The sequence below is a fragment of the Nothobranchius furzeri genome, chromosome 8 (genome assembly GCF_043380555.1).
Source record: "Nothobranchius furzeri strain GRZ-AD chromosome 8, NfurGRZ-RIMD1, whole genome shotgun sequence".
In the NCBI taxonomy this organism is placed as follows: domain Eukaryota; kingdom Metazoa; phylum Chordata; class Actinopteri; order Cyprinodontiformes; family Nothobranchiidae; genus Nothobranchius; species Nothobranchius furzeri.
In genome coordinates, this window is record NC_091748.1 from 27695673 (window position 1) to 27763128 (window position 67456).

The window sequence follows — 67456 nt, forward strand, 5'->3', positions numbered from 1 at the left end:
TGCTGCTGTTTTCTGCTCTGATCGTCTGCGACTGCGCATCTCCTGCTTCAGTTTTTTGCTCTGCTCGTCGGCGTCAGCGACTGCGCTGATCCTGCTGCTGTTTTCTGCTCTGCTCGTCGGCGTCTGCGACTGCACATCTCCTGCTGCTGTTTTTTGCTCTGCTCGTCGGCGACTGCGCTGGTCCTGCTGCTGTTTTCTGCTCTGCTCATCGGCGTCGGCTACTGCGCTGATCCTGCTGTTGATTCCTGCTCTGCTCGTCGCCGTCGGCGACTGCGCTGGTCCTGCTGTTGTTTTCTGCTCTGATCGTCGGCGCCGGTGACTGCGCTGGTCCTGCTGCTGTTTTCTTCTCTGCTCGTCGGCGTCTGCTCTGCTCGTCGGCGTCTGCGACTGCGCTGGTCCTGCTGCTGTTTTCTGCTCTGCTCATCGGTGACTGCGCTGGTCCTGCTTGTGTTTCTGCACTGCTCATCTGCGTCGGCGACTGCGCTGGTCCTGCTGTTGTTTTCTGCTCTGATCGTCGGCGTCGGCGACTGCGCTGGTCCTGCTGCTGTTTTCTTCTCTGCTCGTCGGCGTCTGCTCTGCTCGTCGGCGTCTGCGCTTGTCCTGCTGGTGTTTTCTGCATTGCTCATCGGCGTCGGCGACTGCGCTGGTCCTGCTGTTGTTTTCGCCTCTGCTCGTCGGCGTCTGAGACTGCGCTGGTCCTGCTGCTGTTTTCTGCTCTGCTCGTCGGCGACTGCGCTGGTCCTGCTGCTGTTTTCTGCACTGCTCATCGGCGTCGGCGACTGTGCTGATCCTGCTGCTGTTTTCTGCTCTGCTCGTAGGCGTAGGCGACTGCGCTGGTCCTGCTGCTGTTTTCTGCACTGCTCATCGGCGTCGGTGACTGCGCTGCTCCTGCTGTTGTTTTCTGCTCTGATCGTCGGCGTCGGCGACTGCACTGGTTCTGCTGCTGTTTTCTTCTCTGCTCGTCGGCGTCTGCTCTGCTCGTCGGCGTCTGCGACTGCGCTGGTCCTGCTGCTGTTTTCTGCTCTGCTCATCGGCGACTGCACTGGTCCTTCTGGTGTTTTCTGCACTGCTCATCGGCGTCAGCGACTGCGCTGGTCCTGCTGGTGTTTTCTGCTCTGCTCGTAGGCGTCTGTGACTGCGCTAGTCCTGCTGCTTTTTTCTTCACTGCTCATCGGCGACTGCGACTGCGCTGGTCCTGCTGCTGTTTTCTGCTCTGCTCGTCCGCGACTGCGCAGGTCCTGCTGCTGTTTTCTGCACTGCTCATCGGCGACTGCGACTGCGCTGGTCCTGCTGCTGTTTTCTGCTCTGCTCGTCGGCGACTGCGTTGATCCTGCTGCTGTTTTCTGCTCTGCTCATTGGCGTCTGTGACTGCGCATCTCCTGATTATGTTTTTTGCTCAGCTCGTCGGCATCAGCGACTGCGCATCTCCTGCTGCTGTTTTTTGCTCTGCTCGTCGGCGACTGCGCTGGTCCTGCTGCTGTTTTCTGCTCTGCTCATCGGCGTCGGCTACTACGCTGATCCTGCTGTTGTTTCCTGCTCTGCTCGTCGCCGTCGGCGACTGCGCTGGTCCTTCTGTTTTTTTTCTGCTCTGATCGTCGGCGCCGGCGACTGCGCTGGTCCTGCTGCTGTTTCCTGCTCTCCTCATCGGCCACTGCGCTGGTCCTGCTGGTGTTTTCTGCACTGCTCATCGGCGTCGGCGACTGCGCTGGTTCTGCTGTTGTTTTCGCCTCTGCTCGTCGGCGTCTGCGACTGCGCTGGTCCTGCTGCTGTTTTCTGCTCTGCTCGTCGTCAACTGCGCTGGTCCTGCTGCTGTTTTCTGCACTGCTCATTGGCATCGGCGACTGTGCTGATCCTGCTGCTGTTTTCTGCTCTGCTCGAAGGCGTCGGCGACTGCGCTGGTCCTGCTGCTGTTTTCTGCACTGCTCATCGGCGTCTGCAACTGCGCTGGTCCTGCTGCTGTTTTCTGCTCTGCTCGTCGGCGACTGCGCAGGTCCTGCTGCTGTTTTCTGCACTGCTCATCGGTGTCGGCGACTGCGCTGATCCTGCTGCTGTTTTCTGCTCTGCTCATTGGCGTCTGCGACTGCTCATCTCCTGCTGCTTTTTTCTGCTTTGCTCATCGGCGTCGGCGACTGCGCTGATCCTGCTGCTGTTTTCTGCTTTGCTCGTCGGCGTCAGCGACTGCGCTGACCCTGCTGCTGTTTTCTGCTCTGATCGTCTGCGACTGCGCATCTCCTGCTTCAGTTTTTTGCTCTGCTCGTCGGCGTCAGCGACTGCGCTGATCCTGCTGCTGTTTTCTGCTCTGCTCGTCGGCGTCTGCGACTGCACATCTCCTGCTGCTGTTTTCTGCTCTGCTCATCGGCGTCGGCTACTGCGCTGATCCTGCTGTTGTTTCCTGCTCTGCTCGTCGCCGTCGGCGACTGCACTGGCCCTGCTGTTGTTTTCTGCTCTGATCGTCGGCGCTGGCGACTGCGCTGGTCCTGCTGATGTTTTCTTCTCTGCTCGTCGGCGTCTGCTCTGCTCGTCGCCGTCGGCGACTGCGCTGGTCCTGCTGTTGTTTTCTGCTCTGATCGTCGGCGCCGGCGACTGCGCTGGTCCTGCTGCTGTTTTCTTCTCTGCTCGTCGGCGTCTGCTCAGCTCGTCGGCGTCTGCGACTGCGCTGGTCCTGCTGCTGTTTTCTGCTCTGCTCATCGGTGACTGCGCTGGTCCTGCTTGTGTTTCTGCACTGCTCATCTGCGTCGGCGACTGCGCTGGTCCTGCTGTTGTTTTCTGCTCTGATCGTCGGCGTCAGCGACTGCTTTGGTCCTGCTGCTGTTTTCTTCTCTGCTCGTCGGCGTCTGCTCTGCTCGTCGGCGTCTGCGCTGGTCCTGCTGGTGTTTTCTGCATTGCTCATCGGCGTTGGCGACTGCGCTTGTCCTGCTGTTGTTTTCGCCTCTGCTCGTCGGCGCCTGAGACTGCGCTGGTCCTGCTGCTGTTTTCTGCTCTGCTCGTCGGCGACTGCGCTGGTCCTGCTGCTGTTTTCTGCACTGCTCATCGGCGTCGGCGACTGTGCTGATCCTGCTGCTGTTTTCTGCTCTGCTCGTAGGCGTAGGCGACTGCGCTGGTCCTGCTGCTGTTTTCTGCACTGCTCATCGGCGTCGGCGACTGCGCTGCTCCTGCTGTTGTTTTCTGCTCTGATCGTCGGCGTCGGCGACTGCACTGGTTCTGCTGCTGTTTTCTTCTCTGCTCGTCGGCGTCTGCTCTGCTCGTCGGCGTCTGCGACTGCGCTGGTCCTGCTGCTGTTTTCTGCTCTGCTCATCGGCGACTGCACTGGTCCTGCTGGTGTTTTCTGCACTGCTCATCGGCGTCGGCGACTGCGCTGGTCCTGCTGGTATTTTCTGCTCTGCTCGTAGGCGTCTGTGACTGCGCTGGTCCTGCTGCTTTTTTCTTCACTGCTCATCGGCGACTGCGACTGCGCTGGTCCTGCTGCTGTTTTCTGCTCTGCTCGTCGGCGACTGCGCAGGTCCTGCTGCTGTTTTCTGCACTGCTCATTGGCGTCGGCGACTGCGCTGGTCCTGCTGGTGTTTTCTGCTCTGCTCGTAGGCGTCTGTGACTGCGCTGGTCCTGCTACTTTTTTCTTCACTGCTCATCGGCGACTGCGACTGCGCTGGTCCTGCTGCTGTTTTCTGCTCTGCTCGTCTGCGACTGCATTGATCCTGCTGCTGTTTTCTGCTCTGCTCATTGGCGTCTGCGACTGCGCATCTCCTGCTGCTGTTTTCTGCTCTGATCGTCTGCGACTGCGCATCTCCTGCTTATGTTTTTTGCTCAGCTCGTCGGCGTCAGCGACTGCGCTGATCCTGCTGCTGTTTTCTGCTCTGCTCGTCGGCGTCTGCGACTGCGCATCTCCTGCTGCTGTTTTTTGCTCTGCTCGTCGGCGACTGCGCTGGTCATGCTGCTGTTTTCTGCTCTGCTCATCGGCGTCGGCTACTACGTTGATCCTGCTGTTGTTTCCTGCTCTGCTCGTCGCCGTCGGCGACTGCGCTGGTCCTTCTGTTTTTTTCTGCTCTGATCGTCGGCACTGACGAATGCGCTGGTCCTGCTGCTGTTTCCTGCTCTGCTCGTCGGCTACTGCGCTGATCCTGCTGTTGTTTCCTGCTCTGCTCGTCGCCGTCGGCGACTGCGCTGGTCCTGCTGTTGTTTTCTGCTCTGCTCGTCGGCGTCTGCTCTGCTCGTCGGCGTCTGCGACTGCGCTGGTCCTGATGCTGTTTTCTGCTCTGCTCGTCGGCGTCTGCTCTGCTCGTCGGCGTCTGCGACTGCGCTGGTCCTGCTGGTGTTTTCTGCATTGCTCATCGGCGTCGGCGACTGCGCTGGTCCTGCTGTTGTTTTAGCCTCTGCTCGTCGGCGTCTGCTCTGCTCGTCGGCGTCTGCGACTGCGACTGCGCTGGTCCTGCTGTTGTTTTAGCCTCTGCTCGTCGGCGTCTTAGACTGCGCTGGTCCTGCTGCTGTTTTCTGCTCTGCTCGTCGGCGACTGCGCTGGTCCTGCTGCTGTTTTCTGCACTGCTCATCGGCGTTGGCGACTGTGCTGATCCTGCTGCTGTTTTCTGCTCTGCTCGTAGGCGTCGGCGACTGCGCTGGTCCTGCTGCTGTTTTCTGCACTGCTCATCGGCGTCAGCGAATGCGCTGATCCTGCTGCTGTTTCCTGCTCTGCTCATCGCCGTCGGCGACTGCGCTGGTCCTGCTGTTGTTTTCTGCTCTGATCGTCGGCGTCTGCGACTGCGCTGGTCCTGCTGCTGTTTTCTGCTCTGCTCATCGGCGACTGCGCTGGTCCTGCTGGTGTTTTCTGCACTGCTCATCGGCGTCGGCGACTGCGCTGGTCCTGCTGTTGTTTTCGCCTCTGCTCATCGGCGTCGGCTACTACGCTGATCCTGCTGTTGTTTCCTGCTCTGCTCGTCGCCGTCGGCGACTGCGCTGGTCCTTCTGTTTTTTTCTGCTCTGATCGTCGGCGCCGACGAATGCGCTGGTCCTGCTGCTTTTTCCTGCTCTGCTCATCGGCCACTGCGCTGGTCCTGCTGCTGTTTTCTGCACTGCTCATCGGCGTCGGCGACTGCGCTGATCCTGCTGCTGTTTTCTGCTCTGCTCATTGGCGTCTGCGACTGCGCATCTCCTGCTGCTTTTTTCTGCTTTGCTCGTCGGCGTCAGCGAATGCGCTGACACTGCTGCTGTTTTCTGCTCTGATCGTCTGCGACTGCGCATCTCCTGCTTCTGTTTTTTGCTCTGCTCGTCGGCGTCAGCGACTGCCCTGATCCTGCTGCTGTTTTCTGCTCTGCTCGTCGGCGTCTGTGACTGCACATCTCCTGCTGCTGTTTTTTAATCTGCTCGTCGGCGACTGCGCTGGTCCTGCTGCTGTTTTCTGCTCTGCTCATTGGCGTCGGCTACTGCGCTGATCCTGCTGTTGTTTCCTGCTCTGCTCGTCGCCGTCGGCGACTGCGCTGGTCCTGCTGTTGTTTTCTGCTCTGCTCGTCGGCGTCTGCTCTGCTCGTCGGCGTCTGCGACTGCGCTGGTCCTGATGCTGTTTTCTGCTCTGCTCATCGGTGACTGCGCTGGTCCTGCTTGTGTTTTCTGCACTGCTCATCTGCGTCGGCAACTGCGCTGGTCCTGCTGTTGTTTTCTTCTCTGCTCGTCGGCGTCTGCTCTGCTCGTCGGCGTCTGCGACTGCGCTGGTCCTGCTGGTGTTTTCTGCATTGCTCATCGGCGTCGGCGACTGCGCTGGTCCTGCTGTTGTTTTAGCGTCTGCTCGTCGGCGTCTTAGACTGCGCTGGTCCTGCTGCTGTTTTCTGCTCTGCTCGTCGGCGACTGCGCTGGTCCTGCTGCTGTTTTCTGCACTGCTCATCGGCGTCGGCGACTGTGCTGATCCTGCTGCTGTTTTCTGCTCTGCTCGTAGGCGTCGGCGACTGCGCTGGTCCTGCTGCTGTTTTCTGCACTGCTCATCGGCGTCAGCGAATGCGCTGATCCTGCTGCTGTTTCCTGCTCTGCTCATCGCCGTCGGAGACTGCGCTGGTCCTGCTGTAGTTTTCTGCTCTGATCGTCAGCGTCGGCGACTTCGCTGGTTCTGCTGCTGTTTTCTTCTCTGCTCGTCGGCGTCTGCTCTGCTCGTCGGCGTCTGCGACTGCGCTGGTCCTGCTGCTGTTTTCTGCTCTGCTCATCGGCGACTGCGCTGGTCCTGCTGGTGTTTTCTGCACTGCTCATCGGCGTCGGCGACTGCGCTGGTCCTGCTGTTGTTTTCGCCTCTGCTCATCGGCGTCTGCGACTGCGCTGGTCCTGCTGCTGTTTTCTGCTCTGCTCTTCGGCGACTGCGCTGGTCCTGCTGCTGTTTTCTGCTCTGCTCGTAGGCGTCTGTGACTGCGCTGGTCCTGCTGCTTTTTTCTTCACTGCTCATCGGCGACTGCGACTGCGCTGGTCCTGCTGCTGTTTTCTGCTCTGCTCGTCGGCGACTGCGCAGGTCCTGCTGCTGTTTTCTGCACTGCTCATCGGCGTCGGCGACTGCGTTGTTCCTGCTGCTGTTTTCTGCTCTGCTCATTGGCGTCTGCGACTGCGCATCTCCTTCTGCTGTTTTCTGCTCTGATCGTCTGCAACTGCGCATCTACTGCTTATGTTTTTTGCTCTGCTCGTCGGTGTCAGCGACTGCGCTGAACCTGCTGCTGTTTTCTGCTCTGCTCGTCGGCGTCTGCGACTGCGCATCTCCTGCTGCTGTTTTTTGCTCTGCTCGTCGGCGACTGCGCTGGTCCTGCTGCTGTTTTCTGCTCTGCTCATCGGCGTCGGCTACTACGCTGATCCTGCTGTTGTTTCCTGCTCTGCTCGTCGCCGTCGGCGACTGCGCTGGTCCTTCTGTTGTTTTCTGCTCTGATCGTCGGCGCCGGCGACTGCGCTGGTCCGGCTGCTGTTTTCTTCTCTGCTCGTCGGCGTCTGCTCTGCTCGACGGCGTCTGTGACTGCACTGGTCCTGCTGCTGTTTCCTGCTCTGTTCATCGGCCACTGCGCTGGACCTGCTGGTGTTTTCTGCACTGCTCATCTGCGTCGGTGACTGTGCTGGTCCTGCTGTTGTTTTCTGCTCTGATCGTCGGCGTCGGCGACTGCGCTGGTCCTGCTGCTGTTTTCTTCTCTGCTCATCGGCGTCTGCTCTGCTCGTCGGCATCTGCGACTGCGCTGGTCCTGCTGGTGTTTTCTGCATTGCTCATCGGCGTCGGTGACTGCGCTGGTCCTGCTGCTGTTTTCTGCACTGCTCATCGGCGTCAGCGAATGCGCTGATCCTGCTGCTGTTTCCTGCTCTGCTCATCGCCGTCGGCGACTGCGCTGGTCCTGCTGTTGTTTTCTGCTCTGATCGTCGGCGTCGGCGACTTCGCTGGTTCTGCTGCTGTTTTCTTTTCTGCTCGTCGGCGTCTGCTCTGCTCGTCGGCGTCTGCGACTGCGCTGGTCCTGCTGCTGTTTTCTGCTCTGCTCATCGGCGACTGCGCTGGTCCTGCTGGTGTTTTCTGCACTGCTCATCGGCGTCGGCGACTGCGCTGGTCCTGCTGTTGTTTTCGCCTCTGCTCATCGGCGTCGGCTACTGCGCTGATCCTGCTGTTGTTTCCTGCTCTGCTCGTCGCCGTCGGCGACTGCGCTGGTCCTTCTGTTTTTTTCTGCTCTGATCGTCGGCGCCGACGAATGCGCTGGTCCTGCTGCTGTTTCCTGCTCTGCTCATCGGCCACTGCGCTGGTCCTGCTGGTGTTTTCTGCACTGCTCATCGGCGTCGGCGACTGCGCTGGTCCTGCTGTTGTTTTCGCCTCTGCTCATCGGTGTCGGCTACTACGCTGATCCTGCTGTTGTTTCCTGCTCTGCTCGTCGCCGTCGGCGACTGCGCTGGTCCTTCTGTTTTTTTCTGCTCTGATCGTCGGCGCCGACGAATGCGCTGGTCCTGCTGCTGTTTCCTGCTCTGCTCATCGGCCACTGCGCTGGTCCTGCTGCTGTTTTCTGCACTGCGCATCGGCGTCGGCGACTGCGCTGATCCTGCTGCTGTTTTCTGCTCTGCTCATTGGCGTCTGCGACTGCGCATCTCCTGCTGCTTTTTTCTGCTTTGCTCGTCGGCGTCAGCGACTGCGCTGACACTGCTGCTGTTTTCTGCTCTGATCGTCTGCGACTGCGCATCTCCTGCTTCTGTTTTTTGCTCTGCTCATCGGCGTCAGCGACTGCGCTGATCCTGCTGCTGTTTTCTGCTCTGCTCGTCGGCGTCTGCGACTGCACATCTCCTGCTGCTGTTTTTTGCTCTGCTCGTCGGCGACTGCGCTGGTCCTGCTGCTGTTTTCTGCTCTGCTCATTGGCGTCGGCTACTGCGCTGATCCTGCTGTTGTTTCCTGCTCTGCTCGTCGCCGTCGGCGACTGCGCTGGTCCTGCTGTTGTTTTCTGCTCTGCTCGTCGGCGTCTGCTCTGCTCGTCGGCGTCTGCGACTGCGCTGGTCCTGATGCTGTTTTCTGCTCTGCTCATCGGTGACTGCGCTGGTCCTGCTTGTGTTTTCTGCACTGCTCATCTGCGTCGGCAATTGCGCTGGTCCTGCTGTTGTTTTCTTCTCTGCTCGTCGGCGTCTGCTCTGATCGTCGGCGTCTGCGACTGCGCTGGTCCTACTGGTGTTTTCTGCATTGCTCATCGGCGTCGGCGACTGCGCTGGTCCTGCTGTTGTTTTAGCGTCTGCTCGTCGGCGTCTTAGACTGCGCTGGTCCTGCTGCTGTTTTCTGCTCTGCTCGTCGGCGACTGCGCTGGTCCTGCTGCTGTTTTCTGCACTGCTCATCAGCATCGGCGACTGTGCTGATCCTGCTGCTGTTTTCTGCTCTGCTCGTAGGCGTCGGCGACTGCGCTGGTCCTGCTGCTGTTTTCTGCACTGCTCATCTGCGTCAGCGAATGCGCTGATCCTGCTGCTGTTTCCTGCTCTGCTCATCGCCGTCGGCGACTGCGCTGGTCCTGCTGTTGTTTTCTGCTCTGATCGTCGGCGTCGGCGACTTCGCTGGTTCTGCTGCTGTTTTCTTCTCTGCTCGTCGGCGTCTGCTCTGCTCGTCGGCGTCTGCGACTGCGCTGGTCCTGCTGCTGTTTTCTGCTCTGCTCATCGGCGACTGCGCTGGTCCTGCTGGTGTTTTCTGCACTGCTCATCGGCGTTGGCGACTGCGCTGGTCCTGCTGTTGTTTTCGCCTCTGCTCATCGGCGTCTGCGACTGCGCTGGTCCTGCTGCTGTTTTCTGCTCTGCTCTTCGGCGACTGCGCTGGTCCTGCTGCTGTTTTCTGCACTGCTCATTGGCGTCGGCGACTGTGATGATCCTGCTGCTGTTTTCTGCTCTGCTCATCGGCGACTGCGACTGCGCTGGTCCTGCTGCTGTTTTCTGCTCTGCTCGTCGGCGACTGCGCAGGTCCTGCTGCTGTTTTCTGCACTGCTCATCGGCGTCGGCGACTGCGTTGTTCCTGCTACTGTTTTCTGCTCTGCTCATTGGCGTCTGCGACTGCGCGTCTCCTTCTGCTGTTTTCTGCTCTGATCGTCTGCGACTGCGCATCTCCTGCTTATATTTTTTGCTCTGCTCGTCGGTGTCAGCGACTGCGCTGAACCTGCTGCTGTTTTCTGCTCTGCTCGTCGGCGTCTGCGACTGCGCATCTCCTGCTGCTGTTGTTTGCTCTGCTCGTCGGCGACTGCGCTGGTCCTGCTGCTGTTTTCTGCTCTGCTCATCGGCGTCGGCTACTACGCTGATCCTGCTGTTGTTTCCTGCTCTGCTCGTCGCCGTCGGCGACTGCGCTGGTCCTTCTGTTGATTTCTGCTCTGATCGTCGGCGCCGCCGACTGCGCTGGTCCGGCTGCTGTTTTCTTCTCTGCTCGTCGGCGTCTGCTCTGCTCGACGGCGTCTGTGACTGCACTGGTCCTGCTGCTGTTTCCTGCTCTGTTCATCGGCCACTGCGCTGGACCTGCTGGTGTTTTCTGCACTGCTCATCTGCGTCGGCGACTGTGCTGGTCCTGCTGTTGTTTTCTGCTCTGATCGTCGGCGTCGGCGACTGCGCTGGTCCTGCTGCTGTTTTCTTCTCTGCTCATCGGCGTCTGCTCCGCTCGTCGGCGTCTGCGACTGCGCTGGTCCTGCTGCTGTTTTCTGCTCTGCTCATCGACGTATGCGCTGGTCCTGCTGGTGTTTTCTGCACTGTTCATCAGCGTCGGCGACTGCGCTGGTCCTGCTGCTGTTTTCTGCTCTGCTCGTCGGCGACTGCGCTGGTCCTGCTGCTGTTTTCTGCACTGCTCATCGGCGTCGGCGACTGTGCTGATCCTGCTGCTGTTTTCTGCTCTGCTCGTAGGCTTCGGCGACTGCGCTGGTCCTGCTGCTTTTTTCTGCACTGCTCATCGGCGTCTGCGACTGCGCTGGTCCTGCTGCTGTTTTCTGCTCTGATCGTCGGCACCGGCGACTGCGCTGGTCCTGCTGCTGTTTTCTTCTCTGCTCGTCGGCGTCTGCTCTGCTCGTCGCCGTCGGCGACTGCGCTGGACCTGCTGTTGTTTTCTGCTCTGATCGTCGGCGCCGGCGACTGCGCTGGTCCTGCTGCTGTTTTCTTCTCTGCTCGTCGGCGTCTGCTCAGCTCGTCGGCGTCTGCGACTGCGCTGGTCCTGCTGCTGTTTTCTGCTCTGCTCATCGGTGACTGCGCTGGTCCTGCTTGTGTTTCTGCACTGCTCATCTGCGTCGGCGACTGCGCTGGTCCTGCTGTTATTTTCTGCTCTGATCGTCGGCGTCAGCGACTGCTTTGGTCCTGCTGCTGTTTTCTTCTCTGCTCGTCGGCGTCTGCTCTGCTCGTCGGCGTCTGCGCTGGTCCTGCTGGTGTTTTCTGCATTGCTCATCGGCGTTGGCGACTGCGCTTGTCCTGCTGTTGTTTTCGCCTCTGCTCGTCGGCGTCTGAGACTGCGCTGGTCCTGCTGCTGTTTTCTGCTCTGCTCGTCGGCGACTGCGCTGGTCCTGCTGAGGTTTTCTGCACTGCTCATCGGCGTCGGCGACTGTGCTGATCCTGCTGCTGTTTTCTGCTCTGCTCGTAGGCGTAGGCGACTGCGCTCGTCCTGCTGCTGTTTTCTGCACTGCTCATCGGCGTCGGCGACTGCGCTGCTCCTGCTGTTGTTTTCTGCTCTGATCGTCGGCGTCGGCGACTGCACTGGTTCTGCTGCTGTTTTCTTCTCTGCTCGTCGGCGTCTGCTCTGCTCGTCGGCGTCTGCGACTGCGCTGGTCCTGCTGCTGTTTTCTGCTCTGCTCATCGGCGACTGCACTGGTCCTGCTGGTGTTTTCTGCACTGCTCATCGGCGTCGGCGACTGCGCTGGTCCTGCTGGTATTTTCTGCTCTGCTCGTAGGCGTCTGTGACTGCGCTGGTCCTGCTGCTTTTTTCTTCACTGCTCATCGGCGACTGCGACTGCGCTGGTCCTGCTGCTGTTTTCTGCTCTGCTCGTCGGCGACTGCGCAGGTCCTGCTGCTGTTTTCTGCACTGCTCATCGGCGTCGGCGACTGCGCTGGTCCTGCTGCTGTTTTCTGCTCTGCTCGTCGGCGACTGCGCAGGTCCTGCTGCTGTTTTCTGCACTGCTCATCGGCGTCGGCGACTGCGCTGATCCTGCTGCTGTTTTCTGCTCTGCTCGTAGGCTTCGGCGACTGCGCTGGTCCTGCTGCTTTTTTCTGCACTGCTCATCGGCGTCTGCGACTGCGCTGGTCCTGCTGCTGTTTTCTGCTCTGATCGTCGGCGCCGGCGACTGCGCTGGTCCTGCTGCTGTTTTCTTCTCTGCTCGTCGGCGTCTGCTCTGCTCGTCGCCATCGGCGACTGCGCTGGACCTGCAGTTGTTTTCTGCTCTGATCGTCGGCGCCGGCGACTGCGCTGGTCCTGCTGCTGTTTTCTTCTCTGCTCGTCGGCGTCTGCTCAGCTCGTCGGCGTCTGCGACTGCGCTGGTCCTGCTGCTGTTTTCTGCTCTGCTCATCGGTGACTGCGCTGGTCCTGCTTGTGTTTCTGCACTGCTCATCTGCGTCGGCGACTGCGCTGGTCCTGCTGTTGTTTTCTGCTCTGATCGTCGGCGTCAGCGACTGCTTTGGTCCTGCTGCTGTTTTCTTCTCTGCTCGTCGGCGTCTGCTCTGCTCGTCGGCGTCTGCGCTGGTCCTGCTGGTGTTTTCTGCATTGCTCATCGGCGTTGGCGACTGCGCTTGTCCTGCTGTTGTTTTCGCCTCTGCTCGTCGGCGTCCGAGACTGCGCTGGTCCTGCTGCTGTTTTCTGCTCTGCTCGTCGGCGACTGCGCTGGTCCTGCTGCTGTTTTCTGCACTGCTCATCGGCGTCGGCGACTGTGCTGATCCTGCTGCTGTTTTCTGCTCTGCTCGTAGGCGTAGGCAACTGCGCTGGTCCTGCTGCTGTTTTCTGCACTGCTCATCGGCGTCGGCGACTGCGCTGCTCCTGCTGTTGTTTTCTGCTCTGATCGTCGGCGTCGGCGACTGCACTGGTTCTGCTGCTGTTTTCTTCTCTGCTCGTCGGCGTCTGCTCTGCTCGTCGGCGTCTGCGACTGCGCTGGTCCTGCTGCTGTTTTCTGCTCTGCTCATCGGCGACTGCACTGGTCCTGCTGGTGTTTTCTGCACTGCTCATCGGCGTCGGCGACTGCGCTGGTCCTGCTGGTATTTTCTGCTCTGCTCGTAGGCGTCTGTGACTGCGCTGGTCCTGCTGCTTTTTTCTTCACTGCTCATCGGCGACTTCGACTGCGCTGGTCCTGCTGCTGTTTTCTGCTCTGCTCGTCGGCGACTGCGCAGGTCCTGCTGCTGTTTTCTGCACTGCTCATCGGCGTCGGCGACTGCGCTGGTCCTGCTGGTGTTTTCTGCTCTGCTCGTAGGCGTCTGTGACTGCGCTGGTCCTGCTGCTTTTTTCTTCACTGCTCATCGGCGACTGCGACTGTGCTGGTCCTGCTGCTGTTTTCTGCTCTGCTCGTCGGCGACTGCGTTGATCCTGCTGCTGTTTTCTGCTCTGCTCATTGGCGTCTGCGACTGTGCATCTCCTGCTGCTGTTTTCTGCTCTGATCGTCTGCGACTGCGCATCTCCTGCTTATGTTTTTTGCTCAGCTCGTCGGCGTCAGCGACTGCGCTGATCCTGCTGCTGTTTTCTGCTCTGCTCGTCGGCGTCTGCGACTGCGCATCTCCTGCCGCTGTTTTTTGCTCTGCTCGTCGGCGACTGCGCTGGTCATGCTGCTGTTTTCTGCTCTGCTAATCGGCGTCGGCTACTACGTTGATCCTGCTGTTGTTTCCTGCTCTGCTCGTCGCCGTCGGCAACTGCGCTGGTCTTTCTGTTTTTTTCTGCTCTGATCGTCGGCGCCGACGAATGCGCTGGTCCTGCTGCTGTTTCCTGCTCTGCTCGTCGGCTACTGCGCTGATCCTGCTGTTGTTTCCTGCTCTGCTCGTCGCCGTCGGCGACTGCGCTGGTCCTGCTGTTGTTTTCTGCTCTGCTCGTCGGCGTCTGCTCTGCTCGTCGGCGTCTGCGACTGCGCTGGTCCTGATGCTGTTTTCTGCTCTGCTCGTCGGCGTCTGCTCTGCTCGTCGGCGTCTGCGACTGCGCTGGTCCTGCTGGTGTTTTCTGCATTGCTCATCGGCGTCGGCGACTGCGCTGGTCCTGCTGTTGTTTTAGCCTCTGCTCGTCGGGGTCTGCTCTGCTCGTCGGCGTCTGCGACTGCGCTGGTCCTGCTGGTGTTTTCTGCATTGCTCATCGGCGTCGGCGACTGCGCTGGTCCTGCTGCTGTTTTAGCCTCTGCTCGTCGGCGTCTTAGACTGCGCTGGTCCTGCTGCTGTTTTCTGCTCTGCTCGTCGGCGACTGCTCTGGTCCTGCTGCTGTTTTCTGCACTGCTCATCGGCGTCGGCGACTGTGCTGATCCTGCTGCTGTTTTCTGCTCTGCTCGTAGGCGTCGGCGACTGCGCTGGTCCTGCTGCTGTTTTCTGCACTGCTCATCGGCGTCAGCGAATGCGCTGATCCTGCTGCTGTTTCCTGCTCTGCTCATCGCCGTCGGCGACTGCGCTGGTCCTGTTGTTGCTTTCTGCTCTGATCGTCGGCGTCGGCGACTTCGCTGGTACTGCTGCTGTTTTCATCTCTGCTCGTCGGCGTCTGCTCTGCTCGTCGGCGTCTGCGACTGCGCTGGTCCTGCTGCTGTTTTCTGCTCTGCTCATCGGCGACTGCGCTGGTCCTGCTGGTGTTTTCTGCACTGCTCATCGGCGTCGGCGACTGCGCTGGTCCTGCTGTTGTTTTCGCCTCTGCTCATCGGCGTCGACTACTACGCTGATCCTGCTGTTGTTTCCTGCTCTGCTCGTCGCCGTCGGCGACTGCGCTGGTCCTTCTGTTTTTTTCTGCTCTGATCGTCGGCGCCGACGAATGCGCTTGTCCTGCTGCTTTTTCCTGCTCTGCTCATCGGCCACTGCGCTGGTCCTGCTGCTGTTTTCTGCACTGCTCATTGGCGTCAGCGACTGCGCTGATCCTGCTGCTGTTTTCTGCTCTGCTCATTAGCGTCTGCGACTGCGCATCTCCTGCTGCTTTTTTCTGCTTTGCTCGTCGGTTTCAGCGAATGCGCTGACACTGCTGCTGTTTTCTGCTCTGATCGTCTGCGACTGCGCATCTCCTGCTTCTGTTTTTTGCTCTGCTCGTCGGCGTCAGCGACTGCGCTGATCCTGCTGCTGTTTTCTGCTCTGCTCGTCGGCGTCTGCGACTGCACATCTCCTGCTGCTGTTTTTTGCTCTGCTCGTCGGCGACTGCGCTGGTCCTGCTGCTGTTTTCTGCTCTGCTCATTGGCGTCGGCTACTGCGCTGATCCTGCTGTTGTTTCCTGCTCTGCTCGTCGCCGTCGGCGACTGCGCTGGTCCTGCTGTTGTTTTCTGCTCTGCTCGTCGGCGTCTGCTCTGCTCGTCGGCGTCTGCGACTGCGCTGGTCCTGATGCTGTTTTCTGCTCTGCTCATCGGTGACTGCGCTGGTCCTGCTTGTGTTTTCTGCACTGCTCATCTGCGTCAGCAACTGCGCTGGTCCTGCTGTTGTTTTCTTCTCTGCTCGTCGGCGTCTGCTCTGCTCGTCGGCGTCTGCGACTGCGCTGGTCCTGCTGGTGATTTCTGCATTGCTCATCGGCGTCGGCGACTGCGCTGGTCCTGCTGTTGTTTTAGCGTCTGCTCGTCGGCGTCTTAGACTGCGCTGGTCCTGCTGCTGTTTTCTGCTCTGCTCGTCGGCGACTGCGCTGGTCCTGCTGCTGTTTTCTGCACTGCTCATCGGCGTCGGCGACTGTGCTGATCCTGCTGCTGTTTTCTGCTCTGCTCGTAGGCGTCGGCAACTGCGCTGGTCCTGCTGCTGTTTTCTGCACTGCTCATCGGCGTCAGCGAATGCGCTGATCCTGCTGCTGTTTCCTGCTCTGCTCATCGCCGTCGGAGACTGCGCTGGTCCTGCTGTAGTTTTCTGCTCTGATCGTCAGCGTCGGCGACTTCGCTGGTTCTGCTGCTGTTTTCTTCTCTGCTCGTCGGCGTCTGCTCTGCTCGTCGGCGTCTGCGACTGCGCTGGTCCTGCTGCTGTTTTCTGCTCTGCTCATCGGCGACTGCGCTGGTCCTGCTGGTGTTTTCTGCACTGCTCATCGGCGTCGGCGACTGCGCTGGTCCTGCTGTTGTTTTCGCCTCTGCTCATCGGCGTCTGCGACTGCGCTGGTCCTGCTGCTGTTTTCTGCTCTGGTCTAAGGCGACTGCGCTGGTCCTGCTGCTGTTTTCTGCACTGCTCATTGGCGTCGGCGACTGTGCTGATCCTGCTGCTGTTTTCTGCTCTGCTCGTAGGCGTCTGTGACTGCGCTGGTCCTGCTGCTTTTTTCTTCACTGCTCATCGGCGACTGCGACTGCGCTGGTCCTGCTGCTGTTTTCTGCTCTGCTCGTCGGCGACTGCGCAGGTCCTGCTGCTGTTTTCTGCACTGCTCATCGGCGTCGGCGACTGCGTTGTTCCTGCTGCTGTTTTCTGCTCTGCTCATTGGCGTCTGCGACTGCGCATCTCCTTCTGCTGTTTTCTGCTCTGATCGTCTGCAACTGCGCATCTACTGCTTATGTTTTTTGCTCTGCTCGTCGGTGTCAGCGACTGCGCTGAACCTGCTGCTGTTTTCTGCTCTGCTCGTCGGCGTCTGCGACTGCGCATCTCCTGCTGCTGTTTTTTGCTCTGCTCGTCGGCGACTGCGCTGGTCCTGCTGCTGTTTTCTGCTCTGCTCATCGGCGTCGGCTACTACGCTGATCCTGCTGTTGTTTCCTGCTCTGCTCGTCGCCGTCGGCGACTGCGCTGGTCCTTCTGTTGTTTTCTGCTCTGATCGTCGGCGCCGGCGACTGCGCTGGTCCGGCTGCTGTTTTCTTCTCTGCTCGTCGGCGTCTGCTCTGCTCGACGGCGTCTGTGACTGCACTGGTCCTGCTGCTGTTTCCTGCTCTGTTCATCGGCCACTGCGCTGGACCTGCTGGTGTTTTCTGCACTGCTCATCTGCGTCGGCGACTGTGCTGGTCCTGCTGTTGTTTTCTGCTCTGATCGTCGGCGTCGGCGACTGCGCTGGTCCTGCTGCTGTTTTCTTCTCTGCTCATCGGCGTCTGCTCTGCTCGTCGGCGTCTGCGACTGCGCTGGTCCTGCTGGTGTTTTCTGCATTGCTCATCGGCGTCGGCGACTGCGCTGGTCCTGCTGCTGTTTTTCTGCACTGCTCATCGGCGTCAGCGAATGCGCTGATCCTGCTGCTGTTTCCTGCTCTGCTCATCGCCGTCGGCGACTGCGCTGGTCCTGCTGTTGTTTTCTGCTCTGATCGTCGGCGTCGGCAACTTCGCTGGTTCTGCTGCTGTTTTCTTTTCTGCTCGTCGGCGTCTGCTCTGCTCGTCGGCGTCTGCGACTGCGCTGGTCCTGCTGCTGTTTTCTGCTCTGCTCATCGGCGACTGCGCTGGTCCTGCTGGTGTTTTCTGCATTGCTCATCGGCGTCGGCGACTGCGCTGGTCCTGCTGTTGTTTTTGCCTCTGCTCATCGGCGTCGGCTACTACGCTGATCCTGCTGTTGTTTCCTGCTCTGCTCGTCGCCGTCGGCGACTGCGCTGGTCCTTCTGTTTTTTTCTGCTCTGATCGTCGGCGCCGACGAATGCGCTGGTCCTGCTGCTGTTTCCTGCTCTGCTCATCGGCCACTGCGCTGGTCCTGCTGCTGTTTTCTGCACTGCGCATCGGCGTCGGCGACTGCGCTGATCCTGCTGCTGTTTTCTGCTCTGCTCATTGGCGTCTGCGACTGCGCATCTCCTGCTGCTTTTTTCTGCTTTGCTCGTCGGCGTCAGCGACTGCGCTGACACTGCTGCTGTTTTCTGCTCTGATCGTCTGCGACTGCGCATCTCCTGCTTCTGTTTTTTGCTCTGCTCGTCGGCATCAGCGACTGCGCTGATCCTGCTGCTGTTTTCTGCTCTGCTCGTCGGCGTCTGCGACTGCACATCTCCTGCTGCTGTTTTTTGCTCTGCTCGTCGGCGACTGCGCTGGTCCTGCTGCTGTTTTCTGCTCTGCTCATTGGCGTCGGCTACTGCGCTGATCCTGCTGTTGTTTCCTGCTCTGCTCGTCGACGTCTGCGACTGCGCTGGTCCTGCTGTTGTTTTCTGCTCTGCTCGTCGGCGTCTGCTCTGCTCGTCGGCGTCTGCTACTGCGCTGGTCCTGATGCTTTTTTCTGCTCTGCTCATCGGTGACTGCGCTGGTCCTGCTTGTGTTTTCTGCACTGCTCATCTGCGTCGGCAACTGCGCTGGTCCTGCTGTTGTTTTCTTCTCTGCTCGTCGGCCTCTGCTCTGATCGTCGGCGTCTGCGACTGCGCTGGTCCTGCTGGTGTTTTCTGCATTGCTCATCGGCGTCGGCGACTGCGCTGGTCCTGCTGTTGTTTTAGCGTCTGCTCGTCGGCGTCTTAGACTGCGCTGGTCCTGCTGCTGTTTTCTGCTCTGCTCGTCGGCGACTGCGCTGGTCCTGCTGCTGTTTTCTGCACTGCTCATCGGCGTCGGCGACTGTGCTGATCCTGCTGCTGTTTTCTGCTCTGCTCGTAGGCGTCGGCGACTGCGCTGGTCCTGCTGCTGTTTTCTGCACTGCTCATCGGCGTCAGCGAATGCGCTGATCCTGCTGCTGTTTCCTGCTCTGCTCATCGCCGTCGGCGACTGCGCTGGTCCTGCTGTTGTTTTCTGCTCTGATCGTCGGCGTCGGCGACTTCGCTGGTTCTGCTGCTGTTTTCTTCTCTGCTCGTCGGCGTCTGCTCTGCTCGTCGGCGTCTGCGACTGCGCTGGTCCTGCTGCTGTTTTCTGCTCTGCTCATCGGCGACTGCGCTGGTCCTGCTGGTGTTTTCTGCACTGCTCATCGGAGTCGGCGACTGCGCTGGTCCTGCTGTTGTTTTCGCCTCTGCTCATCGGCGTCTGCGACTGCGCTGGTCCTGCTGCTGTTTTCTGCTCTTCTCTTCGGCGACTGCGCTGGTCCTGCTGCTGTTTTCTGCACTGCTCATTGGCGTCGGCGACTCTGCTGATCCTGCTGCTGTTTTCTGCTCTGCTCGTAGGCGTCTGTGACTGCGCTGGTCCTGCTGCTTTTTTCTTCACTGCTCATCGGCGACTGCGACTGCGCTGGTCCTGCTGCTGTTTTCTGCTCTGCTCGTCGGCGACTGCGCAGGTCCTGCTGCTGTTTTCTGCACTGCTCATCGGCGTCGGCGACTGCGTTGTTCCTGCTACTGTTTTCTGCTCTGCTCATTGGCGTCTGCGACTGCGCATCTCCTTCTGCTGTTTTCTGCTCTGATCGTCTGCGACTGCGCATCTCCTGCTTATGTTTTTTGCTCTGCTCGTCGGTGTCAGCGACTGCGCTGAACCTGCTGCTGTTTTCTGCTCTGCTCGTCGGCGTCTGCGACTGCGCATCTCCTGCTGCTGTTTTTTGCTCTGCTCGTCGGCGACTGCGCTGGTCCTGCTGCTGTTTTCTGCTCTGCTCATCGGCGTCGGCTACTACGCTGATCCTGCTGTTGTTTCCTGCTCTGCTCGTCGCCGTCGGCAACTGCGCTGGTCCTTCTGTTGATTTCTGCTCTGATCGTCGGCGCCGGCGACTGCGCTGGTCCGGCTGCTGTTTTCTTCTCTGCTCGTCGGCGTCTGCTCTGCTCGACGGCGTCTGTGACTGCACTGGTCCTGCTGTTGTTTCCTGCTCTGTTCATCGGCCACTGCGCTGGACCTGCTGGTGTTTTCTGCACTGCTCATCTGCGTCGGCGACTGTGCTGGTCCTGCTGTTGTTTTCTGCTCTGATCGTCGGCGTCGGCGACTGCGCTGGTCCTGCTGCTGTTTTCTTCTCTGCTCATCGGCGTCTGCTCCGCTCGTCGGCGTCTGCGACTGCGCTGGTCCTACTGCTGTTTTCTGCTCTGCTCATCGACGTATGCGCTGGTCCTGCTGGTGTTTTCTGCACTGTTCATCAGCGTCGGCGACTGCGCTGGTCCTGCTGCTGTTTTCTGCTCTGCTCGTCGGCGACTGCGCTGGTCCTGCTGCTGTTTTCTGCACTGCTCATCGGCGTCGGCGACTGTGCTGATCCTGCTGCTGTTTTCTGCTCTGCTCGTAGGCTTCGGCGACTGCGCTGGTCCTGCTGCTTTTTTCTGCACTGCTCATCGGCGTCTGCGACTGCGCTGGTCCTGCTGCTGTTTTCTGCTCTGCTCGTCGGCGACTGCTCTTGTCCTGCTGCTGTTTTCTGCACTGCTCATCGGCGTCGGCGACTGCGTTGATCCTGCTGCTGTTTTCTGCTCTGCTCATTGGCGTCTGAGACTGCGCATCTCCTGCTGCTTTTTTCTGCTCTGCTCGTCGGCGTCAGCGACTGCGCTGACCCTGCTGCTGTTTTCTGCTCTGATTGTCTGCGACTGCACATTTCCTGCCGCTGTTCTTTGCTCTGCTCGTCGGCGTCAGCGACTGCGCTGATCCTGCTGCTGTTTTCTGCTCTGCTCGTCGGCGTCTGCGACTGCTCATCTCCTGCTGCTGTTTTTTGCTCTGCTCGTCGGCGACTGTGCTGGTCCTGCTGCTGTTTTCTGCTCTGCTCATCGGCGTCGGCTACTGCGCGGATCCTGCTGCTGTTTTCTGCTCTGCTTGTCTGCGTCAGCGAATGCGCTGATCCTGCTGCTGTTTCCTGCTCTGCTCGTCGCCGTCGGCTACTGCGCTGGTCCTGCTGTTGTTTTCTGCTCTGATCGTCGGCGTTGGCGACTGTGCTGGTCCTGCTGCTGTTTTCTTCTCTGCTCATCGGCGTCTGCTCTGCTCGTCGGCGTCTGCGACTGCACTGGTCCTGCTGCTGTTTTCTGCTCTGCTCATCGGCGACTGCGCTGGTCCTGCTGGTGTTTTCTGCACAGCTCATCGGCGTCGGCGACTGCGCTGGTCCTGCTGTTGTTTTCGCCTCTGCTCGTCGGCGTCTGCGACTCCGCTGGTCCTGCTGCTGTTTTCTGTTCTGCTCGTCGGCGACTGCGCTGGTCCTGCTGCTTTTTTCTGCTCTGCTCGTCGGCGTCAGCGACTGCGCTGACCCTGCTGCTGTTTTCTGCTCTGATCGTAGGCGTCGATGACTGCGCTGGCCCTGCTGCTGTTTTCTGCACTGCTCATCGGCGTCGGCGACTGCGCTGATCCTGCTGCTGTTTTCTGCTCTGCTCGTCGGCGACTGCGCTGATCCTGCTGCTGTTTTCTGCTCTTCTCGTCGGCGACTGAGTTGAACCTGCTGCTGTTTTCGTCTCTGCTCGTCGGCGTCTGCTCTGCTCGTCGGCGTCTGCGACTGCGCTGGTCCTGCTGGTGTTTTCTGCACTGTTCATCAGCGTCGGCGACTGCGCTGGTCCTGCTGCTGTTTTCTGCTCTGCACATCGACGTATGCGCTGGTCCTGCTGGTGTTTTCTGCACTGTTCATCAGCGTCGGCGACTGCGCTGGTCCTGCTGCTGTTTTCTGCTCTGCTCGTCGTCGACTGCGCTGGTCCTGCTGCTGTTTTCTGCACTGCTCATCGGCGTCGGCGACTGTGCTGATCCTGCTGCTGTTTTCTGCTCTGCTCGTAGGCGTCGGCGACTGCTCTGGTCCTGCTGCTGTTTTCTGCACTGCTCAACGGCGTCTGCGACTGCGCTGGTCCTGCTGCTGTTTTCTGCACTGCTCATCGGCGTCGGCGACTGCGTTGATCCTGCTGCTGTTTTCTGCTCTGCTCATTGGCGTCTGAGACTGCGCATCTCCTGCTGCTTTTTTCTGCTCTGCTCGTCGGCGTCAGCGACTGCGCTGACCCTGCTGCTGTTTTCTGCTCTGATCGTCTGCAACTACACATTTCCTGCCGCTCTTTTTTGCTCTGCTCGTCGGCGTCAGCGACTGCGCTGATCCTGCTGCTGTTTTCTGCTCTGCTCGTCGGCGTCTGCGACTGCGCATCTCCTGCTGCTGTTTTTTGCTCTGCTCGTCGGCGACTGCGCTGGTCCTGCTGCTGTTTTCTGCTCTGCTCATCGGCGTCGGCTACTGCCCGGATCCTGCTGCTGTTTTCTGCTCTGCTTGTCTGCGTCAGCGAATGCGCTGATCCTGCTGCTGTTTCCTGCTCTGCTCGTCCCCGTCGGCGACTGCGCTGGTCCTGCTGTTGTTTTCTGCTCTGATCGTCGGCGTCGGCGACTGTGCTGGTCCTGCTGCTGTTTTCTTCTCTGCTCGTCGGCGTCTGCTCTGATCGTCGGCGTCTGCGACTGCGCTGGTCCTGCTGCTGTTTTCTGCTCTGCTCATCGGCGACTGCGCTGGTCCTGCTGGTGCTTTCTGCACTGCTCATCGGCGTCGGTGACTGCGCTGGTCCTCCTGTTGTTTTCGCCTCTGCTCGTCGGCGTCTGCGACTCCGCTGGTCCTGCTGCTGTTTTCTGTTCTGCTCGTCGGCGACTGCGCTGGTCCTGCTGCTGTTTTCTGCACTGCTCATCGGCGTCGGTGACTGTGATGATCCTGCTGCTGTTTTCTGCTCTGCTTGTAGGCGTCGGCGACTGCACTGGTCCTGCTGCTGTTTTCTGCAATGCTTATCGGCGTCGGCGACTACGTTGATCCTGCTGCTGTTTTCTGTTCTGCTCATTGGCGTCTGCGACTGCGCATCTCCTGCTGCTTTTTTCTGCTCTGCTCGTCGGCGTCAGCGACTACGCTGACCCTGCTGCTGTTTTCTGCTCTGATCGTAGGCGTCGATGACTGCGCTGGTCCTGCTGCTGTTTTCTGCACTGCTCATCGGCGTCGGCGACTGCGCTGATCCTGCTGCTCTTTTCTGCTCTGCTCGTCGGCGATTGCGCTGATCCTGCTGCTGTTTTCTGCTCTGCTCGTCGGCAACTGTGTTGATCCTGCTGCTGTTTTCTGCTCTGCTCGTTGGCGTCTGCGACTGCGCATCTCCTGCCGCTTTTTTCTGCTCTGCTCGTCGGCGTCAGTGACTGCACTGATCCTGCTGCTGTTTTCTGCTCTGCTCGTCGGCGTCTGCGACTGCGCATCTCCTGCTGCTGTTTTTTGCTCTGCTCGTCGGCGTCGGCGACTGCGCTGATCCTGCTGCTGTTTTCTGCTCTGCTCATCGGCGTCAGCGACTGGGCTGATCCTGCTGCTGTTTTCTGCTCTGCTCATCTGCGTCAGCGAATGCGCTGATCCTGCTGCTGTTTCCTGCTCTGCTCGTCGCCGTCGGCGACTGCGCTGGTCCTGCTGCTGTTTTCTTCTCTGCTCGTCGGCGACTGCGCTGGTCCTGCTGCTGTTTTCTGCTCTGCTCGTTGGCGACTGCACTGGTCCTGCTGTTGCTTTCGCCTCTGCTCGTCGGCGTCTGCTCTGCTCATCGGCGTCTGCGTCTGCGCTGGTCCTGCTGCTGTTTTCTGTTCTGCTCATTGGCGTCTGCGACTGCGCATCTCCTGCTGCTTTTTTCTGCTCTGCTCGTCGGCGTCAGCGACTGCGCTGACCCTGCTGCTGTTTTCTGCTCTGATCATCTGTGACTGCGCATCTCCTGCTGCTGTTTTTTGCTCTGCACGTCGGCGTCAGCGACTGCGCTGATCCTGCTGCTGTTTTCTGCTCCCCTCGTCGGCGTCTGTGACTGCGCATCTCCTGCTGCTGTTTTTTGCTCTGCTCGTCGGCGATTGCGCTTGTCCTGCTGCTGTTTTCTGCTCTGCTCATCGGGGTCGGCTACTGCACTGATCCTGCTGCTGTTTTCTGCTCTGCTCGTCTGTGTCAGGGAATGCGCTGATCCTGCTGCTGTTTTCTGCTCTGCTCGTCTGCGTCAGCGAATGCGCTGATCCTGCTGCGGTTTCCTGCTCTGCTAGTCGCCGTCGGCGACTTGGCTGGTCCTGCTGTTGTTTTCTGCTCTGATCGCCGGCGTCGGCGACTGCGTTGGTCCTGCTGCTGTTTTCTGCTCTGCTCGTCGGCGACTGCGCTGGTCCTGCTGCTGTTTTCTGCTCTGCTCGTCGGCGACTGCGCTGGTCCTGCTGCTGTTTTCTGCTCTGCTCGTTGGCGACTTCGCTGGTCCTGCTGTTGCTTTCGCCTCTTCTCGTCGGCGTCTACTCTGCTCTTCGGCGTCTGCGACTGCGCTGGTCCTGCTGCTGTTTTCTGCTCTGATCGTCTGCGACTGCGCATCTCCTGCTGCAGTTTTTTGCTCTGCTCGTCGGCGTCAGCGACTGCGCTGATCCTGCTGCTGTTTTCTGCTCTCCTCGTCGGCGTCTGTGACGGCGCATGTCCTGCTGCTGTTTTTTGCTCTGCTCGTCGGCGATTGCGCTTGTCCTGCTGCTGTTTTCTGCTCTGCTCATCGGGGTCGGCTACTGCGCTGATCCTGCTGCTGTTTTCGGCTCTGCTCGTCTGAGTCAGCGAATGCGCTGATCCTGCTGCTGTTTCCTGCTCAGCTCAACCCCGTCGGCGACTGCACTGGTCCTGCTGTTGTTTTCTGCTCTGATCGTCGGCGTCGGCGACTGCGCTGGTCCTGCTGCTGTTTTCTTCTCTGCTCGTCGGCGTCTGCTCTGTTCGTCGGCGTCTGCGACTGCGCTGGTCCTGCTGCTGTTTTCTGCTCTGCTCATCGGCGTCGGCGACTGCGCTGATCCTGCTGCTGTTTCTTGCTCTGCTCGTCGCTGTCCGCGATTTCGCTGGTCCTGCTGTTGTTTTCTGCTCTGATCGCCGGAGTCGGCGACTGCGCTGGTCCTGCTGCTGTTTTCTGCTCTGCTCGTCGGCGACTGCGCTGGTCCTGCTGCTGTTTTCTGCTCTGCTCGTCGGCGACTGCGCTGGTCCTGCTGCTGTTTTCTGCACTGCTGGTCGGCGACTGCGCTGGTCCTGCTGTTGCTTTCGCCTCTGTTCGTCGGCGTCTGCTCTGCTCATCGGCGTCTGCGACTGCGCTGGTCCTGCTGCTGTTTTCTGCTCTGCTCATTGGCGTCTGCGACTGTGCATCTCCTGCTGCTTTTTTCTGCTCTGCTCGTCGGCGTCAGCGACTGTGCTGACCCTGCTGCTGTTTTCTGCTCTGATCGTTATCGTCTGCGACTGTGCATCTCCTGCTGCTTTTTTCTGCAATGCTCATCGGAGTCGGCGACTACGTTGATCCTGCTGCTGTTTTCTGCTCTGCTCATTGGCGTCTGCGACTGTGCATCTCCTGCTGCTTTTTTCTGCTCTGCTCGTCGGCGTCAGCGACTGCGCTGACCCTGCTGCTGTTTTCTGCTCTGATCATCTGTGACTGCGCGTCTCCTGCTGCTGTTTTTTGCTCTGCTCGTCGGCGTCAGCGACTGCGCTGATCCTGCTGCTGTTTTCTGGCTCCCCTCGTCGGCGTCTGTGACTGCGCATCTCCTGCTGCTGTTTTTTGCTCTGCTCGTCGGCGATTGCGCTTGTCCTGCTGCTGTTTTCTGCTCTGCTCATCGGGGTCGGCTACTGCACTGATCCTGCTGCTGTTTTCTGCTCTGCTCGTCTGTGTCAGGGAATGCGCTGATCCTGCTGCTGTTTTCTGCTCTGCTCGTCTGCGTCAGCGAATGCGCTGATCCTGCTGCGGTTTCCTGCTCTGCTAGTCGCCGTCGGCGACTTGGCTGGTCCTGCTGTTGTTTTCTGCTCTGATCGCCGGCGTCGGCGACTGCGTTGGTCCTGCTGCTGTTTTCTGCTCTGCTCGTCGGCGACTGCACTGGTCCTGCTGCTGTTTTCTGCTCTGCTCGTCGGCGACTGCGCTGGTCCTGCTGTTGCTTTCGCCTCTTCTCGTCGGCGTCTACTCTGCTCATCGGCGTCTGCGACTGCGCTGGTCCTGCTGCTGTTTTCTGCTCTGATCGTCTGCGACTGCGCATCTCCTGCTGCAGTTTTTTGCTCTGCTCGTCGGCGTCAGCGACTGCGCTGATCCTTCTGCTGTTTTCTGCTCTCCTCGTCGGCGTCTGTGACGGCGCATGTCCTGCTGCTGTTTTTTGCTCTGCTCGTCGGCGATTGCGCTTGTCCTGCTGCTGTTTTCTGCTCTGCTCATCGGGGTCGGCTACTGCGCTGATCCTGCTGCTGTTTTCGGCTCTGCTCGTCTGAGTCAGCGAATGCGCTGATCCTGCTGCTGTTTCCTGCTCAGCTCAACCCCGTCGGCGACTGCACTGGTCCTGCTGTTGTTTTCTGCTCTGATCGTCGGCGTCGGCGACTGCGCTGGTCCTGCTGCTGTTTTCTTCTCTGCTCGTCGGCGTCTGCTCTGTTCGTCGGCGTCTGCGACTGCGCTGGTCCTGCTGCTGTTTTCTTCTCTGCTCGTCGGCGTCTGCTCTGTTCGTCGGCGTCTGCGACTGCGCTGGTCCTGCTGCTGTTTTCTGCTCTGCTCATCGGCGTCGGCGACTGCGCTGATCCTGCTGCTGTTTCTTGCTCTGCTCGTCGCTGTCCGCGATTTCGCTGGTCCTGCTGTTGTTTTCTGCTCTGATCGCCGGAGTCGGCGACTGCGCTGGTCCTGCTGCTGTTTTCTGCTCTGCTCGTTGGCGACTGCGCTGGTCCTGCTGCTGTTTTCTGCTCTGCTCGTCGGCGACTGCGCTGGTCCTGCTGCTGTTTTCTGCACTGCTGGTCGGCGACTGCGCTGGTCCTGCTGTTGCTTTCGCCTCTGCTCGTCGGCGTCTGCTCTGCTCATCGGCGTCTGCGACTGCGCTGGTCCTGCTGCTGTTTTCTGCTCTGCTCATTGGCGTCTGCGACTGTGCATCTCCTGCTGCTTTTTTCTGCTCTGCTCGTCGGCGTCAGCGACTGTGCTGACCCTGCTGCTGTTTTCTGCTCTGATCGTTATCGTCTGCGACTGTGCATCTCCTGCTGCTTTTTTCTGCAATGCTCATCGGAGTCGGCGACTACATTGATCCTGCTGCTGTTTTCTGCTCTGCTCATTGGCGTCTGCGACTGTGCATCTCCTGCTGCTTTTTTCTGCTCTGCTCGTCGGCGTCAGCGACTGTGCTGACCCTGCTGCTGTTTTCTGCTCTGATCGTTATCGTCTGCGACTGTGCATCTCCTGCTGCTTTTTTCTGCAATGCTCATCGGAGTCGGCGACTACGTTGATCCTGCTGCTGTTTTCTGCTCTGCTCATTGGCGTCTGCGACTGTGCATCTCCTGCTGCTTTTTTCTGCTCTGCTCGTCGGCGTCAGCGACTGCGCTGACCCTGCTGCTGTTTTCTGCACTGCTGGTCGGCGACTGCGCTGGTCCTGCTGTTGCTTTCGCCTCTGTTCGTCGGCGTCTGCTCTGCTCATCGGCGTCTGCGACTGCGCTGGTCCTGCTGCTGTTTTCTGCTCTGCTCATTGGCGTCTGCGACTGTGCATCTCCTGCTGCTTTTTTCTGCTCTGCTCGTCGGCGTCAGCGACTGTGCTGACCCTGCTGCTGTTTTCTGCTCTCCTCGTCGGCGTCTGTGACGGCACATGTCCTGCTGCTGTTTTTTGCTCTGCTCGTCGGCGATTGCGCTTGTCCTGCTGCTGTTTTCTGCTCTGCTCATCGGGGTCGGCTACTGCGCTGATCCTGCTGCTGTTTTCGGCTCTGCTCGTCTGAGTCAGCGAATGCGCTGATCCTGCTGCTGTTTCCTGCTCAGCTCAACCCCGTCGGCGACTGCACTGGTCCTGCTGTTGTTTTCTGCTCTGATCGTCGGCGTCGGCGACTGCGCTGGTCCTGCTGCTGTTTTCTTCTCTGCTCGTCGGCGTCTGCTCTGCTCATCGGCGTCTGCGTCTGCGCTGGTCCTGCTGCTGTTTTCTGCTCTGCTCATTGGCGTCTGCGACTGTGCATCTCCTGCTGCTTTTTTCTGCTCTGCTCGTCGGCGTCAGCGACTGTGCTGACCCTGCTGCTGTTTTCTGCTCTGATCGTTATCGTCTGCGACTGTGCATCTCCTGCTGCTTTTTTCTGCAATGCTCATCGGAGTCGGCGACTACATTGATCCTGCTGCTGTTTTCTGCTCTGCTCATTGGCGTCTGCGACTGTGCATCTCCTGCTGCTTTTTTCTGCTCTGCTCGTCGGCGTCAGCGACTGTGCTGACCCTGCTGCTGTTTTCTGCTCTGATCGTTATCGTCTGCGACTGTGCATCTCCTGCTGCTTTTTTCTGCAATGCTCATCGGAGTCGGCGACTACGTTGATCCTGCTGCTGTTTTCTGCTCTGCTCATTGGCGTCTGCGACTGTGCATCTCCTGCTGCTTTTTTCTGCTCTGCTCGTCGGCGTCAGCGACTGCGCTGACCCTGCTGCTGTTTTCTGCACTGCTGGTCGGCGACTGCGCTGGTCCTGCTGTTGCTTTCGCCTCTGTTCGTCGGCGTCTGCTCTGCTCATCGGCGTCTGCGACTGCGCTGGTCCTGCTGCTGTTTTCTGCTCTGCTCATCGGCGTCGGCTACTGCGCGGATCCTGCTGCTGTTTTCTGCTCTGCTTGTCTGCGTCAGCGAATGCGTTGATCCTGCTGCTGTTTCCTGCTCTGCTCGTCGCCGTCGGCTACTGCGCTGGTCCTGCTGTTGTTTTCTGCTCTGATCGTCGGCGTTGGCGACTGTGCTGGTCCTGCTGCTGTTTTCTTCTCTGCTCATCGGCGTCTGCTCTGCTCGTCGGCGTCTGCGACTGCACTGGTCCTGCTGCTGTTTTCTGCTCTGCTCATCGGCGACTGCGCTGGTCCTGCTGGTGTTTTCTGCACAGCTCATCGGCGTCGGCGACTGCGCTGGTCCTGCTGTTGTTTTCGCCTCTGCTCGTCGGCGTCTGCGACTCCGCTGGTCCTGCTGCTGTTTTCTGTTCTGCTCGTCGGCGACTGCGCTGGTCCTGCTGCTTTTTTCTGCTCTGCTCGTCGGCGTCAGCGACTGCGCTGACCCTGCTGCTGTTTTCTGCTCTGATCGTAGGCGTCGATGACTGCGCTGGCCCTGCTGCTGTTTTCTGCACTGCTCATCGGCGTCGGCGACTGCGCTGATCCTGCTGCTGTTTTCTGCTCTGCTCGTCGGCGACTGCGCTGATCCTGCTGCTGTTTTCTGCTCTTCTCGTCGGCGACTGAGTTGAACCTGCTGCTGTTTTCGTCTCTGCTCGTCGGCGTCTGCTCTGCTCGTCGGCGTCTGCGACTGCGCTGGTCCTGCTGGTGTTTTCTGCACTGTTCATCAGCGTCGGCGACTGCGCTGGTCCTGCTGCTGTTTTCTGCTCTGCACATCGACGTATGCGCTGGTCCTGCTGGTGTTTTCTGCACTGTTCATCAGCGTCGGCGACTGCGCTGGTCCTGCTGCTGTTTTCTGCTCTGCTCGTCGTCGACTGCGCTGGTCCTGCTGCTGTTTTCTGCACTGCTCATCGGCGTCGGCGACTGTGCTGATCCTGCTGCTGTTTTCTGCTCTGCTCGTAGGCGTCGGCGACTGCTCTGGTCCTGCTGCTGTTTTCTGCACTGCTCAACGGCGTCTGCGACTGCGCTGGTCCTGCTGCTGTTTTCTGCACTGCTCATCGGCGTCGGCGACTGCGTTGATCCTGCTGCTGTTTTCTGCTCTGCTCATTGGCGTCTGAGACTGCGCATCTCCTGCTGCTTTTTTCTGCTCTGCTCGTCGGCGTCAGCGACTGCGCTGACCCTGCTGCTGTTTTCTGCTCTGATCGTCTGCAACTACACATTTCCTGCCGCTCTTTTTTGCTCTGCTCGTCGGCGTCAGCGACTGCGCTGATCCTGCTGCTGTTTTCTGCTCTGCTCGTCGGCGTCTGCGACTGCGCATCTCCTGCTGCTGTTTTTTGCTCTGCTCGTCGGCGACTGCGCTGGTCCTGCTGCTGTTTTCTGCTCTGCTCATCGGCGTCGGCTACTGCCCGGATCCTGCTGCTGTTTTCTGCTCTGCTTGTCTGCGTCAGCGAATGCGCTGATCCTGCTGCTGTTTCCTGCTCTGCTCGTCCCCGTCGGCGACTGCGCTGGTCCTGCTGTTGTTTTCTGCTCTGATCGTCGGCGTCGGCGACTGTGCTGGTCCTGCTGCTGTTTTCTTCTCTGCTCGTCGGCGTCTGCTCTGATCGTCGGCGTCTGCGACTGCGCTGGTCCTGCTGCTGTTTTCTGCTCTGCTCATCGGCGACTGCGCTGGTCCTGCTGGTGCTTTCTGCACTGCTCATCGGCGTCGGTGACTGCGCTGGTCCTCCTGTTGTTTTCGCCTCTGCTCGTCGGCGTCTGCGACTCCGCTGGTCCTGCTGCTGTTTTCTGTTCTGCTCGTCGGCGACTGCGCTGGTCCTGCTGCTGTTTTCTGCACTGCTCATCGGCGTCGGTGACTGTGATGATCCTGCTGCTGTTTTCTGCTCTGCTTGTAGGCGTCGGCGACTGCACTGGTCCTGCTGCTGTTTTCTGCAATGCTTATCGGCGTCGGCGACTACGTTGATCCTGCTGCTGTTTTCTGTTCTGCTCATTGGCGTCTGCGACTGCGCATCTCCTGCTGCTTTTTTCTGCTCTGCTCGTCGGCGTCAGCGACTACGCTGACCCTGCTGCTGTTTTCTGCTCTGATCGTAGGCGTCGATGACTGCGCTGGTCCTGCTGCTGTTTTCTGCACTGCTCATCGGCGTCGGCGACTGCGCTGATCCTGCTGCTCTTTTCTGCTCTGCTCGTCGGCGATTGCGCTGATCCTGCTGCTGTTTTCTGCTCTGCTCGTCGGCAACTGTGTTGATCCTGCTGCTGTTTTCTGCTCTGCTCGTTGGCGTCTGCGACTGCGCATCTCCTGCCGCTTTTTTCTGCTCTGCTCGTCGGCGTCAGTGACTGCACTGATCCTGCTGCTGTTTTCTGCTCTGCTCGTCGGCGTCTGCGACTGCGCATCTCCTGCTGCTGTTTTTTGCTCTGCTCGTCGGCGTCGGCGACTGCGCTGATCCTGCTGCTGTTTTCTGCTCTGCTCATCGGCGTCAGCGACTGGGCTGATCCTGCTGCTGTTTTCTGCTCTGCTCATCTGCGTCAGCGAATGCGCTGATCCTGCTGCTGTTTCCTGCTCTGCTCGTCGCCGTCGGCGACTGCGCTGGTCCTGCTGCTGTTTTCTTCTCTGCTCGTCGGCGACTGCGCTGGTCCTGCTGCTGTTTTCTGCTCTGCTCGTTGGCGACTGCACTGGTCCTGCTGTTGCTTTCGCCTCTGCTCGTCGGCGTCTGCTCTGCTCATCGGCGTCTGCGTCTGCGCTGGTCCTGCTGCTGTTTTCTGTTCTGCTCATTGGCGTCTGCGACTGCGCATCTCCTGCTGCTTTTTTCTGCTCTGCTCGTCGGCGTCAGCGACTGCGCTGACCCTGCTGCTGTTTTCTGCTCTGATCATCTGTGACTGCGCATCTCCTGCTGCTGTTTTTTGCTCTGCACGTCGGCGTCAGCGACTGCGCTGATCCTGCTGCTGTTTTCTGCTCCCCTCGTCGGCGTCTGTGACTGCGCATCTCCTGCTGCTGTTTTTTGCTCTGCTCGTCGGCGATTGCGCTTGTCCTGCTGCTGTTTTCTGCTCTGCTCATCGGGGTCGGCTACTGCACTGATCCTGCTGCTGTTTTCTGCTCTGCTCGTCTGTGTCAGGGAATGCGCTGATCCTGCTGCTGTTTTCTGCTCTGCTCGTCTGCGTCAGCGAATGCGCTGATCCTGCTGCGGTTTCCTGCTCTGCTAGTCGCCGTCGGCGACTTGGCTGGTCCTGCTGTTGTTTTCTGCTCTGATCGCCGGCGTCGGCGACTGCGTTGGTCCTGCTGCTGTTTTCTGCTCTGCTCGTCGGCGACTGCGCTGGTCCTGCTGCTGTTTTCTGCTCTGCTCGTCGGCGACTGCGCTGGTCCTGCTGCTGTTTTCTGCTCTGCTCGTTGGCGACTTCGCTGGTCCTGCTGTTGCTTTCGCCTCTTCTCGTCGGCGTCTACTCTGCTCTTCGGCGTCTGCGACTGCGCTGGTCCTGCTGCTGTTTTCTGCTCTGATCGTCTGCGACTGCGCATCTCCTGCTGCAGTTTTTTGCTCTGCTCGTCGGCGTCAGCGACTGCGCTGATCCTGCTGCTGTTTTCTGCTCTCCTCGTCGGCGTCTGTGACGGCGCATGTCCTGCTGCTGTTTTTTGCTCTGCTCGTCGGCGATTGCGCTTGTCCTGCTGCTGTTTTCTGCTCTGCTCATCGGGGTCGGCTACTGCGCTGATCCTGCTGCTGTTTTCGGCTCTGCTCGTCTGAGTCAGCGAATGCGCTGATCCTGCTGCTGTTTCCTGCTCAGCTCAACCCCGTCGGCGACTGCACTGGTCCTGCTGTTGTTTTCTGCTCTGATCGTCGGCGTCGGCGACTGCGCTGGTCCTGCTGCTGTTTTCTTCTCTGCTCGTCGGCGTCTGCTCTGTTCGTCGGCGTCTGCGACTGCGCTGGTCCTGCTGCTGTTTTCTGCTCTGCTCATCGGCGTCGGCGACTGCGCTGATCCTGCTGCTGTTTCTTGCTCTGCTCGTCGCTGTCCGCGATTTCGCTGGTCCTGCTGTTGTTTTCTGCTCTGATCGCCGGAGTCGGCGACTGCGCTGGTCCTGCTGCTGTTTTCTGCTCTGCTCGTCGGCGACTGCGCTGGTCCTGCTGCTGTTTTCTGCTCTGCTCGTCGGCGACTGCGCTGGTCCTGCTGCTGTTTTCTGCACTGCTGGTCGGCGACTGCGCTGGTCCTGCTGTTGCTTTCGCCTCTGTTCGTCGGCGTCTGCTCTGCTCATCGGCGTCTGCGACTGCGCTGGTCCTGCTGCTGTTTTCTGCTCTGCTCATTGGCGTCTGCGACTGTGCATCTCCTGCTGCTTTTTTCTGCTCTGCTCGTCGGCGTCAGCGACTGTGCTGACCCTGCTGCTGTTTTCTGCTCTGATCGTTATCGTCTGCGACTGTGCATCTCCTGCTGCTTTTTTCTGCAATGCTCATCGGAGTCGGCGACTACGTTGATCCTGCTGCTGTTTTCTGCTCTGCTCATTGGCGTCTGCGACTGTGCATCTCCTGCTGCTTTTTTCTGCTCTGCTCGTCGGCGTCAGCGACTGCGCTGACCCTGCTGCTGTTTTCTGCTCTGATCATCTGTGACTGCGCGTCTCCTGCTGCTGTTTTTTGCTCTGCTCGTCGGCGTCAGCGACTGCGCTGATCCTGCTGCTGTTTTCTGGCTCCCCTCGTCGGCGTCTGTGACTGCGCATCTCCTGCTGCTGTTTTTTGCTCTGCTCGTCGGCGATTGCGCTTGTCCTGCTGCTGTTTTCTGCTCTGCTCATCGGGGTCGGCTACTGCACTGATCCTGCTGCTGTTTTCTGCTCTGCTCGTCTGTGTCAGGGAATGCGCTGATCCTGCTGCTGTTTTCTGCTCTGCTCGTCTGCGTCAGCGAATGCGCTGATCCTGCTGCGGTTTCCTGCTCTGCTAGTCGCCGTCGGCGACTTGGCTGGTCCTGCTGTTGTTTTCTGCTCTGATCGCCGGCGTCGGCGACTGCGTTGGTCCTGCTGCTGTTTTCTGCTCTGCTCGTCGGCGACTGCACTGGTCCTGCTGCTGTTTTCTGCTCTGCTCGTCGGCGACTGCGCTGGTCCTGCTGTTGCTTTCGCCTCTTCTCGTCGGCGTCTACTCTGCTCATCGGCGTCTGCGACTGCGCTGGTCCTGCTGCTGTTTTCTGCTCTGATCGTCTGCGACTGCGCATCTCCTGCTGCAGTTTTTTGCTCTGCTCGTCGGCGTCAGCGACTGCGCTGATCCTTCTGCTGTTTTCTGCTCTCCTCGTCGGCGTCTGTGACGGCGCATGTCCTGCTGCTGTTTTTTGCTCTGCTCGTCGGCGATTGCGCTTGTCCTGCTGCTGTTTTCTGCTCTGCTCATCGGGGTCGGCTACTGCGCTGATCCTGCTGCTGTTTTCGGCTCTGCTCGTCTGAGTCAGCGAATGCGCTGATCCTGCTGCTGTTTCCTGCTCAGCTCAACCCCGTCGGCGACTGCACTGGTCCTGCTGTTGTTTTCTGCTCTGATCGTCGGCGTCGGCGACTGCGCTGGTCCTGCTGCTGTTTTCTTCTCTGCTCGTCGGCGTCTGCTCTGTTCGTCGGCGTCTGCGACTGCGCTGGTCCTGCTGCTGTTTTCTTCTCTGCTCGTCGGCGTCTGCTCTGTTCGTCGGCGTCTGCGACTGCGCTGGTCCTGCTGCTGTTTTCTGCTCTGCTCATCGGCGTCGGCGACTGCGCTGATCCTGCTGCTGTTTCTTGCTCTGCTCGTCGCTGTCCGCGATTTCGCTGGTCCTGCTGTTGTTTTCTGCTCTGATCGCCGGAGTCGGCGACTGCGCTGGTCCTGCTGCTGTTTTCTGCTCTGCTCGTTGGCGACTGCGCTGGTCCTGCTGCTGTTTTCTGCTCTGCTCGTCGGCGACTGCGCTGGTCCTGCTGCTGTTTTCTGCACTGCTGGTCGGCGACTGCGCTGGTCCTGCTGTTGCTTTCGCCTCTGCTCGTCGGCGTCTGCTCTGCTCATCGGCGTCTGCGACTGCGCTGGTCCTGCTGCTGTTTTCTGCTCTGCTCATTGGCGTCTGCGACTGTGCATCTCCTGCTGCTTTTTTCTGCTCTGCTCGTCGGCGTCAGCGACTGTGCTGACCCTGCTGCTGTTTTCTGCTCTGATCGTTATCGTCTGCGACTGTGCATCTCCTGCTGCTTTTTTCTGCAATGCTCATCGGAGTCGGCGACTACATTGATCCTGCTGCTGTTTTCTGCTCTGCTCATTGGCGTCTGCGACTGTGCATCTCCTGCTGCTTTTTTCTGCTCTGCTCGTCGGCGTCAGCGACTGTGCTGACCCTGCTGCTGTTTTCTGCTCTGATCGTTATCGTCTGCGACTGTGCATCTCCTGCTGCTTTTTTCTGCAATGCTCATCGGAGTCGGCGACTACGTTGATCCTGCTGCTGTTTTCTGCTCTGCTCATTGGCGTCTGCGACTGTGCATCTCCTGCTGCTTTTTTCTGCTCTGCTCGTCGGCGTCAGCGACTGCGCTGACCCTGCTGCTGTTTTCTGCACTGCTGGTCGGCGACTGCGCTGGTCCTGCTGTTGCTTTCGCCTCTGTTCGTCGGCGTCTGCTCTGCTCATCGGCGTCTGCGACTGCGCTGGTCCTGCTGCTGTTTTCTGCTCTGCTCATTGGCGTCTGCGACTGTGCATCTCCTGCTGCTTTTTTCTGCTCTGCTCGTCGGCGTCAGCGACTGTGCTGACCCTGCTGCTGTTTTCTGCTCTCCTCGTCGGCGTCTGTGACGGCACATGTCCTGCTGCTGTTTTTTGCTCTGCTCGTCGGCGATTGCGCTTGTCCTGCTGCTGTTTTCTGCTCTGCTCATCGGGGTCGGCTACTGCGCTGATCCTGCTGCTGTTTTCGGCTCTGCTCGTCTGAGTCAGCGAATGCGCTGATCCTGCTGCTGTTTCCTGCTCAGCTCAACCCCGTCGGCGACTGCACTGGTCCTGCTGTTGTTTTCTGCTCTGATCGTCGGCGTCGGCGACTGCGCTGGTCCTGCTGCTGTTTTCTTCTCTGCTCGTCGGCGTCTGCTCTGCTCATCGGCGTCTGCGTCTGCGCTGGTCCTGCTGCTGTTTTCTGCTCTGCTCATTGGCGTCTGCGACTGTGCATCTCCTGCTGCTTTTTTCTGCTCTGCTCGTCGGCGTCAGCGACTGTGCTGACCCTGCTGCTGTTTTCTGCTCTGATCGTTATCGTCTGCGACTGTGCATCTCCTGCTGCTTTTTTCTGCAATGCTCATCGGAGTCGGCGACTACATTGATCCTGCTGCTGTTTTCTGCTCTGCTCATTGGCGTCTGCGACTGTGCATCTCCTGCTGCTTTTTTCTGCTCTGCTCGTCGGCGTCAGCGACTGTGCTGACCCTGCTGCTGTTTTCTGCTCTGATCGTTATCGTCTGCGACTGTGCATCTCCTGCTGCTTTTTTCTGCAATGCTCATCGGAGTCGGCGACTACGTTGATCCTGCTGCTGTTTTCTGCTCTGCTCATTGGCGTCTGCGACTGTGCATCTCCTGCTGCTTTTTTCTGCTCTGCTCGTCGGCGTCAGCGACTGCGCTGACCCTGCTGCTGTTTTCTGCACTGCTGGTCGGCGACTGCGCTGGTCCTGCTGTTGCTTTCGCCTCTGTTCGTCGGCGTCTGCTCTGCTCATCGGCGTCTGCGACTGCGCTGGTCCTGCTGCTGTTTTCTGCTCTGCTCATTGGCGTCTGCGACTGTGCATCTCCTGCTGCTTTTTTCTGCTCTGCTCGTCGGCGTCAGCGACTGTGCTGACCCTGCTGCTGTTTTCTGCTCTCCTCGTCGGCGTCTGTGACGGCACATGTCCTGCTGCTGTTTTTTGCTCTGCTCGTCGGCGATTGCGCTTGTCCTGCTGCTGTTTTCTGCTCTGCTCATCGGGGTCGGCTACTGCGCTGATCCTGCTGCTGTTTTCGGCTCTGCTCGTCTGAGTCAGCGAATGCGCTGATCCTGCTGCTGTTTCCTGCTCAGCTCAACCCCGTCGGCGACTGCACTGGTCCTGCTGTTGTTTTCTGCTCTGATCGTCGGCGTCGGCGACTGCGCTGGTCCTGCTGCTGTTTTCTTCTCTGCTCGTCGGCGTCTGCTCTGCTCATCGGCGTCTGCGTCTGCGCTGGTCCTGCTGCTGTTTTCTGTTCTGCTCATTGGCGTCTGCGACTGCGCATCTCCTGCTGCTTTTTTCTGCTCTGCTCGTCGGCGTCAGCGACTGCGCTGACCCTGCTGCTGTTTTCTGCTCTGATCATCTGTGACTGCGCATCTCCTGCTGCTGTTTTTTGCTCTGCTCGTCGGCGTCAGCGACTGCGCTGATCCTGCTGCTGTTTTCTGCTCCCCTCGTCGGCGTCTGTGACTGCGCATCTCCTGCTGCTGTTTTTTGCTCTGCTCGTCGGCGATTGCGCTTGTCCTGCTGCTGTTTTCTGCTCTGCTCATCGGGGTCGGCTACTGCACTGATCCTGCTGCTGTTTTCTGCTCTGCTCGTCTGTGTCAGGGAATGCGCTGATCCTGCTGCTGTTTTCTGCTCTGCTCGTCTGCGTCAGCGAATGCGCTGATCCTGCTGCGGTTTCCTGCTCTGCTAGTCGCCGTCGGCGACTTGGCTGGTCCTGCTGTTGTTTTCTGCTCTGATCGCCGGCGTCGGCGACTGCGTTGGTCCTGCTGCTGTTTTCTGCTCTGCTCGTCGGCGACTGCGCTGGTCCTGCTGCTGTTTTCTGCTCTGCTCGTCGGCGACTGCGCTGGTCCTGCTGCTGTTTTCTGCTCTGCTCGTTGGCGACTGCGCTGGTCCTGCTGTTGCTTTCGCCTCTTCTCGTCGGCGTCTACTCTGCTCTTCGGCGTCTGCGACTGCGCTGGTCCTGCTGCTGTTTTCTGCTCTGATCGTCTGCGACTTCGCATCTCCTGCTGCAGTTTTTTGCTCTGCTCGTCGGCGTCAGCGACTGCGCTAATCCTGCTGCTGTTTTCTGCTCTCCTCGTCGGCGTCTGTGACGGCGCATGTCCTGCTGCTGTTTTTTGCTCTGCTCGTCGGCGATTGCGCTTGTCCTGCTGCTGTTTTCTGCTCTGCTCATCGGGGTCGGCTACTGCGCTGATCCTGCTGCTGTTTTCGGCTCTGCTCGTCTGAGTCAGCGAATGCGCTGATCCTGCTGCTGTTTCCTGCTCAGCTCAACCCCGTCGGCGACTGCACTGGTCCTGCTGTTGTTTTCTGCTCTGATCGTCGGCGTCGGCGACTGCGCTGGTCCTGCTGCTGTTTTCTTCTCTGCTCGTCGGCGTCTGCTCTGTTCGTCGGCGTCTGCGACTGCGCTGGTCCTGCTGCTGTTTTCTGCTCTGCTCATCGGCGTCGGCGACTGTGCTGATCCTGCTGCTGTTTCTTGCTCTGCTCGTCGCTGTCCGCGATTTCGCTGGTCCTGCTGTTGTTTTCTGCTCTGATCGCTGGAGTCGGCGACTGCGCTGGTCCTGCTGCTGTTTTCTGCTCTGCTCGTCGGCGACTGCGCTGGTCCTGCTGCTGTTTTCTGCTCTGCTCGTCGGCGACTGCGCTGGTCCTGCTGCTGTTTTCTGCACTGCTGGTCGGCGACTGCGCTGGTCCTGCTGTTGCTTTCGCCTCTGTTCGTCGGCGTCTGCTCTGCTCATCGGCGTCTGCGACTGCGCTGGTCCTGCTGCTGTTTTCTGCTCTGCTCATTGGCGTCTGCGACTGTGCATCTCCTGCTGCTTTTTTCTGCTCTGCTCGTCGGCGTCAGCGACTGTGCTGACCCTGCTGCTGTTTTCTGCTCTGATCGTTATCGTCTGCGACTGTGCATCTCCTGCTGCTTTTTTCTGCAATGCTCATCGGAGTCGGCGACTACGTTGATCCTGCTGCTGTTTTCTGCTCTGCTCATTGGCGTCTGCGACTGTGCATCTCCTGCTGCTTTTTTCTGCTCTGCTCGTCGGCGTCAGCGACTGCGCTGACCCTGCTGCTGTTTTCTGCTCTGATCATCTGTGACTGCGCATCTCCTGCTGCTGTTTTTTGCTCTGCTCGTCGGCGTCAGCGACTGCGCTGATCCTGCTGCTGTTTTCTGGCTCCCCTCGTCGGCGTCTGTGACTGCGCATCTCCTGCTGCTGTTTTTTGCTCTGCTCGTCGGTGATTGCGCTTGTCCTGCTGCTGTTTTCTGCTCTGCTCATCGGGGTCGGCTACTGCACTGATCCTGCTGCTGTTTTCTGCTCTGCTCGTCTGTGTCAGGGAATGCGCTGATCCTGCTGCTGTTTTCTGCTCTGCTCGTCTGCGTCAGCGAATGCGCTGATCCTGCTGCGGTTTCCTGCTCTGCTAGTCGCCGTCGGCGACTTGGCTGGTCCTGCTGTTGTTTTCTGCTCTGATCGCCGGCGTCGGCGACTGCGTTGGTCCTGCTGCTGTTTTCTGCTCTGCTCGTCGGCGACTGCGCTGGTCCTGCTGCTGTTTTCTGCTCTGCTCGTCGGCGACTGCGCTGGTCCTGCTGCTGTTTTCTGCTCTGCTCGTTGGCGACTGCGCTGGTCCTGCTGTTGCTTTCGCCTCTTCTCGTCGGCGTCTACTCTGCTCATCGGCGTCTGCGACTGCGCTGGTCCTGCTGCTGTTTTCTGCTCTGATCGTCTGCGACTGCGCATCTCCTGCTGCAGTTTTTTGCTCTGCTCGTCGGCGTCAGCGACTGCGCTGATCCTTCTGCTGTTTTCTGCTCTCCTCGTCGGCGTCTGTGACGGCGCATGTCCTGCTGCTGTTTTTTGCTCTGCTCGTCGGCGATTGCACTTGTCCTGCTGCTGTTTTCTGCTCTGCTCATCGGGGTCGGCTACTGCGCTGATCCTGCTGCTGTTTTCGGCTCTGCTCGTCTGAGTCAGCGAATGCGCTGATCCTGCTGCTGTTTCCTGCTCAGCTCAACCCCGTCGGCGACTGCACTGGTCCTGCTGTTGTTTTCTGCTCTGATCGTCGGCGTCGGCGACTGCGCTGGTCCTGCTGCTGTTTTCTTCTCTGCTCGTCGGCGTCTGCTCTGTTCGTCGGCGTCTGCGACTGCGCTGGTCCTGCTGCTGTTTTCTGCTCTGCTCATCGGCGTCGGCGACTGCGCTGATCCTGCTGCTGTTTCTTGCTCTGCTCGTCGCTGTCCGCGATTTCGCTGGTCCTGCTGTTGTTTTCTGCTCTGATCGCCGGAGTCGGCGACTGCGCTGGTCCTGCTGCTGTTTTCTGCTCTGCTCGTCAGCGACTGCGCTGGTCCTGCTGCTGTTTTCTGCTCTGCTCGTCGGCGACTGCGCTGGTCCTGCTGCTGTTTTCTGCACTGCTGGTCGGCGACTGCGCTGGTCCTGCTGTTGCTTTCGCCTCTGCTCGTCGGCGTCTGCTCTGCTCATCGGCGTCTGCGACTGCGCTGGTCCTGCTGCTGTTTTCTGCTCTGCTCATTGGCGTCTGCGACTGTGCATCTCCTGCTGCTTTTTTCTGCTCTGCTCGTCGGCGTCAGCGACTGTGCTGACCCTGCTGCTGTTTTCTGCTCTGATCGTTATCGTCTGCGACTGTGCATCTCCTGCTGCTTTTTTCTGCAATGCTCATCGGAGTCGGCGACTACGTTGATCCTGCTGCTGTTTTCTGCTCTGCTCATTGGCGTCTGCGACTGTGCATCTCCTGCTGCTTTTTTCTGCTCTGCTCGTCGGCGTCAGCGACTGCGCTGACCTTGCTGCTGTTTTCTGCTCTGATCGTCTGCGACTGCGCTGGTCCTGCTGCTGTTTTCTGCACTGCTCATCGGCGTCAGCGACTGTGCTGATCTTGCTGCTGTTTTCTGCCCTGCTCGTAGGCGTCGACGACTGCGCTGGTCCTGCTGCTGTTTTCTGCACTGCTCATCGGCGTCAGCGACTGCGCTCATCCTGCTGCTGTTTTCTGCTCAGCTCGTCGGCGACTGCGCTGATCCTGCTGCTGTTTTCTGCTCTGCTCGTCGGCGACTGCGTTGATCCTGCTGCTGTTTTCTGTTCTGCTCATTGGCGTCTGCGACTGCACATCTCCTGCCACTTTTTTCTGCTCTGCTCCTCCGCGTCAGCGACTGCGCTGATCCTGCTTCTGTTTTCTGCTCTGCTCGTCGGCGTCTGCGACTGCACATCTCCTGCTGCAGTTTTTTGCTCTGCTCGTCGGCGTCGGCGACTGCGCTGATCCTGCTGCTGTTTTCTGCTCTCATCATCGGTGTCAGTGACTGGGCTGATCCTGCTGCTGTTTTCTGCTCTGCTCGTCTGCGTCAGCGAATGCTCTGATCCTGCTGCTGTTTCCTGCTCTGCTCGTCGCCGTCCGCGAATTTGCTGGTCCTGCTGTTGTTTTCTGCTCTGATCGCCGGCGTCGGCGACTGCGCTGGTCCTGCTGCTGTTTTCTGCTCTGCTCGTCGGCGACTGTGCTGGTCCTGCTGCTGTTTTCTGCTCTGCTTGTCCGCGACTGCGCTGGTCCTGCTGCTGTTTTCTGCACTGCTTGTCGGCGACTGCGCTGGTCCTGCTGTTGCTTTCGCCTCTGCTCGTCGGCGTCTGCTCTGCTCATCGGCGTCTGCGACTGCGCTGGTCCTGCTGCTGTTTTCTGCTCTGCTCATCGGCGTCTGACACTGCGCATCTCCTGCTGCTGTTTTCTGCTCTGCTCGTCGGCGACTGCGCTGATCCTGCTTCTGTTTTCTGCTCTGCTCGTCGGCGTCTGCGACTGCACATCTCCTGCTGCAGTTTTTTGCTCTGCTCGTCGGCGTCGGCGACTGCGCTGATCCTGCTGCTGTTTTCTGCTCTCATCATCGGTGTCAGTGACTGGGCTGATCCTGCTGCTGTTTTCTGCTCTGCTCGTCTGCGTCAGCGAATGCTCTGATCCTGCTGCTGTTTCCTGCTCTGCTCGTCGCCGTCCGCGAATTTGCTGGTCCTGCTGTTGTTTTCTGCTCTGATCGCCGGCGTCGGCGACTGCGCTGGTCCTACTGCTGTTTTCTGCTCTGCTCGTCGGCGACTGTGCTGGTCCTGCTGCTGTTTTCTGCTCTGCTTGTCCGCGACTGCGCTGGTCCTGCTGCTGTTTTCTGCACTGCTTGTCGGCGACTGCGCTGGTCCTGCTGTTGCTTTCGCCTCTGCTCGTCGGCGTCTGCTCTGCTCATCGGCGTCTGCGACTGCGCTGGTCCTGCTGCTGTTTTCTGCTCTGCTCATCGGCGTCTGACACTGCGCATCTCCTGCTGCTGTTTTCTGCTCTGCTCGTCGGCGACTGCGCTGGTCCTGCTGCTGTTTTCTGCACTGCTGGTCGGCGACTGCGCTGGTCCTGCTGTTGCTTTCGCCTCTGCTCGTCGGCGTCTGCTCTGCTCATCGGCGTCTGCGACTGCGCTGGTCCTGCTGCTGTTTTCTGCTCTGCTCATTGGCGTCTGCGACTGTGCATCTCCTGCTGCTTTTTTCTGCTCTGCTCGTCGGCGTCAGCGACTGTGCTGACCCTGCTGCTGTTTTCTGCTCTGATCGTTATCGTCTGCGACTGTGCATCTCCTGCTGCTTTTTTCTGCAATGCTCATCGGAGTCGGCGACTACGTTGATCCTGCTGCTGTTTTCTGCTCTGCTCATTGGCGTCTGCGACTGTGCATCTCCTGCTGCTTTTTTCTGCTCTGCTCGTCGGCGTCAGCGACTGCGCTGACCTTGCTGCTGTTTTCTGCTCTGATCGTCTGCGAGTGCGCTGGTCCTGCTGCTGTTTTCTGCACTGCTCATCGGCGTCAGCGACTGTGCTGATCCTGCTGCTGTTTTCTGCCCTGCTCGTAGGCGTCGACGACTGCGCTGGTCCTGCTGCTGTTTTCTGCACTGCTCATTGGCGTCAGCGACTGCGCTCATCCTGCTGCTGTTTTCTGCTCAGCTCGTCGGCGACTGCGCTGATCCTGCTGCTGTTTTCTGCTCTGCTCGTCGGCGACTGCGTTGATCCTGCTGCTGTTTTCTGTTCTGCTCATTGGCGTCTGCGACTGCGCATCTCCTGCCACTTTTTTCTGCTCTGCTCCTCCGCGTCAGCGACTGCGCTGATCCTGCTTCTGTTTTCTGCTCTGCTCGTCGGCGTCTGCGACTGCACATCTCCTGCTGCAGTTTTTTGCTCTGCTCGTCGGCGTCGGCGACTGCGCTGATCCTGCTGCTGTTTTCTGCTCTCATCATCGGTGTCAGTGACTGGGCTGATCCTGCTGCTGTTTTCTGCTCTGCTCGTCTGCGTCAGTGAATGCTCTGATCCTGCTGCTGTTTCCTGCTCTGCTCGTCGCCGTCCGCAAATTTGCTGGTCCTGCTGTTGTTTTCTGCTCTGATCGCCGGCGTCGGCGACTGCGCTGGTCCTGCTGCTGTTTTCTGCTCTGCTCGTCGGCGACTGTGCTGGTCCTGCTGCTGTTTTCTGCTCTGCTTGTCCGCGACTGCGCTGGTCCTGCTGCTGTTTTCTGCACTGCTTGTCGGCGACTGCGCTGGTCCTGCTGTTGCTTTCGCCTCTGCTCGTCGGCGTCTGCTCTGCTCATCGGCGTCTGCGACTGCGCTGGTCCTGCTGATGTTTTCTGCTCTGCTCATCGGCGTCTGACACTGCGCATCTCCTGCTGCTTTTTTCTGCTCTGCTCGTCGGCGTCAGCGACTGCGCTGACCCTGCTGCTGTTTTCTGCTCTGATCGTCTGCGACTGCGCATCTCCTGCTGCTGTTTTTTGCTCTGCTCATCGGCGATTGCGCTTGTCCTGCTGCTGTTTTCTGCACTGCTCATCGGCGTCGGCTACTGCGCTGGTCATGCTGTTGTTTTCGCCTCTGCTCGTCGGCGTCTGCGACTCCGCTGGTCCTGCTGCTGTTTTCTGTTCTGCTCGTCGGCGACTGCGCTGGTCCTGCTGCTGTTTTCTGCACTGCTCATCGGCGTCGGCGACTGCGCTGGTCCTGCTGCTGTTTTCTGCTCTGCTCGTCGGCGACTGTGCTGGTCCTGCTGCTGTTTTCTGCTCTGCTTGTCCGCGACTGCGCTGGTCCTGCTGCTGTTTTCTGCACTGCTTGTCGGCGACTGCGCTGGTCCTGCTGTTGCTTTCGCCTCTGCTCGTCGGCGTCTGCTCTGCTCATCGGCGTCTGCGACTGCGCTGGTCCTGCTGCTGTTTTCTGCTCTGCTCATCGGCGTCTGACACTGCGCATCTCCTGCTGCTGTTTTCTGCTCTGCTCGTCGGCGACTGCGCTGGTCCTGCTGCTGTTTTCTGCACTGCTGGTCGGCGACTGCGCTGGTCCTGCTGTTGCTTTCGCCTCTGCTCGTCGGCGTCTGCTCTGCTCATCGGCGTCTGCGACTGCGCTGGTCCTGCTGCTGTTTTCTGCTCTGCTCATTGGCGTCTGCGACTGTGCATCTCCTGCTGCTTTTTTCTGCTCTGCTCGTCGGCGTCAGCGACTGTGCTGACCCTGCTGCTGTTTTCTGCTCTGATCGTTATCGTCTGCGACTGTGCATCTCCTGCTGCTTTTTTCTGCAATGCTCATCGGAGTCGGCGACTACGTTGATCCTGCTGCTGTTTTCTGCTCTGCTCATTGGCGTCTGCGACTGTGCATCTCCTGCTGCTTTTTTCTGCTCTGCTCGTCGGCGTCAGCGACTGCGCTGACCTTGCTGCTGTTTTCTGCTCTGATCGTCTGCGAGTGCGCTGGTCCTGCTGCTGTTTTCTGCACTGCTCATCGGCGTCAGCGACTGTGCTGATCCTGCTGCTGTTTTCTGCCCTGCTCGTAGGCGTCGACGACTGCGCTGGTCCTGCTGCTGTTTTCTGCACTGCTCATCGGCGTCAGCGACTGCGCTCATCCTGCTGCTGTTTTCTGCTCAGCTCGTCGGCGACTGCGCTGATCCTGCTGCTGTTTTCTGCTCTGCTCGTCGGCGACTGCGTTGATCCTGCTGCTGTTTTCTGTTCTGCTCATTGGCGTCTGCGACTGCGCATCTCCTGCCACTTTTTTCTGCTCTGCTCCTCCGCGTCAGCGACTGCGCTGATCCTGCTTCTGTTTTCTGCTCTGCTCGTCGGCGTCTGCGACTGCACATCTCCTGCTGCAGTTTTTTGCTCTGCTCGTCGGCGTCGGCGACTGCGCTGATCCTGCTGCTGTTTTCTGCTCTCATCATCGGTGTCAGTGACTGGGCTGATCCTGCTGCTGTTTTCTGCTCTGCTCGTCTGCGTCAGTGAATGCTCTGATCCTGCTGCTGTTTCCTGCTCTGCTCGTCGCCGTCCGCGAATTTGCTGGTCCTGCTGTTGTTTTCTGCTCTGATCGCCGGCGTCGGCGACTGCGCTGGTCCTGCTGCTGTTTTCTGCTCTGCTCGTCGGCGACTGTGCTGGTCCTGCTGCTGTTTTCTGCTCTGCTTGTCCGCGACTGCGCTGGTCCTGCTGCTGTTTTCTGCACTGCTTGTCGGCGACTGCGCTGGTCCTGCTGTTGCTTTCGCCTCTGCTCGTCGGCGTCTGCTCTGCTCATCGGCGTCTGCGACTGCGCTGGTCCTGCTGATGTTTTCTGCTCTGCTCATCGGCGTCTGACACTGCGCATCTCCTGCTGCTTTTTTCTGCTCTGCTCGTCGGCGTCAGCGACTGCGCTGACCCTGCTGCTGTTTTCTGCTCTGATCGTCTGCGACTGCGCATCTCCTGCTGCTGTTTTTTGCTCTGCTCATCGGCGATTGCGCTTGTCCTGCTGCTGTTTTCTGCACTGCTCATCGGCGTCGGCTACTGCGCTGGTCATGCTGTTGTTTTCGCCTCTGCTCGTCGGCGTCTGCGACTCCGCTGGTCCTGCTGCTGTTTTCTGTTCTGCTCGTCGGCGACTGCGCTGGTCCTGCTGCTGTTTTCTGCACTGCTCATCGGCGTCGGTGACTGTGCTGATCCTGCTGCTGTTTTCTGCTCTGCACGTAGGCGTCGGCGACTGTGCTGGTCCTGCTGCTGTTTTCTGCAATGCTCATCGGCGTTGGCGACTATGTTGATCCTGCTGCTGTTTTCTGCTCTGCTCATTGGCGTCTGCGACTGCGCATCTCCTGCTGCTTTTTTCTGCTCTGCTCGTTGGCGTCAGCGACTGCGCTGACCCTGCTGCTGTTTTCTGCTCTGATCGTCTGCGACTGCGGATCTCCTGCCGCTGTTTTCTGCACTGCTCATAGGCGTCGACGACTGCGCTGGTCCTGCTGCTGTTTTCTTAACTGCTTATCGGCGTCGGCGACTGCGCTGATCCTGCTGCTGTTTTCTGCTCTGCTCGTCGGCGACTGCGCTGATCCTGCTGCTGTTTTCTGCTCTGCTCGTCGGCGACTGCGTTGATCCTGCTGCTGTTTTCTGCTCTGCTCGTTGGCGTCTGCGACTGCGCATCTCCTGCCGCTGTTTTCTGCCCTGCTCATAGGCGTCGACGACTGCGCTGGTCCTGCTGCTGTTTTCTTAACTGCTTATCGGCATCGGCGACTGCGCTGATCCTGCTGCTGTTTTCTGCTCTGCTCGTCGGCGACTGCGCTGATCCTGCTGCTGTTTTCTGCTCTGCTCGTCGGCGACTGCGTTGATCCTGCTGCTGTTTTCTGCTCTGCTCGTTGGCGTCTGCGACTGCGCATCTCCTGCCGCTTTTTTCTGCACTGCACATCGGCGTCGGCGACTGCGCTGGTCCTGGTGTTGTTTTCGCCTCTGCTCGTCGGCGTCTGCGACTGCGCTGGTCCTGCTGCTGTTTTCTGCTCTGCTCGTCAGCGACTACGCTGGTCCTGCTGCTGTTTTCTGCACTGCTCATCGGCGTCGACAACTGTGCTGATCCTGCTGCTGTTTTCTGCTCTGCTCGTAGGCGTCGGCGACTGCGCATCTCCTGCTGCTGTTTTTTGCTCTGCTCGTCGGCGTTGGCGACTGCGCTGATCCTGCTGCTGTTTTCTGCTCTGCTCATCGGCGTCAGCGACTGGGCTGATCCTGCTGCTGTTTTCTGCTCTGCTCGTCTGCGTCAGCGAATGCGCTGATCCTGCTGCTTTTTCCTGCTCTGCTCGTCGCCGTCCGCGAATTTGCTGGTCCTGCTGTTGTTTTCTGCTCTGATCGCCGGCGTCGGCGACTGCGCTGGTCCTGCTGCTGTTTTCTGCTCTGCTCGTCGGCGACTGCGCTGGTCCTGCTGCTGGTTTCTGCTCTGCTTGTCGGCGACTGCGCTGGTCCTGCTGCTGTTTTCTGCACTGCTCGTCGGCGACTGCGCTGGTCCTGCTGTTGCTTTCGCCTCTGCTCGTCGGCGTCTGCTCTGCTCATCGGCGTCTGCGACTGCGCTGGTCCTGCTGCTGTTTTCTGCTCTGCTCATTGGCGTCTGCGACTGCGCATCTCCTGCTGCTTTTTTCTGCTCTGCTCGTCGGCGTCAGCGACTGGGCTGACCCTGCTGCTGTTTTCTGCTCTGATCGTCTGCGACTGCGCATCTCCTGCTGCTGTTTTTTGCTCTGCTCGTCGGCGATTGCGCTTGTCCTGCTGCTGTTTTCTGCACTGCTCATCGGCGTCGGCGACTGCGCTGGTCCTGCTGTTGTTTTCGCCTCTGCTCGTCGGCGTCTGCGACTCCGCTGGTCCTGCTGCTGTTTTCTGTTCTGCTCGTCGGCGACTGCGCTGGTCCTGCTGCTGTTTTCTGCACTGCTCATCGGCGTCGGTGACTGTGCTGATCCTGCTGCTGTTTTCTGCTCTGCTCGTAGGCGTCGGCGACTGCGCTGGTCCTGCTGCTGTTTTCTGCAATGCTCATCGGCGTCGGCGACTATGTTGATCCTGCTGCTGTTTTCTGCTCTGCTCATTGGCGTCTGCGACTGCACATCTCCTGCTGCTTTTTTCTGCTCTGCTCGTCGGCGTCAGCGACTGCGCTGACCCTGCTGCTGTTTTCTGCTCTGATCGTCTGCGACTGCGGATCTCCTGCCGCTGTTTTCTGCACTGCTCATCGGCGTCAGCGACTGTGCTGATCCTGCTGCTGTTTTCTGCCCTGGTCATAGGCGTCGACGACTGCGCTGGTAATGCTGCTGTTTTCTTAACTGCTCATCGGCGTCGGCGACTGCGCTGATCCTGCTGCTGTTTTCTGCTCTGCTCGTCGGCGACTGCGCTGATCCTGCTGCTGTTTTCTGCTCTGCTCGTCGGCGACTGCGTTGATCCTGCTGCTGTTTTCTGCTCTGCTCGTTGGCGTCTGCGCATCTCCTGCCGCTTTTTTCTGCTCTGCTCGTCGGCGTCAGCGACTGCGCTGATCCTGCTGCTGTTTTCTGCTCTGCTCGTCGGCGTCTGCTCTGCTCGTCGGCATCTGCGACTGCGCTGGTCCTGCTGCTGTTTTCTGCTCTGCTCGTTGGCGACTGCACTGGTCCTGCTGGTGTTTTCTGCACTGCACATCGGCGTCGGAGACTGCGCTGGTCCTGGTGTTGTTTTCGCCTCTGCTCGTCGGCGTCTGCGACTGCGCTGGTCCTGCTGCTGTTTTCTGCTCTGCTCGTCGGCGACTACGCTGGTCCTGCTGCTGTTTTCTGCACTGCTCATCGGCGTCGACAACTGTGCTGATCCTGCTGCTGTTTTCTGCTCTGCTCGTAGGCGTCGGCGACTGCGCATCTCCTGCTGCTGTTTTTTGCTCTGCTCGTCGGCGTTGGCGACTGCGCTGATCCTGCTGCTGTTTTCTGCTCTGCTCGTCGGCGACTACGCTGGTCCTGCTGCTGTTTTCTGCACTGCTCATCGGCGTCGGCGACTGCGTTGATCCTGCTGCTGTTTTCTGCTCTGCTCGTTGGTGTCTGCGACTGCGCATCTCTTGCTGCTTTTTTCTGCTCTGCTCGTCGGCGTCAACGAGGGCGCTGATCCTGCAGCTGTTTTCTGCTCTGCTCGTCTGTGTCAGCGAATGCGCTGATCCTGCTGCTGTTTCCTGCTCTGCTCGTCGCCGTCGGTGACTTCGCTGGTCCTGCTGTTGTTTTCTGCTCTGATTGCCGGCGTCGCCGACTGCGCTGGTCCTGCTGCTGTTTTCTTCTCTGCTCGTCAGCGTCTGCTCTGCTCGTCAGCGTCTGCACGTGTCCTGCTGCTGTTTTCTGCTCTGCTCGTCGGCGACTGCGCTGGTCCTGCTGTTGTTTTCACCTCTGCTCGTATGCGTCTGCTCTGCTCATCGGCGTCTGCGACTGCGCTGGTCCTGCTGCTGTTTTCTGCTCTGCTCGTTGGCAACTGCGCTGGTCCTGCTGCTGTTTTCTGCACTGCTCATCGGCGACTGCGCAGGTCCTGCTGCTGTTTTCTGCTCTGCTCATTTGCGTCTGCAACTGCGCATCTCCTGCTTCTTTTTTCTGCTCTGCTCGTCGGCGTCAGCGACTGCACTGACCCTGCTGCTGTTTTCTGCTCTGATCGTCTGCGACTGCGCATCTCCTGCTTCTGTTTTTTGCTCTGCTCGTCGGCGTCAGCGACTGCGCTGATCCTGCTGCTGTTTTCTGCTCTGCTCGTCGGCGTCTGCGACTGCGCATCTCCTTCTGCTGTTTTCTGCTCTGCTCATCGGAGTCGGCTACTGCGCGGATCCTGCTGCTGTTTTCTGCTCTGCTTGTCTGCGTCAGCGAATGCGCTGATCCTGCTGCTGTTTCCTGCTCTGCTCGTCGCCGTCGGCTACTGCGCTGGTCCTGCTGTTGTTTTCTGCTCTGATCGTCGGCTTCGGCGACTGTGCTTGTCCTGCTGCTGTTTTCTGCTCTGCTCGTTGGCGTCTGCGCATCTCCTGCCACTTTTTTCTGCTCTGCTCGTCGGCGTCAGCGACTGCGCTGATCCTGCTGCTGTTTTCTGCTCTGCTCGTCGGCGTCTGCTCTGCTCGTCGGCATCTGCGACTGCGCTGGTCCTGCTGCTGTTTTCTGCTCTGCTCGTCGGCGACTGCGCTGGTCCTGCTGGTGTTTTCTGCACTGCACATCGACGTCGGAGACTGCGCTGGTCCTGGTGTTGTTTTCGCCTCTGCTCGTCGGCGTCTGCGACTGCGCTGGTCCTGCTGCTGTTTTCTGCTCTGCTCGTCGGCGACTACGCTGGTCCTGCTGCTGTTTTCTGCACTGCTCATCGGCGTCGACAACTGTGCTGATCCTGCTGCTGTTTTCTGCTCTGCTCGTAGGCGTCGGCGACTGCGCATCTCCTGCTGCTGTTTTTTGCTCTGCTCGTCGGCGTTGGCGACTGCGCTGATCCTGCTGCTGTTTTCTGCTCTGCTCGTCGGCGACTACGCTGGTCCTGCTGCTGTTTTCTGCACTGCTCATCGGCGTCGGCGACTGCGTTGATCCTGCTGCTGTTTTCTGCTCTGCTCGTTGGTGTCTGCGACTGCGCATCTCTTGCTGCTTTTTTCTGCTCTGCTCGTCGGCGTCAACGAGGGCGCTGATCCTGCAGCTGTTTTCTGCTCTGCTCGTCTGTGTCAGCGAATGCGCTGATCCTGCTGCTGTTTCCTGCTCTGCTCGTCGCCGTCGGTGACTTCGCTGGTCCTGCTGTTGTTTTCTGCTCTGATTGCCGGCGTCGCCGACTTCGCTGGTCCTGCTGCTGTTTTCTTCTCTGCTCGTCAGCGTCTGCTCTGCTCGTCGGCGTCTGCACGTGTCCTGCTGCTGTTTTCTGCTCTGCTCGTCGGCGACTGCGCTGGTCCTGCTGTTGTTTTCACCTCTGCTCGTATGCGTCTGCTCTGCTCATCGGCGTCTGCGACTGCGCTGGTCCTGCTGCTGTTTTCTGCTCTGCTCGTTGGCAACTGCGCTGGTCCTGCTGCTGTTTTCTGCACTGCTCATCGGCGACTGCGCAGGTCCTGCTGCTGTTTTCTGCTCTGCTCATTTGCGTCTGCAACTGCGCATCTCCTGCTTCTTTTTTCTGCTCTGCTCGTCGGCGTCAGCGACTGCACTGACCCTGCTGCTGTTTTCTGCTCTGATCGTCTGCGACTGCGCATCTCCTGCTTCTGTTTTTTGCTCTGCTCGTCGGTGTCAGCGACTGCGCTGATCCTGCTGCTGTTTTCTGCTCTGCTCGTCGGCGTCTGCGACTGCGCATCTCCTTCTGCTGTTTTCTGCTCTGCTCATTGGAGTCGGCTACTGCGCGGATCCTGCTGCTGTTTTTTCTCTGCTTGTCTGCGTCAGCGAATGCGCTGATCCTGCTGCTGTTTCCTGCTCTGCTCGTCGCCGTCGGCTACTGCGCTGGTCCTGCTGTTGTTTTCTGCTCTGATCGTCGGCTTCGGCGACTGTGCTTGTCCTGCTGCTGTTTTCTGCTCTGCTCGTTGGCGTCTGCGACTTCGCATCTCCTGCTGCTTTTTTCTTGTCTGCTCGTCGGCGTCAGCGACTGCGCTGATCCTGCAGCTGTTTTCTGCTCTGCTCGTCGCCGTCTGTGACTGTGCTGGTCCTGTTGCTGTTTTCTGCTCTGCTCGTCGGCGACTGCGCTGGTCCTGCTGCTGTTTTCTGCACTGCTCATTGGCGTCGGCGACTGCGTTGATCCTGCTGCTGTTTTCTGCTCTGCTCATTTGCGTCTGCGACTGCGCATCTCCTGCTGCTTTTTTCTGCTCTGCTTGTCGGCGTCAGCGACTTCGCTGACCCTGCTGCTGTTTTCTGCTCTGATCGTCTGCGACTGCGCATCTCCTGCTGCTGTTTTTTGCTCTGCTCGTCGGGGTCAGCGACTGCTCTGATCCTGCTGCTGTTTTCTGCTCTGCTCGTCGGAGTCTGCGACTGCGCATCTCCTGCTGCTGTTTTTTACTCTGCTCGTCGGCGACTGCGCTGATCCTGCTGCTGTTTCCTGCTCTGCTCGTCGCCGTCGGCGCCTGCGCTGGTCCTGCTGTTGTTTTCTGCTCTGATCGTCGACCTTGGCGACTGCGCTGGTCCTGCTGCTGTTTTCTTCTCTGCTCGTCGGCGTCTGCTCTGCTTGTCGGCGTCTGCGACTGCGATGGTCCTGCTGCTGTTTTCTGCTCTGCTCATCGGTGACTGCGCTGGTCCTGCTGGTGTTTTCTGCACTGCACATCGGCGTCGGAGACTGCGCTGGTCCTGGTGTTGTTTTCGCCTCTGCTCGTCGGCGTCTGCGACTGCGCTGGTCCTGCTGCTGTATTCTGCTCTGCTCGTCGGCGACTACGCTGGTCCTGCTGCTGTTTTCTGCACTGCTCATCGGCGTCGACAACTGTGCTGATCCTGCTGCTGTTTTCTGCTCTGCTCGTAGGCGTCGGCGACTGCGCATCTCCTGCTGCTGTTTTTTGCTCTGCTCGTCGGCGTTGGCGACTGCGCTGATCCTGCTGCTGTTTTCTGCTCTGCTCGTCGGCGACTACGCTGGTCCTGCTGCTGTTTTCTGCACTGCTCATCGGCGTCGGCGACTGCGTTGATCCTGCTGCTGTTTTCTGCTCTGCTCGTTGGTGTCTGCGACTGCGCATCTCTTGCTGCTTTTTTCTGCTCTGCTCGTCGGCGTCAACGAGGGCGCTGATCCTGCAGCTGTTTTCTGCTCTGCTCGTCTGTGTAAGCGAATGCGCTGATCCTGCTGCTGTTTCCTGCTCTGCTCGTCGCCGTCGGTGACTTCGCTGGTCCTGCTGTTGTTTTCTGCTCTGATTGCCGGCGTCGCCGACTGCGCTGGTCCTGCTGCTGTTTTCTTCTCTGCTCGTCAGCGTCTGCTCTGCTCGTCGGCGTCTGCACGTGTCCTGCTGCTGTTTTCTGCTCTGCTCGTCGGCGACTGCGCTGGTCCTGCTGTTGTTTTCACCTCTGCTCGTATGCGTCTGCTCTGCTCATCGGCGTCTGCGACTGCGCTGGTCCTGCTGCTGTTTTCTGCTCTGCTCGTTGGCAACTGCGCTGGTCCTGCTGCTGTTTTCTGCACTGCTCATCGGCGACTGCGCAGGTCCTGCTGCTGTTTTCTGCTCTGCTCATTTGCGTCTGCAACTGCGCATCTCCTGCTTCTTTTTTCTGCTCTGCTCGTCGGCGTCAGCGACTGCACTGACCCTGCTGCTGTTTTCTGCTCTGATCGTCTGCGACTGCGCATCTCCTGCTTCTGTTTTTTGCTCTGCTCGTCGGCGTCAGCGACTGCGCTGATCCTGCTGCTGTTTTCTGCTCTGCTCGTCGGCGTCTGCGACTGCGCATCTCCTTCTGCTGTTTTCTGCTCTGCTCATTGGAGTCGGCTACTGCGCGGATCCTGCTGCTGTTTTCTTCTCTGCTTGTCTGCGTCAGCGAATGCGCTGATCCTGCTGCTGTTTCCTGCTCTGCTCGTCGCCGTCGGCTACTGCGCTGGTCCTGCTGTTGTTTTCTGCTCTGATCGTCGGCTTCGGCGACTGTGCTTGTCCTGCTGCTGTTTTCTGCTCTGCTCGTTGGCGTCTGCGACTTCGCATCTCCTGCTGCTTTTTTCTTGTCTGCTCGTCGGCGTCAGCGACTGCGCTGATCCTGCAGCTGTTTTCTGCTCTGCTCGTCGCCGTCTGTGACTGTGCTGGTCCTGTTGCTGTTTTCTGCTCTGCTCGTCGGCGACTGCGCTGGTCCTGCTGCTGTTTTCTGCACTGCTCATTGGCGTCGGCGACTGCGTTGATCCTGCTGCTGTTTTCTGCTCTGCTCATTTGCGTCTGCGACTGCGCATCTCCTGCTGCTTTTTTCTGCTCTGCTCGTCGGCGTCAGCGACTTCGCTGACCCTGCTGCTGTTTTCTGCTCTGATCGTCTGCGACTGCGCATCTCCTGCTGCTGTTTTTTGCTCTGCTCGTCGGGGTCAGCGACTGCTCTGATCCTGCTGCTGTTTTCTGCTCTGCTCGTCGGAGTCTGCGACTGCGCATCTCCTGCTGCTGTTTTTTACTCTGCTCGTCGGCGACTGCGCTGATCCTGCTGCTGTTTCCTGCTCTGCTTGTCGCCGTCGGCGCCTGCGCTGGTCCTGCTGTTGTTTTCTGCTCTGATCGTCGACCTTGGCGACTGCGCTGGTCCTGCTGCTGTTTTCTTCTCTGCTCGTCGGCGTCTGCTCTGCTTGTCGGCGTCTGCGACTGCGATGGTCCTGCTGCTGTTTTCTGCTCTGCTCATCGGTGACTGCGCTGGTCCTGCTGGTGTTTTCTGCACTGCTCATCGGCGTCTGCGACTGCGCTGGTCCTGCTGCTGTTTTCTGCTCTGCTCATCGGCGACTGCGCTGGTCCTGCTGGTGTTTTCTGCACTGCTCATTGGCGTCTGCGACTGCGCATCTCCTGCTGCTGTTTCCTGCTCTGCTCGTCGCCGTCGGCTACTGCGCTGGTCCTGCTGTTGTTTTCTGCTCTGATCGTCGGCTTCGGCGACTGTGCTTGTCCTGCTGCTGTTTTCTGCTCTGCTCGTTGGCGTCTGCGACTTCGCATCTCCTGCTGCTTTTTTCTGCTCTGCTCGTCGGCGTCAGCGACTGCGCTGATCCTGCAGCTGTTTTCTGCTCTGCTCGTCGCCGTCTGTGACTGTGCTGGTCCTGTTGCTGTTTTCTACTCTGCTCGTCGGCGACTGCGCTGGTCCTGCTGCTGTTTTCTGCACTGCTCATTGGCGTCGGCGACTGCGTTGATCCTGCTGCTGTTTTCTGCTCTGCTCATTTGCGTCTGCGACTGCGCATCTCCTGCTGCTTTTTTCTGCTCTGATCGTCTGCTACTGCGCATCTCCTGCTGCTGTTTTTTGCTCTGCACATCGGCGTCGGCTACTGCGCTTATCCTGCTGCTGTTTCCTGCTCTGCTTGTCTGCGTCAGCGAATGCACTGATCCTGCTGCTGTCTCCTGCTCTGCTCGTCGCCATCGGCGACTGCGCTGGTCCTGCTGTTGTTTTCTGCTCTGATCGTCAGCGTCGGCGACTGCGCTGGTCCTGCTGCTGTTTTATTCTCTGCTCGTCGGCGTCTGCGACTGCGCTGGTCCTGCTGCTGTTTTTTGCTCTGCTCGTCGGCGACTGCGCTGGTCCTGCTGCTGTTTTCTGCACTGTTCGTAGGCGTCGGCGACTGCGCTGATCCTGCTGCTGTTTTCTGCACTGCTCATCGGCGACTGCGCTGGTCCTGCTGCTGTTTTCTGCTCTGCTCGTCAGCGACTGCGCATCTCCTGCTGCTTTTTTCTGCTCTGCTCGTCGGCGTCAGCGACTGCACTGATCCTGCTGCTGTTTTCTTCTCTGCTCGTCGGCGTCTGCGACTGCGCATCTCCTGCTGCTGTTTTTTGCTCTGCTCTTCGGCGACTGCGCTGGTCCTGCTGCTGTTTTCTGCTCTGCTCATCGGTGTCGGCTACTTTGCTGATCCTGCTGTTGTTTCCTGCTCTGCTCGTCGCCGTCGGCGACTGCGCTGGTCCTGCTGTTGTTTTCTGCTCTGATCGTCGGCGCCGGCGACTGCGCTTGTCCTGCTGCTGTTTTCTTCTCTGCTCGTCGGCGTCTGCGACTGCGCTGGTCCTGCTGCTGTTTTCTGCTCTGCTCATCGGTGACTGCGCTGGTCCTGCTTGTGTTTTCTGCACTGCTCATCTGCGTCGGCGACTGCGCTGGTCCTGCTGTTGTTTTCTGCTCTGATCGTCGGCGTCGGCGACTGCGCTGGTCCTGCTGCTGTTTTCTTCTCTGCTTGTCGGCGTCTGCTCTGCTCGTCTGCGTCTGCGACTGCGCTGGTCCTGCTGCTGTTTTCTGCTCTGCTCATCGGCGACTGCGCTGGTCCTGCTGTTGTTTTCGCCTCTGCTCGTCGGCGTCTGAGACTGCGCTGGTCCTGCTGCTGTTTTCTGCTCTGCTCGTCGGCGACTGCGCTTGTCCTGCTGCTGTTTTCTGCACTGCTCATCAGCATCGGCGACTGCGCTGGTCCTGCTGCTGTTTTCTACACTGCTCATGGGCGTCAGCGAATGCGCTGATCCTGCTGCTGTTTCCTGCTCTGCTCGTCGCCGTCGGCGACTGCGCTGGTCCTGCTGTTGTTTTCTGCTCTGATCGTCGGCGTCGGCGACTGCGCTGGTTCTGCTGCTGTTTTCTTCTCTGCTCGTCGGCGTCTGCTCTGCTCGTCGGCGTCTGCGACTGCGCTGGTCCTGCTGCTGTTTTCTGCTCTGCTCATCGGCGACTGCGCTGGTCCTGCTGGTGTTTTCTGCACTGCTCATCGGCTTCGGCGACTGCGCTTGTCCTGCTGTTGTTTTCGCCTCTGCTCATCGGCGTCTGCGACTGCGCTGGTCCTGCTGCTGTTTTCTGCTCTGCTCGTCGGCGACTGAGCTGGTCCTGCTGCTGTTTTCTGCACTGCTCATTGGCGTCGGCGACTGTGCTGATCCTGCTGCTGTTTTCTGCTCTGCTCGTAGGCGTCGGCGACTGCGCTGGTCCTGCTGCTGTTTTCTTCACTGCTCATCGGCGACTGCGACTGCGCTGGTCCTGCTGCTGTTTTCTGCTCTGCTCGTCGGCGACTGCGCAGGTCCTGCTGCTGTTTTCTGCACTGCTCATCGGCGTCGGCGACTGCGTTGATCCTGCTGCTGTTTTCTGCTCTGCTCATTTGCGTCTGCAACTGCGCATCTCCTGCTTCTTTTTTCTGCTCTGCTCGTCGGCGTCAGCGACTGCACAGACCCTGCTGATGTTTTCTGCTCTGATCGTCTGCGACTGCGCATCTCTTGCTTCTGTTTTTTGCTCTGCTCGTCGGCGTCAGCGACTGCGCTGATCCTGCTGCTGTTTTCTGCTCTGCTCGTCGGCGTCTGCGACTGCGCATCTCCTTCTGCTGTTTTCTGCTCTGCTCATCGGAGTCGGCTACTGCGCGGATCCTGCTGCTGTTTTCTGCTCTGCTTGTCTGCGTCAGCGAATGCGCTGATCCTGCTGCTGTTTCCTGCTCTGCTCGTCGCCGTCGGCTACTGCGCTGGTCCTGCTGTTGTTTTCTGCTCTGATCGTCGGCTTCGGCGACTGTGCTTGTCCTGCTGCTGTTTTCTGCTCTGCTCGTTGGCGTCTGCGACTTTGCATCTCCTGCTGCTTTTTTCTTGTCTTCTCGTCGGCGTCAGCGACTGCGCTGATCCTGCAGCTGTTTTCTGCTCTGCTCGTCGCCGTCTGTGACTGTGCTGGTCCTGTTGCTGTTTTCTGCTCTGCTCGTCGGCGACTGCGCTGGTCCTGCTGCTGTTTTCTGCACTGCTCATTGGCGTCGGCGACTGCGTTGATCCTGCTGCTGTTTTCTGCTCTGCTCATTTGCGTCTGCGACTGCGCATCTCCTGCTGCTTTTTTCTGCTCTGCTCGTCGGCGTCAGCGACTGCGCTGACCCTGCTGCTGTTTTCTGCTCTGATCGTCTGCTACTGCGCATCTCCTGCTGCTGTTTTTTGCTCTGCACATCGGCGTCGGCTACTGCGCTTATCCTGCTGCTGTTTCCTGCTCTGCTTGTCTGCGTCAGCGAATGCACTGATCCTGCTGCTGTCTCCTGCTCTGCTCGTCGCCATCGGCGACTGCGCTGGTCCTGCTGTTGTTTTCTGCTCTGATCGTCAGCGTCGGCGACTGCGCTGGTCCTGCTGCTGTTTTATTCTCTGCTCGTCGGCGTCTGCGACTGCGCTGGTCCTGCTGCTGTTTTTTGCTCTGCTCGTCGGCGACTGCGCTGGTCCTGCTGCTGTTTTCTGCACTGTTCGTAGGCGTCGGCGACTGCGCTGATCCTGCTGCTGTTTTCTGCACTGCTCATCGGCGTCTGCAACTGCGCTGGTCCTGCTGCTGTTTTCTGCTCTGCTCGTCAGCGACTGCGCATCTCCTGCTGCTTTTTTCTGCTCTGCTCGTCGTTGTCAGCGACTGCACTGATCCTGCTGCTGTTTTCTGCTCTGCTCGTCGGCGTCTGCGACTGCGCATCTCCTGCTGCTGTTTTTTGCTCTGCTCTTCGGCGACTGCGCTGGTCCTGCTGCTGTTTTCTGCTCTGCTCATCGGTGTCGGCTACTTTGCTGATCCTGCTGTTGTTTCCTGCTCTGCTCGTCGCCGTCGGCGACTGCGCTGGTCCTGCTGTTGTTTTCTGCTCTGATCGTCGTCGCCGGCGAATGCGCTTGTCCTGCTGCTGTTTTCTTCTCTGCTCGTCGGCGTCTGCGACTGCGCTGGTCCTGCTGCTGTTTTCTGCTCTGCTCATCGGTGACTGCGCTGGTCCTGCTTGTGTTTTCTGCACTGCTCATCTGCGTCGGCGACTGCGCTGGTCCTGCTGTTGTTTTCTGCTCTGATCGTCGTGGTCGGCGACTGCGCTGGTCCTTCTGCTGTTTTCTTCTCTGCTTGTCGGCGTCTGCTCTGCTCGTCGGCGTCTGCGACTGCGCTGGTCCTGCTGCTGTTTTCTGCTCTGCTCATCGGCGACTGCGCTGGTCCTGCTGTTGTTTTCGCCTCTGCTCGTCGGCGTCTGAGACTGCGCTGGTCCTGCTGCTGTTTTCTGCTCTGCTCGTCGGCGACTGCGCTTGTCCTGCTGCTGTTTTCTGCACTGCTCATCAGCGTCGGCGACTGTGCTGATCCTGCTGCTGTTTTCTGCTCTGCTCGTAGGCATCGGCGACTGCGCTGGTCCTGCTGCTGTTTTCTACACTGCTCATGGGCGCCAGCGAATGCGCTGATCCTGCTGCTGTTTCCTGCTCTGCTCGTCGCCGTCTGCGATTGCGCTGGTCCTGCTGTTGTTTTCTGCTCTGATCGTCGGCGTCGGCGACTGCGCTGGTTCTGCTGCTGTTTTCTTCTCTGCTCGTCGGCGTCTGCTCTGCTCGTCGGCGTCTGCGACTGCGCTGGTCCTGCTGCTGTTTTCTGCTCTGCTCATCGGCGACTGCGCTGGTCCTGCTGGTGTTTTCTGCACTGCTCATCGGCTTCGGCGACTGCGCTGGTCCTGCTGTTGTTTTCGCCTCTGCTCATCGGCGTCTGCGACTGCGCTGGTCCTGCTGCTGTTTTCTGCTCTGCTCGGCGGCGACTGCGCTGGTCCTGCTGCTGTTTTCTGCACTGCTCATTGGCGTCGGCGACTGTGCTGATCCTGCTGCTGTTTTCTGCTCTGCTCGTAGGCGTCGGCGACTGCGCTGGTCCTGCTGCTGTTTTCTTCACTGCTCATCGGCGACTGCGACTGCGCTGGTCCTGCTGCTGTTTTCTGCTCTGCTCGTCGGCGACTGCGCAGGTCCTGCTGCTGTTTTCTGCACTGCTCATCGGCGTCGGCGACTGCGTTGATCCTGCTGCTGTTTTCTGCTCTGCTCATTTGCGTCTGCAACTGCGCATCTCCTGCTTCTTTTTTCTGCTCTGCTCGTCGGCGTCAGCGACTGCACTGACCCTGCTGCTGTTTTCTGCTCTGATCGTCTGCGACTGCGCATCTCCTGCTTCTGTTTTTTGCTCTGCTCGTCAGCGTCAGCGACTGCGCTCATCCTGCTGCTGTTTTCTGCTCTGCTCGTCGGCGTCTGCGACTGCGCATCTCCTTCTGCTGTTTTCTGCTCTGCTCATCGGAGTCGGCTACTGCGCGGATCCTGCTGCTGTTTTCTGCTCTGCTTGTCTGCGTCAGCGAATGCGCTGATCCTGCTGCTGTTTCCTGCTCTGCTCGTCGCCGTCGGCTACTGCGCTGGTCCTGCTGTTGTTTTCTGCTCTGATCGTCGGCTTCGGCGACTGTGCTTGTCCTGCTGCTGTTTTCTGCTCTGCTCGTTGGCGTCTGCGACTTCGCATCTCCTGCTGCTTTTTTCTTGTCTTCTCGTCGGCGTCAGCGACTGCGCTGATCCTGCAGCTGTTTTCTGCTCTGCTCGTCGCCGTCTGTGACTGTGCTGGTCCTGTTGCTGTTTTCTGCTCTGCTCGTCGGCGACTGCGCTGGTCCTGCTGCTGTTTTCTGCACTGCTCATTGGCGTCGGTGACTGCGGTGATCCTGCTGCTTTTTTCTGCTCTGCTCATTTGCGTCTGCGACTGCGCATCTCCTGCTGCTTTTTTCTGCTCTGCTCGTCGGCGTCAGCGACTTCGCTGACCCTGCTGCTGTTTTCTGCTCTGATCGTCTGCGACTGCGCATCTCCTGCTGCTGTTTTTTGCTCTGCTCGTCGGGGTCAGCGACTGCTCTGATCCTGCTGCTGTTTTCTGCTCTGCTCGTCGGAGTCTGCGACTACGCATCTCCTGCTGCTGTTTTTTACTCTGCTCGTCGGCGACTGCGCTGATCCTGCTGCTGTTTCCTGCTCTGCTCTTCGCCGTCTGCACCTGCGCTGGTCCTGCTGTTGTTTTCTGCTCTGATCGTCGAACTTGGCGACTGCGCTGGTCCTGCTGCTGTTTTCTTCTCTGCTCGTCGGCGTCTGCTCTGCTTGTCGGCGTCTGCGACTGCGATGGTCCTGCTGCTGTTTTCTGCTCTGCTCATCGGTGACTGCGCTGGTCCTGCTGGTGTTTTCTGCACTGCTCATCGGCGTCTGCGACTGCGCTGGTCCTGCTGCTGTTTTCTGCTCTGCTCATCGGCGACTGCGCTGGTCCTGCTGGTGTTTTCTGCACTGCTCATCGGCATTGGCGACTGCGTTGATCCTGCTGCTGTTTTCTGCTCTGCTCATCGGCGACTGCGACTGCGCTGGTCCTGCTGCTGTTTTCTGCTCTGCTCGTCGGCGACTGCGCAGGTCCTGCTGCTGTTTTCTGCTCTGCTCATCGGCGTCGGCTACTGCGCGGATCCTGCTGCTGTTTTCTGCTCTGCTTGTCTGCGTCAGCGAATGCGCTGATCCTGCTGCTGTTTCCTGCTCTGCTCGTCGCCGTCGGCTACTGCGCTGGTCCTGCTGTTGTTTTCTGCTCTGATCGTCGGCGTTGGCGACTGCGCTGGTCATGCTGCTGTTTAATTCTCTGCTCGTCGGCGTCTGCTCGGCTCGTCGGCGTCTGCGACTGCGCTGGTCCTGATGCTGTTTTCTGCTCTGCTCATCGGTGACTGCGCTGGTCCTGCTGGTGTTTTCTGCACTGCTCATCGGCGTCGGCGACTGCGCTGGTCCTGCTGTTGTTTTCGCCTCTGCTCGTCGGCGTCTGCGACTGCGCTGGTCCTGCTGCTGTTTTCTGCTCTGCTCGTCGTCAACTGCGCATGTCCTGCTGCTGTTTTCTGCACTGCTCATTGGCATCGGCGACTGTGCTGATCCTGCTGCTGTTTTCTGCTCTGCTCGAAGGCGTCGGCGACTGCGCTGGTCCTGCTGCTGTCTTCTGCACTGCTCATCGGTGTCTGCGACTGCGCTGGTCCTGCTGCTGTTTTCTGCTCTGCTCGTCGGCGACTGCGCAGGTCCTGCTGCTGTTTTCTGCACTGCTCATCGGTGTCGGCGACTGCGCTGATCCTGCTGCTGTTTTCTGCTCTGCTCATTGGCGTCTGCTACTGCGCATCTCCTGCTGCTTTTTTCTGCTTTGCTCGTCGGCGTCAGCGACTGCGCTGGTCCTGCTGCTGTTTAATTCTCTGCTCGTCGGCGTCTGCTCTGCTCGTCGGCGTCTGCGACTGCGCTGGTCCTGCTGCTGTTTTCTGCTCTGCTCATCGGCGACTGCGCTAGTCCTGCTGGTGTTTTCTGCACTGCTCAACGGCGTCGGCGACTGCGCTGGTCCTGCTGTGGTTTTCGCCTCTGCTCGTCGGCGTCTGCGACTGCGCTGGTCCTGCTGCTGTTTTCTGCTCTGCTCGTCGTCAGCTGCGCTGGTCCTGCTGCTGTTTTCTGCACTGCTCATTGGCGTAGGCAACTGTGCTGATCCTGCTGCTGTTTTCTGCTCTGATCGTCGGCGTTGGCGACTGCGCTGGTCATGCTGCTGTTTAATTCTCTGCTCGTCGGCGTCTGCTCGGCTCGTCGGCGTCTGCGACTGCGCTGGTCCTGATGCTGTTTTCTGCTCTGCTCATCGGTGACTGCGCTGGTCCTGCTGGTGTTTTCTGCACTGCTCATCGGCGTCGGCGACTGCGCTGGTCCTGCTGTTGTTTTCGCCTCTGCTCGTCGGCGTCTGCGACTGCGCTGGTCCTGCTGCTGTTTTCTGCTCTGCTCGTCGTCAACTGCGCATGTCCTGCTGCTGTTTTCTGCACTGCTCATTGGCATCGGCGACTGTGCTGATCCTGCTGCTGTTTTCTGCTCTGCTCGAAGGCGTCGGCGACTGCGCTGGTCCTGCTGCTGTCTTCTGCACTGCTCATCGGTGTCTGCGACTGCGCTGGTCCTGCTGCTGTTTTCTGCTCTGCTCGTCGGCGACTGCGCAGGTCCTGCTGCTGTTTTCTGCACTGCTCATCGGTGTCGGCGACTGCGCTGATCCTGCTGCTGTTTTCTGCTCTGCTCATTGGCGTCTGCTACTGCGCATCTCCTGCTGCTTTTTTCTGCTTTGCTCGTCGGCGTCAGTGACTGCGCTGGTCCTGCTGCTGTTTAATTCTCTGCTCGTCGGCGTCTGCTCTGCTCGTCGGCGTCTGCGACTGCGCTGGTCCTGCTGCTGTTTTCTGCTCTGCTCATCGGCGACTGCGCTAGTCCTGCTGGTGTTTTCTGCACTGCTCAACGGCGTCGGCGACTGCGCTGGTCCTGCTGTGGTTTTCGCCTCTGCTCGTCGGCGTCTGCGACTGCGCTGGTCCTGCTGCTGTTTTCTGCTCTGCTCGTCGTCAGCTGCGCTGGTCCTGCTGCTGTTTTCTGCACTGCTCATTGGCGTAGGCAACTGTGCTGATCCTGCTGCTGTTTTCTGCTCTGCTCGAAGGCGTCGGCGACTGCGCTGGTGCTGCTGCTGTTTTCTGCACTGCTCATCGGCGTCTGCGACTGCGCTGGTCCTGCTGCTGTTTTCTGCTCTGCTCGTCGGCGACTGCGCAGGTCCTGCTGCTGTTTTCTGCACTGCTCATCGGCGTCGGCGACTGCGCTGATCCTATTGCTGTTTTCTGCTCTGCTCATTGGCGTCTGCGACTGCGCATCTCCTGCTGCTTTTTTCTGCTTTGCTCGTCGGCATCAGCGTCTGCACTGACCGTGCTGCTGTTTTCTGCTCTGATCGTCTGCGACTGCGCATCTCCTGCTTCAGTTTTTTGCTCTGCTCGTCGGCGTCAGCGACTGCGCTGATCCTGCTGCTGTTTTCTGCTCTGCTCGTCGGCGTCTGCGACTGCACATCTCCTGCTGCTGTTTTTTGCTCTGCTCGTCGGCGACTGCGCTGGTCCTGCTACTGTTTTCTGCTCTGCTCATCGGCGTCGGCTACTGCGCTGATCCTGCTGTTGTTTCCTGCTCTGCTCGTCGCCGTCGGCGACTGCGCTGGTCCTGCTGTTGTTTTCTGCTCTGATCGTCGGCGCCGGTGACTGCGCTGGTCCTGCTGCTGTTTTCTTCTCTGCTCGTCGGCATCTGCTCTGCTCGTCGGCGTCTGCGACTGCGCTGGTCCTGCTGCTGTTTTCTGCTCTGCTCATCGGTGACTGCGCTGGTCCTGCTTGTGTTTCTGCACTGCTCATCTGCGTCGGCGACTGCGCTGGTCCTGCTGTTGTTTTCTGCTCTGATCGTCGGCGACGGCAACTGCGCTGGTCCTGCTGCTGTTTTCTTCTCTGCTCGTCGGCGTCTGCTCTGCTCGTCGGCGTCTGCGCTGGTCCTGCTGGTGTTTTCTGCATTGCTCATCGGCGTCGGCGACTGCGCTGGTCCTGCTGTTGTTTTAGCCTCTGCTCGTCGGCGTCTGAGACTGCGCTGGTCCTGCTGCTGTTTTCTGCTCTGCTCGTCGGCGACTGCGCTGGTCCTGCTGCTGTTTTCTGCACTGCTCATCGGCGTCGGCGACTGTGCTGATCCTGCTGCTGTTTTCTGCTCTGCTCGTAGGCGTAGGCGACTGCGCTGGTCCTGCTGCTGTTTTCTGCACTGCTCATCGGCGTCGGTGACTGCGCTGCTCCTGCTGTTGTTTTCTGCTCTGATCGTCGGCGTCGGCGACTGCACTGGTTCTGCTGCTGTTTTCTTCTCTGCTCGTCGGCGTCTGCTCTGCTCGTCGGCGTCTGCGACTGCGCTGGTCCTGCTGCTGTTTTCTGCTCTGCTCATCGGCGACTGCACTGGTCCTGCTGGTGTTTTCTGCACTGCTCATCGGCGTCAGCGACTGCGCTGGTCCTGCTGGTGTTTTCTGCTCTGCTCGTAGGCGTCTGTGACTGCGCTGGTCCTGCTGCTTTTTTCTTCACTGCTCATCGGCGACTGCGACTGCGCTGGTCCTGCTGCTGTTTTCTGCTCTGCTCGTCCGCGACTGCGCAGGTCCTGCTGCTGTTTTCTGCACTGATCATCGGCGACTGCGACTGCGCTGGTCCTGCTGCTGTTTTCTGCTCTGCTCGTCGGCGACTGCGTTGATCCTGCTGCTGTTTTCTGCTCTGCTCATTGGCGTCTGTGACTGCGCATCTCCTGCTGCTGTTTTCTGCTCTGATCGTCTGCGACTGCGCATCTCCTGCTTATGTTTTTTGCTCAGCTCGTCGGCGTCAGCGACTGCGCTGATCCTGCTGCTGTTTTCTGCTCTGCTCGTCGGCGTCTGCGACTGCGCATCTCCTGCTGCTTTTTTTTGCTCTGCTCGTCGGCGTCGGCTACTACGCTGATCCGGCTGTTGTTTCCTGCTCTGCTCGTCGCCGTCGGCGACTGCGCTGGTCCTTCTGTTTTTTTCTGCTCTGATCGTCGGCGCCGGCGACTGCGCTGGTCCTGCTGCTGTTTCCTGCTCTGCTCATCGGCCACTGCGCTGGTCCTGCTGGTGTTTTCTGCACTGCTCATCGGCGTCGGCAACTGCGCTGGTCCTGCTGTTGTTTTCGCCTCTGCTCGTCGGCGTCTGCGACTGCGCTGGTCCTGCTGCTGTTTTCTGCTCTGCTCGTCGTCAACTGCGCTGGTCCTGCTGCTGTTTTCTGCACTGCTCATTGGCATCGTCGACTGTGCTGATCCTGCTGCTGTTTTCTGCTCTGCTCGAAGGCGTCGGCGACTGCGCTGGTCCTGCTGCTGTTTTCTGCACTGCTCATCGGCGTCTGCGACTGCGCTGGTCCTGCTGCTGTTTTCTGCTCTGCTCGTCGGCGACTGCGCAGGTCCTGCTGCTGTTTTCTGCACTGCTCATCGGCGTCGGCGACTGCGCTGATCCTGCTGCTGTTTTCTGCTCTGCTCATTGGCGTCTGCGACTGCTCATCTCCTGCTGCTTTTTTCTGCTTTGCTCGTCGGCGTCAGCGACTGCGCTGGTCCTGCTGCTGTTTAATTCTCTGCTCGTTGGCGTCTGCTCTGCTCGTCGGCGTCTGCGACTGCGCTGGTCCTGCTGCTGTTTTCTGCTCTGCTCATCGGCGACTGCGCTGGTCCTGCTGGTGTTTTCTGCACTGCTTATCGGCGTCGGCGACTGCGCTGGTCCTGCTGTTGTTTTTGCCTCTGCTCGTCGGCGTCTGCGACTGCGCTGGTCCTGCTTCTGTTTTCTGCTCTGCTCGTCGTCAGCTGCGCTGGTCCTGCTGCTGTTTTCTGCACTGCTCATCGGCGTCGGCGACTGCGCTGATCCTGCTGCTGTTTTCTGCTTTGCTCGTCGGCGTCAGCGACTGCGCTGACCCTGCTGCTGTTTTCTGCTCTGATCGTCTGCGACTGCGCATCTCCTGCTTCAGTTTTTTGCTCTGCTCGTCGGCGTCAGCGACTGCGCTGATCCTGCTGCTGTTTTCTGCTCTGCTCGTCGGCGTCTGCGACTGCACATCTCCTGCTGCTGTTTTTTGCTCTGCTCGTCGGCGACTGCGCTGGTCCTGCTGCTGTTTTCTGCTCTGCTCATCGGTGACTGCGCTGGTCCTGCTTGTGTTTCTGCACTGCTCATCTGCGTCGGCGACTGCGCTGGTCCTGCTGTTGTTTTCTGCTCTGATTGTCGGCGTCGGCGACTGCGCTGGTCCTGCTGCTGTTTTCTTCTCTGCTCGTCGGCGTCTGCGCTGGTCCTGCTGGTGTTTTCTGCATTGCTCATCGGCGTTGGCGACTGCGCTGGTCCTGCTGCTGTTTTCTGCTCTGCTCGTCGGCGACTGCGCTGGTCCTGCTGCTGTTTTCTGCACTGCTCATCGGCGTCGGCGACTGTGCTGATCCTGCTGCTGTTTTCTGCTCTGCTCGTAGGCGTAGGCGACTGCGCTGGTCCTGCTGCTGTTTTCTGCACTGCTCATCGGCGTCGGCGACTGCGCTGCTCCTGCTGTTGTTTTCTGCTCTGATCGTCGGCGTCGGCGACTGCACTGGTTCTGCTGCTGTTTTCTTCTCTGCTCGTCGGCGTCTGCTCTGCTCGTCGGCGTCTGCGACTGCGCTGGTCCTGCTGCTGTTTTCTGCTATGCTCATCGGCGACTGCACTGGTCCTGCTGGTGTTTTCCTGCACTGCTCATCGGCGTCGGCGACTGCGCTGGTCCTGCTGGTATTTTCTGCTCTGCTCGTAGGCGTCTGTGACTGCGCTGGTCCTGCTGCTTTTTTCTTCACTGCTCATCGGCGACTGCGACTGCGCTGGTCCTGCTGCTGTTTTCTGCTCTGCTCGTCGGCGACTGCGCAGGTCCTGCTGCTGTTTTCTGCACTGCTCATCGGCGTCGGCGACTGCGCTGGTCCTGCTGGTGTTTTCTGCTCTGCTCGTAGGCGTCTGTGACTGCGCTGGTCCTTCTGCTTTTTTCTTCACTGCTCATCGGAGACTGCGACTGCGCTGGTCCTGCTGCTGTTTTCTGCTCTGCTCGTCGGCGACTGCGTTGATCCTGCTGCTGTTTTCTGCTCTGCTCATTGGCGTCTGCGACTGCGCATCTCCTGCTGCTGTTTTCTGCTCTGATCGTCTGCGACTGCGCATCTCCTGCTTATGTTTTTTGCTCAGCTCGTCGGCATCAGCGACTGCGCTGATCCTGCTGCTGTTTTCTGCTCTGCTCGTCGGCGTCTGCGACTGCGCATCTCCTGCTGCTGTTTTTTGCTCTGCTTGTCGGCGACTGCGCTGGTCATGCTGCTGTTTTCTGCTCTGCTCATCGGCGTCGGCTACTACGTTGATCCTGCTGTTGTTTCCTTCTCTGCTCGTCGCCGTCGGCGACTGCGCTGGTCCTTCTGTTTTTTTCTGCTCTGATCGTCGGCGCCGACGAATGCGCTGGTCCTGCTGCTGTTTCCTGCTCTGCTCGTCGGCTACTGCGCTGATCCTGCTGTTGTTTCCTGCTCTGCTCGTCGCCGTCGGCGACTGCGCTGGTCCTGCTGTTGTTTTCTGCTCTGCTCGTCGGCGTCTGCTCTGCTCGTCGGCGTCTCCGACTGCGCTGGTCCTGATGCTGTTTTCTGCTCTGCTCGTCGGCATCTGCTCTGCTCGTCGGCGTCTGCGACTGCGCTGGTCCTGCTGGTGTTTTCTGCATTGCTCATCGGCGTCGGCGACTGCGCTGGTCCTGCTGTTGTTTTAGCCTCTGCTCGTCGGCGTCTGCTCTGCTCGTCGGCGTCTGCGACTGCGCTGGTCCTGCTGCTGTTTTCTGCACTGCTCATCGGCGTCGGCGACTGTGCTGATCCTGCTGCTGTTTTCTGCTCTGCTCGTAGGCGTCGGCGACTGCGCTGGTCCTGCTGCTGTTTTCTGCACTGCTCATCGGCGTCAGCGAATGCGCTGATCCTGCTGCTGTTTCCTGCTCTGCTCATCGCCGTCAGCGACTGCGCTGGTCCTGCTGTTGTTTTCTGCTCTGATCGTCGGCGTCGGCGACTTCGCTGGTTCTGCTGCTGTTTTCTTCTCTGCTCGTCGGCGTCTGCTCTGCTCGTCGGCGTCTGCGACTGCGCTGGTCCTGCTGCTGTTTTCTGCTCTGCTCATCGGCGACTGCGCTGGTCCTGCTAGTGTTTTCTGCACTGCTCATCGGCGTCGGCGACTGCGCTGGTCCTGCTGTTGTTTTCGCCTCTGCTCATCGGCGTCGGCTACTACGCTGATCCTGCTGTTGTTTCCTGCTCTGCTCGTCGCCGTCGGCGACTGCGCTGGTCCTTCTGTTTTTTCTGCTCTGATCGTCGGCGCCGACGAATGCGCTGGTCCTGCTGCTTTTTCCTGCTCTGCTCATCGGCCACTGCGCTGGTCCTGCTGCTGTTTTCTGCACTGCTCATCGGCGTCGGCGACTGCGCTGATCCTGCTGCTGTTTTCTGCTCTGCTCATTGGCGTCTGCGACTGCGCATCTCCTGCTGCTTTTTTCTGCTTTGCTCGTCGGCGTCAGCGAATGCGCTGACACTGCTGCTGTTTTCTGCTCTGATCGTCTGCAACTGCGCATCTCCTGCTTCTGTTTTTTGCTCTGCTCGTCGGCGTCAGCGACTGCGCTGATCCTGCTGCTGTTTTCTGCTCTGCTCGTCGGCGTCTGCGACTGCACATCTCCTGCTGCTGTTTTTTGCTCTGCTCGTCGGCGACTGCGCTGGTCCTGCTGCTGTTTTCTGCTCTGCTCATTGGCGTCGGCTACTGCACTGATCCTGCTGTTGTTTCCTGCTCTGCTCGTCGCCGTCGGCGACTGCGCTGGTCCTGCTGTTGTTTTCTGCTCTGCTCGTCGCCGTCTGCTCTGCTCGTCGGCGTCTGCGACTGCGCTGGTCCTGCTGCTGTTTTCTGCTCTGCTCATCGGCGTCGGCTACTACGCTGATCCTGCTGTTGTTTCCTTCTCTGCTCGTCGCCGTCGGCGACTGCGCTGGTCCTTCTGTTTTTTTCTGCTCTGATCGTCGGCGCCGGCGACTGCGCTGGTCCTGCTGCTGTTTCCTGCTCTGCTCATCGGCCACTGCGCTGGTCCTGCTGGTGTTTTCTGCACTGCTCATCGGCGTCGGCGACTGCGCTGGTCCTGCTGTTGTTTTCGCCTCTGCTCGTCGGCGTCTGCGACTGCGCTGGTCCTGCTGCTGTTTTCTGCTCTGCTCGTCGTCAACTGCGCTGGTCCTGCTGCTGTTTTCTGCACTGCTCATTGGCATCGTCGACTGTGCTGATCCTGCTGCTGTTTTCTGCTCTGCTCGAAGGCGTCAGCGACTGCGCTGGTCCTGCTGCTGTTTTCTGCACTGCTCATCGGCGTCTGCGACTGCGCTGGTCCTGCTGCTGTTTTCTGCTCTGCTCGTCGGCGACTGCGCAGGTCCTGCTGCTGTTTTCTGCACTGCTCATCGGCGTCGGCGACTGCGCTGATCCTGCTGCTGTTTTCTGCTCTGCTCATTGGCGTCTGCGACTGCTCATCTCCTGCTGCTTTTTTCTGCTTTGCTCGTCGGCGTCAGCGACTGCGCTGGT